The sequence below is a fragment of the Sprattus sprattus genome (assembly GCF_963457725.1).
Source record: "Sprattus sprattus genome assembly, chromosome: 9".
Classification (NCBI taxonomy): domain Eukaryota; kingdom Metazoa; phylum Chordata; class Actinopteri; order Clupeiformes; family Clupeidae; genus Sprattus; species Sprattus sprattus.
Genome location: NC_137928.1, coordinates 21,088,993 through 21,161,081, shown reverse-complemented (window position 1 = coordinate 21,161,081; position 72,089 = coordinate 21,088,993). Strand labels below are relative to the sequence as shown.

The 72,089-nt window shown below is 43.0% G+C and overlaps 4 protein-coding genes across 4 annotated transcripts in view; 3 read left to right on the top strand and 1 right to left on the bottom strand.

Annotated features, from left to right (window-relative positions):
- Positions 1-20,446: 20,446 nt before the first annotated feature.
- Positions 20,447-21,541, bottom strand: dynll2a (dynein, light chain, LC8-type 2a; the record flags this gene model as incomplete). Its single annotated transcript, XM_080844274.1, is given in 4 exon segments — positions 20,447-20,584; positions 20,756-20,892; positions 21,466-21,499; positions 21,503-21,541. Coding segments are annotated over 4 exon segments (348 nt in total).
- A 6,129-nt stretch (positions 21,542-27,670) lies between these two features.
- Positions 27,671-42,071, top strand: LOC308370173 (myelin protein zero-like protein 2). The gene is made up of 4 exons (XM_080844768.1): positions 27,671-27,810; positions 39,954-40,123; positions 41,402-41,612; positions 41,827-42,071. Exons 1-4 carry the CDS (start codon positions 27,759-27,761, stop codon positions 41,991-41,993), a joined length of 600 nt encoding a protein of 199 aa, XP_080700894.1. The 5' UTR covers positions 27,671-27,758; the 3' UTR covers positions 41,994-42,071.
- Positions 42,072-47,577: 5,506 nt separating this feature from the next.
- mpzl3 (myelin protein zero-like 3) lies at positions 47,578-59,025 on the top strand (the record flags this gene model as incomplete). The annotated part of the gene is made up of 6 exons (XM_080845119.1): positions 47,578-47,711; positions 51,535-51,701; positions 55,844-56,054; positions 56,334-56,502; positions 58,761-58,830; positions 58,948-59,025. The coding sequence occupies exons 1-6, from the start codon at positions 47,642-47,644 to the stop codon at positions 59,023-59,025; spliced, it is 765 nt and encodes a 254-aa protein (XP_080701245.1). The 5' UTR covers positions 47,578-47,641.
- A 5,745-nt stretch (positions 59,026-64,770) lies between these two features.
- gap43 (growth associated protein 43) overlaps positions 64,771-72,089 on the top strand; it is a gene marked incomplete at both ends in the record, with an annotated part of 7,996 nt that continues 677 nt past the window's right edge. Inside the window, 2 exons of the mRNA XM_080844282.1 lie at positions 64,771-64,800; positions 71,303-71,876. Of these exons, the coding sequence (XP_080700408.1) occupies positions 64,771-64,800; positions 71,303-71,876 (604 nt within the window). The remainder of the gene's footprint in view (positions 64,801-71,302; positions 71,877-72,089) is intronic.

The window sequence follows — 72,089 nt, the reverse complement described above, 5'->3', positions numbered from 1 at the left end:
TAGAAGTCTATGTCTTGTTTGCTTTCGCAAGCAAGAGGTGTGTGTGTGTGTGGCCAGAGATTTTATTTTCGTCTTTGTTTTTCCTTTTTCTTTTCTTTCCTTTTGTGGGGACTTGTCAGATCACAGGAGTGTCTAAAGCTGCATGGTCATCAATCAGGAAAACGTGCAGGGCAAACAGCAAATGACTCTCTCTCTCTCTCTATCTCTCTCTATCTCTCTCCATCTCTTATTTCCCTTCTTTCTTTCATTCCCCAAAACTCTCTTCTTTGCCTCTCTCTATATCAGTCCTCTTTATTATCCCTCTGTAAATTTTCTTCCTTCTTCCTCCTTCCTTCCATGTTCCTGAAGATCTCCTATCTTACTTGGTGACTGAGTAAGCAACTGTTGCGTGAAGCATACAGACAGCCTTTCCTAACCATTCAGAACTGTATGAGTGAATCCAGGTTTAAAAAGGTCTGCTATCAGATCACGCCCTTAAAACAAATGGGCTACATCATCATGTAGCAAACCCTGAAGGAACACATAATGGAGAGTGGGATGGTGCTCTTTTGACAGGAAGTTGGGTGGTTGGGGGGTCAGTGTGGTCTGGAAGAGAGATGGACAAACCCTCTCTCTCATGAGGGCATCGTGACCCAGTGGTGTAATGCTGGCCTCAGCTGACCTGAGAAACCTGCATCTGGTTGGGATGGGGAGGGAGTTAGGGGTGCATGGCTTTATTTCAACCCTCAGTCTCTTATTACATACTGATGTAAGACATCTACATTAATATCTATACCCTGAGGGTACTGTATATCTTTACAGGGTATACACACTCTTGTCTACAGGCTGGGTACATACAGGGTGTCTACACCCAAATATACATCCTTGAGAGTGGAACACACCTGCTGTCTCCTGAATCACGTTATTCAAACCATTCAACTTCAGACATACAATTTAAATTTGAAAGCTAAGCATTTATTTTCTTTTTCTCCTTGTTTCTCAGCACAGTATATATAATGTATATAAATGTATATATATATATATATATATATATATATATATATATATACAGCCGCGGAAAAAATTAAGAGACCACTTCAAAATTATCAGTTTCTCTGGTTTTACTATTTATTGGTATGTGTTAAAGTAAAATGTACATTTTTGTTTTATTCTATAACCTACTGGCAACATTCCTACCAAATTTCAAATAAAAATATTGTCATTTAGATCATTTATTTGCAGAAAAATGACAATTGGTCAAAATAGCAAAAAAGATGCAGTGTCTTCAGATCTCGAATAATGCAAAGAAAACAAGCTCATATTCATTTTTAAACTACACAATACTAATGCTTACACTTAGGAAGAGTTCAGAAATCAATATTTGGTGGAATAACCTTGATTTAAAATCACAACTTTCATGTGTCTTGGCATGCTCTCCACCAGTCTTTCACATTGCCGTTGGGTGACTTTATGCTAATCCTGGCGCAAGAATTCAAGCAGCTCGGCTTCTTTTCATGGCTTGTGACCATCCATCTTCCTCTTGATCACATTTCAGAGGTTTTTTATGGGATTCAGGTCTCGAAATTGGGCTGGCCATGACAGGGCCCTGATCTGGTGATACTCCATCCACACCTTTACTGGCCTGGCTGTGTGGCATGGGGCATTGCCCTGCTGGAAAAAACACTTCTCAGAGTTGGGGAACATTGTCAGAGCAAAAGGAAGCAAGTTTTTCTTCTGGGACAACGTTGTACTTTGCCTGGCTGAGGTTTGTAAAAGACCATAAGGATTGAAAAAAGCGGACTGGAGGGTCTTCTAGTTCGTCTTCTCTGATGAGTCCAATTTTCAGCTTTGCCCAACACATGGTCGTCTGATGGTTAGACGGAGACCTGGAGAGGCCTACAAGCCAGAGAGTCTTGCACCTACTGTGAAATCGGACTCATCAGAGAAGACGAACTAAGAAGAACCTCCAGTCCGCTTTTTCAATCCTTATGGTCTTTTACAAACCTCAGCCAGGCAAAGTACAACGTTGTCCCGGAAGAAAAACTTGCTTCCTTTTGCTCTGACAATGTTCCCCAACTCTGAGAAGTGTTTTTTCCAGCAGGGCAATGCTCCATGCCACACAGCCAGGCCAGTAAAGGTGTGGATGGAGTACCACCAGATCAGGACCCTGTCATGGCCAGCCCAATTTCGAGACCTGAATCCCATAAATAACCTCTGAAATGTGATAAAGAGGAAGATGGATGGTCACAAGCCATGAAAAGAAGCCGAGCTGCTTGAATTCTTGCGCCAGGAGTAGCATAAAGTCACCCAACGGCAATGTGAAAGACTGGTGGAGAGCATGCCAAGACACATGAAAGTTGTGATTTTAAATCAAGGTTATTCCACCAAATATTGATTTCTGAACTCTTCCTAAGTGTAAGCATTAGTATTGTGTAGTTTAAAAATGAATATGAGCTTGTTTTCTTTGCATTATTCGAGATCTGAAGACACTGCATCATTTTTGCTATTTTGACCAATTGTCATTTTTCTGCAAATAAATGATCTAAATGACAATATTTTTATTTGAAATTTGGTAGGAATGTTGCCAGTAGGTTATAGAATAAAACTAAAATGTACATTTTACTTTAACACATACCAATAAATAGTAAAACCAGAGAAACTGATAATTTTGAAGTGGTCTCTTAATTTTTTCCGCGGCTGTATATATATATTATGAACATCAGACTCACACTCACATACGTGTGAACCAATGAATGCTACACCATCATGCATACACATGCACGTTCAAAGCAAAAATTGCTATGACCACATTCAAAGTGAAACAAGTGGCTTGCTTTTTTAGTTTTCTTTGAACCAGAGCTATAGAAGCAATAAGGAGTTATGTTCCAAATATAGCAAGCTAACTACCTAAAAGGCATGCAAAAACCTTGCAAACACCACCAACAGTCCAGCTGACACTGAGAGAAGTCTGCCAACACACTAACTGCTGTGAAAGCTTTTTTTCCATATTTGCAGGGGGTTCCAGCCCGGAACACAGAATTACATAGGGCATATCGTTGATGGCTAGTGGGAGAGACAAAGGTGTTTATCTGTCCTTCACATGATCATATGCTATCAAAATGAATTTGAGGATGGTATCCAAAACGAGTTGCCTATAAAATCATACCTCAAAAAGTGTCAAGTTGCATAGTGTTGCTTTTAAAAGCATTTGCTTGACATTCATGGTTTCCCTTTTCTACTATTGGCACAGTAAGCTGCTGGTGCTTGTAAAAAGTGATGTAGCAGAAGAGACCAAGATAACATTAGTGGAATTAGATGATAAATAATGATTGTACATACTGTAAAATGTGCTCTGCTCTTAAAGCCAATGACTGTGGTTCAATGACATAGGTCAACATGACATAATGAATGATCAGGTGTGTGGGATGACAACATGACAGCACCAAACCTTCAGGTGTCAGTGTTGGGGGAATTTAGACAATAAACCCTTGGAGTCGGACACCATTCTTCCACCAACTGGTACTCATGAGATACAGACGCAGTCAGAGCTATTCCAAATCACTTTTGTCTTTTTCTAAATCAATCTTTCTTTTGACGTAAATGGAGCTTCTTGTCGTAATTATATTGGTATTCTTATTTTACAGTAATTATAGCTTGTCTCTTGGTATAGGTAAATGCATTGTTTAATTCTGTCTAGCTTCTGAATTTGTCTGGAACTTCCTGCATAAGGGTACCCAGTAGGATCAAACAGAGCAGTGGGCTGGTTTTGACCAGACCATCTGACAGCTGGTTGTGGAGGCTAATGGAAGACTTGCAATGGAGGAAAACTAATGACTCAGGGAAAATAAATGAGCCAAAAGATACTGGACACACACAAATACACACACACACGCATGCATACACGCTCAGGCACACAGACACACTAACAGACACACGCATGCATGCACAACCTGTACACAGACAGCGTCTCAAACCCACTCCCATAGGCACAAACACACACACACAACACACACACACACACACACACACACACACACACACACACACACACACACACACACACACACACACACACACACACTCACACACACACACACGCACACACACACGCAATGCAAGGACAACTCGTAGACCTTTGGATCATGTGAATAACCTATGAAAGGACATGACTTTCACATCTGATTCCAAAAGTCCCCTCTCAGCACGCTATCTGGTCCTTCTTCAGGTAAACCGCTTGGGAGCTCAGCACACAATCCAGCTGCTCCCCGAACTCCTTACCAAAACTGACCATTCAACAGAACGCAAACTGCCAGCAGAAAAACGACCCAGGAATGAGGAAGGTCCGGCTGGCTGTGCCATCAGACAAAGGACATCGTTGATGTTCAGGTTAGCCATTAATGCCCCCATGGCACCGAGCTCTGCTGCCATTTGCATGCTGTTGCTTCTACTTTAAATGTTGCATGCAGCCATGAATGAGTCAGCCCAGCTCGGTTTTTTGGTGATACCTAGATCACATTTGGATTCTTGGATAGGCTTTGCTATGCTATGGCCCCAGGGTTGTTGTCATAGAGAGACTACTATTTTGAACACTATCTCTTATGGTGGTTGATGGAAACACAGCTGTAATAGGTCGGACAGAATGCCATTCCTTTCACGCAGTCAGCGCCGTGTCATAACCATCATGATATGGGCACGTCAGAAATCATCAACGCAAAGTGTTCCTATGAAGTTCCACTGATACGGAGTACAAAAGGCAAACATCTATATTTAGAGTAGGTGATTTTTCTTGACAGCGGTTCATGTAAACTTCCTTGGTTAGACACATCTGATTCGTCAGACAAGAAACTTGCCTGTGACCTCTTCCCCTTACACCTACATTACATAACAACTTCCTTCATTTTATACATTCTGCCTCTCAGTGCAATCAATGACAAGAGACTAAGGGGATGGTATTGTGAATATTACTGAAGAAATATATCAGCACCCTGTGAAGTGAGTCTGTTTACAAAGAGAAAAAAAACAATGACAACTAAAACAAATAACATGTAAAATACATGCTAAATGGATGTAAATATGCATTTTCATAGGGTTACAAACATATGAGCAAGTGTTCATATTGCCCTGTGGGTATCTGCCAAGACTGTAGCCAGGCAGGTTATAAAAACACCTCACTACTGCCACCTAATGAAAGAAAAGAGAACAGAGATAAGGAGCATCATCACCAGACTGACGGGAAACTGGAATACAAATCTCAGAGAAGACAAAAATCACACATCTGCTCCGTGTTCAGATGTTCTCTCCCGGCTTGCTGTGGCCAGAGTAGGGAATGTAGTGGAGTACAAAACTGTGGTGGATCAAAATGTCACACAAACCATGACATCGCATTTATACTTTACAAGAGCTCATAAACAATCATCAGCAATCAAATGATGTATGCGTCATATGGTATTCCAACATTGCTTGAACTACCGAAGCCATAAATATAAAGAGAAAGGCCCACCTTTTATGATGGAAGTAAGTTAAAATATCGAACCAAATGCATAGAAGGTTAACTGAAGGCATTTAATGGGAAACTCTATGATCTATTTCTTCAATTAACCTATGCACTCTCTGTAAACATTCCAGGAGCCAGGCACTGAACATTTTACATACTGTGAACCTTCCAAGTCAACCTAATCTTTAAACTAAACTAAACACAAAGTTAGACTTAGTATTGTTCCATACTGCAATGCTCTCACACAGGCACCACTGGGGGAAGATACACCCGAGGCTGAGCAGAATGTTGTTGTTTTTTTAAGTCAGTGTAATTTCCTCTCGGGTAGGATTTGCATAAGGCAATTAGAAGCAGCTATTGAGGGGCAGGGTAGAGAGAGGAGTGGAGGCTCGCTCGCTCTCCCAGAACTGATTCCCATGCAGGTAGATGTGCCTAGGAGCAGGATGATACTCCCCATCCTCAAGCACTATTAGAGTCACACACACACACACACACACACACACACACACACACACACACACACACACACACACACACACATGCACACACACACACGCGCACACACGCACACACACACACACATACACACACACACACACACACACACACACACACACACACACACACACACACAAACACAGACACACAGACACACACACAAACACACACACACACACACACACACACACACACACACATACAAATACACATACACACACACAGTTACTCATGCTAATATGCACACGCATACCCACAGATGTATGTATGTGTGTCTATGTCTCTGTGTGTGTTGATGCATTTCAGTGAACACACATACACACATTTGCACATGCACAACTAGTCTTGTGCTCTGACTCAGTGAACTGTACTATAAAAGGATCTTTCTCTCTCTCTCTATTTCCCTTTCCTTCTCAAACACACACAAACACACACACACACAGACACACACACACACACACACACACACACACACACACACACACACACACACACACACACACACACACACACACACACACACACACACACACTCCACTGATTACACTTTCTGAATCGCTGAGCTGTACTGCACCATGTATCATCCCCACCATTAACAACCTGCAATGCTCTCGGCAATAATGAAGGCGGGGGGTCTTCTCTCAGAGGTCCTTGTGACTTCACCAGACCACCACCCCCACCCCCCTTACCCACCCTACACTCACCTCCTGCCCAGTCCATGCTCTCCCAATACCCCCCCCCCCCCCACCCCACCCCACCCCACAAACCCGACCCTCCCAGTGCCACCTCCCTGAACATTTCCCTTTCTCTACTCTCCTCTCAATTAAACATTCTACAGGCAATTACCTGCTTGGTTTCCTCCACGAATGAAGCTGCTCCCTCATCAATGCAGACGCACGCACACAGGCCATTAGTGGCCCAGAGCAGTGGAATGTTCTTATTGGGAAAGGCGAAGGCGCAAAGAGCAAACACAGGCCACAACACAGCAAGTGCCCATTACAACGGAAGACAAAAAAAATAGAAAAGAAAACATGCTACTGCAATAGCAACATTCCTCTGTGCCAAGGGAGCTACTTGAATAAAAGTTGAATTATTTGATTTTAAGTTAAATCTATTTAAAATAAAACAAATTTTAAAAAGGAAACAATAATAATGATAGTTATAAGTGAATAACACCAATATATATAGAAACATTAAACAATAATGAATAAAACATTAAATCTCCATGCATTTTGGAAGCACAGTCTAATTAAACAATGAATTTCAAATAAGAGTATTTGTTTCACACTTCATACCCAATTGGTACCATAATATCAAGTATAGTATCACGGCAAAAGCAAATATTTAGTGGTAAGTATGTCAGGATATTTAGGATAGCAATGATAAAGTATCAGAATCAGAATCAGATTTTATTAGATATTTATCAGATATTGACAAGCATCCTTCACACTTTCTATGTGTACCGTGCACATGTCTTTTATCTAAAACAATAGTAGATTTCCCACATATGACATCTGTGTGGTGTTGTTTTTATGGCACTGTAGTCAGGGAGCATGACTTCATCTGGTCTGGATATCTTTTATCAGATATCGGCTCTGCTCAAAGAACACTGGTAAAGTTGGCCTTCTATTGGAGCTGTGTCATTGGTGAATGATAAATGATCTATGTGATAAATATAAAAAACAAGACATACTCATAATTACATCACCACACTAACAACAGCCTTACCCCAAAACTGACCCAGCAGGTAAAAGTCAAATGTAAGAACAAACCTTACCACATTAAATCTCTACAAACATGGCTATCACTTATCTCCAACTTTTTAGGTGCCTTTTTATTAAGGTTGTAAAACTAGAACCATAAGCAAAGTATGTGACAGTAGCAGTGGTGACCTTAAACGTCAACAATCTCTCTTTTTTCAGCCCGCAATTTATATCTGAGGTCTGACATTGGCAGTAGCGGGTTATCTGTGCTAGACTCAGGAGTTTTTTTGTATTTTTATGTCTCTTTTTATATATTTATTTTTTACACGTCTTAGCAGATGTTAATGAGTAACAGGCATGGCGAGAGATCAGCGCATTTCCTTCTCTGGACCTCCCATTAGTCAGTGGTGTTGTGGGCCCTCGCACGTCAGGTGCCAGAGACGGGAGGCTGAATGGGGCCTTTGTTAGCGAACTGTACCCACACTCGTCACTCACAAACATTAAGTTGGCTAATATTTTTTTGGCACCGAATGTGGCTACGGAAAAACTAAAGTTAGTACACTATTGCTACGGGATTAGATTCCGTACCAATAATTTTAATATTATTGGTTCGGAATGATTTTTCCGTCGCAACAGTGCTGTTCCATTCTGTAGCATAATGGAGCATGGTGTTTGTCAGTGGAAAGCATCAGAAGAACTGTTGCCTGCCCTGCTGTGGTGCATCCTGGTGTAGCACTCAGTCAGCACGGGCCTCTCCAGTCGCTAGCACACAGTCTGGGCCACACCTCACAGGGCCCAGTGGCCCACTGTTGGCACACCTCCATGAAGCGACTTGGTCAGGGTAAGCCGTATTTTTAGTGGCTAAATTGCTTAAAAGTTACAGACCATGGTACATTAATTAAAGTGCTTATACAAAGACAACCTGCTTTGACAGGGAATTCAAAGCTGGTTTGGAAGGCATCATAGCTAACCACTGTGCCACCAATACACAATAGGGGGTGTGGACTATTAATTTACTATTGACACGTATCCATAGTGCTAATCTTATCGCCACGGAATTCTGTAACAAGAGTCACTTCGTTGTTTTTTTATTTTTTTTATTTTATTTTATTTTTTTACTGTAGAGGGATCTATTTATTGATTTCATACTAGTTGCATCTACCTCACACATGAGGGCATGTGCACAGTAGCACACCTGTACGCATGCAGAAACTCTACACACACTCACAAACAACCCAATACAATGTAAAACAAAAAACTAAACTAAATTATGCTCTTAACGATCAAGTTTTTAAAAACCAAGGCTTTTGAGAAACGCTCATCACAGATGGAAGACAAGATATATACCCAGGTTCGATCTGTGCCTGCTAATGATATTTTCAACTTGGACACACACCTGGCCCGTCGCCATGTAATGTTAAAGCCAAAGTTATCTATTATCACATGAGTAAAGAGAAAAGCTTCACACTCAATCAACCATGGCGTCTGTCCTGTGCTGTCCATGACAGCTTTAAGCGCCTGTGGCCTTCTTTCACTGACCGGATGTCACTGCCTGTGTGGTCACACGTCTTGCATCAAAACCTCATCATTTAGTCATTTAAACTATTTTATCACGGGTCTGCTGACCTGAACAGTGAAGGCACATAGGTACATGAGTTCCCAGGCTTTGGATAAAAGCAAGCAAACTGTGGCAAAAATCTGACAAACTGTGGTAAAGAAACAGAGTAGAAAAGATGAGTGTGTGAGGTACGTGGAACTATGTGTGGAGAAAAGAAATGGATACAGAAAGTCTGTTATTAGTATGTGACAATAAATCAACTGGATAATAAAATATTATATTATGCTCACACATACCCTGACATGGCTTGGATTGGCCTGAACCGTGCCAGATCACGACCAGATAGACTCCATCACCAACTGCTATCTGGAATGAGACCAAACACTTGGGTTAAGTGTTGTAAAGTGTGAAGTATTCTGCTGGGCCTGGTCCAACTATAGGCCATTACTGAGTTAATAATTGTATCTCTTCACGTATGACTCAGGTCACTGTCATAGGAAAGTGTTGAGGATTAATGATTTAACACAATAAAGCTAAACAAAACAAACTGCTGTTTTCATTGGAAAAACAAAAAATATGGGAGATGGACTTATGGACTTAATGTTTAAACCCATACCATGATACAAAAGTAAGACCTTTCTTGTCATCTTTGTACTGATGATTCTCAATGACCGCCAGATAACTTAATGACTTAAAGGCACCCAGTGCAACTTTCGAGGCTTAAAAATAAACATTACATTTCTAGTCTTTTTTACACGTAGTAAGTTTCAATAACTCCATACCATTACATATTGACATTCAAGGAGCAAAGATGAGACGTCGTTGTGTGGTGAGAACTGATAGAAAATCGATAACAACAACAATCGCCGCCATTTTCTTTATTTTTTGTGACCTACAATAAATAAAGCAGGATTCCAGTCAATGGAAAAATGGCCTCTCCCCACCGGCGATTGTTGTTGTTTACGATTTTCTATCAGTTCTCACCGCACAACGACGTCTCATCTTTGCTCCTTGAATGTCGATCTGTAATGGTATGGAGTTATTGAAACTTACTACTTGTAAAAAAGACTAGAAATTGAATGTTTATTTTTCATTGAATGTTTATATAAAGTTGCACTGGGTGCCTTTAATGAACACTGATGACCCCAGGATCAGTGGAAATACCATTGCTGCCAAGAGAGCAGCAATACTCATCTGAGCTGCTCACTTGGGTCCTCAGACCTACCAGAACTGGACAAGCAAAAAGCTGGTGACTCACTGGGTTGAAGGTGTGTGTGTGTGTGTGTGTGTGTGTGCATGTGTGTGTTTGGGTGTGTGTGCGCCTGTGTTTATGTGTGTGTGTGTGTGTGTGTGTGTGTGTGTGTGTTGTGTGTGTGTGTGTGTTGGTATCTATGGAGATGCCCTCATCACGCTTTTCTCTGACAGCCCCCTCAACCTCCTCCACCCCACCACGGGTAGGTGGACTCTGCCTGTTGGCCTCTCTGGGGGCAGAACTGTCTCCACGCTCCTCTGCCTTTCCTGTAAATGAATGCATCTGCACATCTCCAACTCTGCCCCACCACATTAACCTCCACCTACGGGAGGCATCCTGATGGAAAGAACAGGGAGAGAGAGAGAGAGAGAGAGAGAGAGAGAGAGAGAGAGAGAGAGAGAGAGAGAGAGAGAGAGAGAGAGAGACAGAGAGAGAGAGAAAGAGAGAGAGAGAGATAGAGAAAGAGAGATCGATAATGAGAGGGATCGATAGAGACAAAGAAAATAATAGAGTTAGGGAACCAACGATCGAGGAAAGTGAGAGAGAATGAAAGACTTGTGAAGTCAGAGATAGAATTTAGGACAAAATTAAGAAATTAAGAAAGAAAGATGGCGGCGTCTCGAGAGCCTGTTTTATGTGAATTAAGCTATCTACACGAATGTTTTAATGTCTACATTGACTCGGTTAGCTGTGTATGAGCAACACGAATGTTGCAGAGTATTGTTTGTCTTAACTAAAGCTCTCTAGACCATTATTGTTAGGTTATTGCTAATGCTTACACCAAAGATCCATTGAAACACATGGTAGCTAGCTAGCCTCGCTGCTAATAAGTATAATGTGAGCAAGCATATCTCACAGATATTGACGGCGCAGTCATTTTGAAAGAGGAACAGAGAAACGCGATTAAGGCATTTGTCGATTGAAAAGATGTTTTTGCCGTCCTTCCTACGGGATCAGGTAAAAGTTTAATTTATCAGATGGTCATACTACGTTGCTCTGATTTGTTCTAGGTATCCAATTGAGCGAGGAGGCATTTTCTTTACTGGTTCGTTGAAACACGCCCCATAATCACAGCTCAATGGAGCAGGATCAGACTCATATTCTGACTAGAATTATGAGTATGACATCGTCAGGCTAATGAAATTGACCTTTCATCTTACCCCCCCCCCCCCCTACATCTTTCCATCTGCATGTCAACACATCTCATCATTCACTCCTGTACCCACCTCTGGAACATTTAACACTGAGAGCACCACTGCCAGGGGGGGGGGGGGGGGATTTTTACTGAGAATCCCCACCCCTTCCCCTTCCACATTCACATACACATACACCCCACTCAACCAGCACCCTTCAACCCCCACACGCCACTTCCTTGCAGGCCATGACCATCACCATCATCACTGCGCTGGAAAACAGAGCAGCCTGCCCTGACATGCTCCAGTGGCTGCTATATGGAGGAAAGAGAATACTGAGCAGAGTGAGAGACAGAGAGAGAGAGAGAGCAGAAGAGAGAGAGAGGGTTGAAGGGTTGTGAGGTCCTGAGAGTGAGAGAGTGAGTGCCACCAGACTAACCACACTGTGACCTCTCCTCAGACACCTCTGCCTCCCAAATGTCCCTCCACCCTAACCCCCCCCCCCCCCCCCCCCCCCCCCCCTGGCCTACTGAAGTCTCTTCTGTTCTCCAGTCCCAACAGCTCCCCCCACCCCCTGCTTTCAAGCCCCTGCGCTGTGTGTCCCGACCCCCCGCAGAGCCTCTAAAGTCAAACAGACCTTGAGGAGAGTCAGGGTTGTCAGGGGGAGTTGAGGTAAACGAGAGGACAGGGCTGGAGACGAGAAGACAAGACAAGAGAGTCGAGGAGATGGCTGTAGTGTTTATGACACCTTTTAAGCATCTAAAGCGTGCTCACTCCTCTTCTTGTTATCTATCACTCTCAAGGTTTTCAATTCTTCATCATTGCTATACAACCTCTAAAGTGCTTTTCCCCCCGCTGGATACAAACCATTTTCTCCCCTGTGGAGAAGAAATGAATACTGCTGATGAAAACACAACACTTTTATTTGTATTTTATTTCTCTCCCATATCCATTCTACGTGAGAACCACAACCCTAAGGTATATTAGAGCAATAAAATAAAATAAAAAAATACACATTTCCTTGTCCCAGCCCATGCACCTGAGAAATGTCCCCTGTGGGCCCCTGTACTGTTGACATTTCCTGATACTTCAAAACAGGGACGTCAGTCATCCACGGTCCACTGGCCAACTTCCAGTGAATGGCACAGGTCAGCATTAGGGGGCAAGCCGGTGACTGGGACATAGAGCTGGAGGGGTAAGCAGAGGCCAGAGGCGGTGGGTGTACGTTCGGGTGGGTGGGGGTGTGGGTGCGGGTGCGGGTGCGGGAGTTTCACAATCAGCCGCTTGAGCTCATAAAGGCTTGTGCTGTGCGGTGCTTTTTTATAGCTCAGTTGCCCAACAGCACATGCCGACACCACCGGGACATTGCCCAAGATAAGACTGAAGAAAATGAGAGGGGATAGAAAGAGGAGAGTGGTTACTTGTGAACATATAGACACATTAGCACCTGCACACACACACACAATAACATATACACAAATTAACAAATACATGTAAATAATCACAAACATACAGACGTATGCACTCACCCACACTGTCTGACATATGCATGAAGATGGCTACACCCCTCACACACACTTTTATTCCACTTTTCATTCAAACACACACACACACACACACACACACTAAAGGCTTGGCCCCTGACACTAGTCAACCCCAGCATCTCCACCTCTCCTCCCAGCTCGTCCACATCAGTGTCTCTCCACACAGTCCGAATGAGACATGTGAGAGGAACAGAGGCACCGGGGGGTGTTTGGCCCGAATCAAAGGCGTGCCGGTACAAGCCGCCTCATGGGTCCTGCCGTCCACAGATTCTATAAATCACATCTTTATGATAAGCTAATTGCCTTATCCTTGACAGCGGTGCTCAGAGAAGGCCGTAAAGTGGGAAGGAGTAAGTTACACGACGACAATGGCCCATAAAGCCTTCACTACTGAGATTGCGTTTGAATGGGGTGGTGGAGGTGGCTGGCCTTTTAAAAGATGGAGATAGAGAGACAGAGAGAGAGAAAGAAACAGACATACAAACAGAAAGGGGGGGGGGGGGGGGTTACCACACCATAAGAATCAGTTACATCTTGCCCACCCAATGTGATTCCACAGCACGACCCATAGTTATGGACACGTGCCGTTCATCATTCACCTATTGTGTTGTCTGACAGGAACATGGCATAGTGTGCCTGCCCACTTGAAAGGAGTACCAGGGCCACTGCACCGCTTCTGAAGTCATTGAAAGGGTGTGGCATCTTGTGTTAAAGTGTATGTGTGTGTGTGTGTGTGTGTGTGTGTGTGTGTGTGTGTGTGTGTGTGTGTGTGTGTGTGTGTGTGTGTGTGTGTGTGTGTGTGTGTGTGTGTGTGTGTGTGTTTGTGTGTGTGTGTGTGTATGTGCTTGTGTGTGTGTGTGTGTGTGTGTGTGTGTGTGTGTGTGTGTGTGTGTGTGTGTGTGTTTGTGTGTGTGTGTGTGTGAGCAAGGGCAAAAGTCAAACATGGAGTAGTTATCAGGCAGGTTATGGCCTCATGAAAGCCAGACTCAGATACCTTTGGCCTGCTTCCCACTGACCTTCGTCTATGGGCTCCCATTGGGCCCAAACAGAGCCACAGCTCAGCGGACAGCTTTAGTATTTTAACAGCTCTTTACTCCTGCTTTTATGCCTCTATTTTATGGCTCATACTGAGGTCATGCCATGATGACAACATGATGAGATAGATGAGAATGCTGCGAAAAGGTGGGTTTCATGGTTTAATTAAAAGCGTACTCAATGATGTATATGAGATGTGCCCACGTTTATTGATTTCAAACAGGCCGAGGTCCTTTAACCTCCAGGATCAGGACTTTTGAAGGTTTGTAATTGTCATATTAACATTCGTTTAGGTAAAGGTTACATGAATGACACTGAGCTATACTCTGCCTGTGTGTGTGTGTGTTTTCATGTGTGTATTTGTAGAGTGTGCCTAGTATGTGAAACTGTGCAGCATGATCGCTTCATAGACTTCCTGCAATGCACTGCGAAACAAAAAGCCCCATGGCTAATATTAGGCCATTTAGGAGAAGCGATTAGAACAAACTGCTCTCTCTCTCTCCCTCCCTCTCTCTCTCTCTCTGGTCCTCATGCCATTTAAAAGCCAATCACTTTCTAGGGCACTCTGCAAGGGCAAAAGTATGAGTATTAACATATAAGTGGTACACACACAAAGAGGAAACTATATAATTGGTCCTATTCTTATACAGTTGAGTGGACACCATACCTTAATACATCTTCTTTACAAGATATAAGCCCCACAAATCCCACTGGGACTTTTTCACCTCATAAATATGCCATGACAGAAACATTTTCAAGATTCCTTCCTGCCTTCCTTCCTGCCCAGAGCTGTCCTCTGTCTGTAGTGACTTTCAGCTCAGAGGTATCGATGCTTATTAATAGCCGAGAGTGAGATAATGTTTAACTCTTCCTTCAACGCAGGGAATCCCTGTTGGGCTTGCAGACCACTGTGCCTTCACAGCTCCAGGTTTCCATGACTAACTTGCTGAGGTGATCTTGATAAGAGGCAGACAGACATGGCAAAGTTTTGGCTGTCAGATTGTGTTTGATAGATAAGAGTTTGTACACATGTTGAGTGGCGGCCAGCGAAGAGTCATCATCTCCCATATAGATCCTCCCAGAGCTGAACATTCAGAATCTCAGCATTAACGCAATCAGTAGCCTTAAATGGTCTCATGTCTCAAATAGTAACCAAACTCCAGGTATGGCATGTATGTGCACATATAGACCGCAGGTGGCGCTCAAGCACCCGTCCTTTTGCTCTCTGACTTGAAGAGTGCCATTTTTGTAGGGAATTCTTTTATCTCTCTCTCTCTTTTTTTTTGTTTTGTTTTACTTTCATGGCAGTTACAGGGCTGTAAAATGCAAAATTGTCTGTTTCTTTTTCATTTCTCTGCAATGGCTATGACTAGCCTTGAGAGATAGTCCAAACGCTGATGTCTCATAGTCAAACACACTTCAGCTTGAATTTGTTTATTGTTATGGAAACATAGCAAGAGCTTGAAAAATGAAACCCAAATATACATAACAATGTAACACTTTACAGTGAATTTGGATTTGAATTTCAAGATGACACCAAGAGCACGCTTATTACCACCGCAAACTTTATTAGAAGCCATGGAAGGCAAAACAAAACTCATTGCTCAGTAAAAAATAAATAGATCCATAGAAGAAACATCCATAAAAAGAACTTGTAGGCCTATATACTTCACGCTTTCAGTCAGCTAGCTAGGCCTACTCATGCTACATGCCCAAATAGACCCAATATGCCCCTTTCCCTCTGACTTGAAAAGTGCTCTTTTTGAAGGGATTTTGAAAAAACTATTTGTAATTCTATATTTGCATTTAAACACTATTAATTATGGCATCATATTTCAATTGAATGCCGTAGTGCCCGCACGAGACCCATCGACTTCCCTTGCTAGCAGAGCAAACACGGTGCCCACGGGCATCTGGTCGCCCGCAGTGACCACTTGGTCGCCCGCAGTGACCACGTGAGTCGCCCGCAAGGCATGTTCTAAAAACACTACTCGCACGTGATAATACTAGAGAAGCTGGTCCAAGAAGCACTTTAACAACAAGGCCTAACCTAACAGCTTTAAGCAAAGACTCTTTCATCTTCTTATAATCTGATGTGAGACTAATCGAATAGTGATCTGTGCAACTTTGTTATTCAGGAAGTTTGTATCAAACAAGTACCCCTTCGTACTACTCAGTATCCTTGAATAAGCTCTCAGTTTCAAAAAGGTGGGTGACCCATGGAAACCGAAGGTAACACATGAATCGAACGCCCTGCGGAGCAGCGTCCACGTCTCTCTGACTCGCCTTCATTGATGACAAGTCAAAGAGACGTGGACGACACAACAATCAAGGTAGTCTGTCGATAAATAGCCTATAAAACGAGTGAACGAGAATCTTTGTCAGGCAACTCCTAAACTTATAAAATGATAAGTAAATATGGATAACATGGTTGTCGGCAATCGTCACCCCTTTTGGTGCTTCATTCAATAAAAGCTTCCAGTGTATATAAGGTTATCAGTTATCATTTCTGTCCAGAAAGTATCCGCAACTGCACCATTACGTTTCCAATAACATAGGATGGGAGCTATGAATAATGATGGAAAGGCTTCGCCATTGGCTGTGCAACACGCTCTGCAAGGAGTAGGCTAAGAACCGCCAGAGTTAGCTAGTGATAACCATAACTGTGTAGGACGTCACTGACTGTATGGCCCTGATCAAAGGACAGCAAGGAACTGTCTTTGTTTTGCGCAGTCTTTCACCTCCATGTGTTGATGGTCAGGCTGTCAGAGAACCAGGGAATGGGGGGTGAAGCAGGTGATGCTGAGGGCATGCCATAGAGGCCCCACAAACCATGGCAACAGGTGGAACTGTCCAGTGACTTGAGTGACTCAGACCCCTTGAGTGACTGAGAAAGCAACCTGTGCAACTCCTGAGGGGGCCATAAAAAAGCAGTATAAGGAAAAAGAAAAACAAAGGGTCACGCTACGCTCACATCTTATCTCTGTAGGGCTGTAAACACCACAGCCAAAGACTCGGGTCCCTAAGGCTTGATCACTATCTGAGGCGCAGTGATTGGAGTGGTGGGGTCAGCCATGTCAGGGACAGAGGAGGAGGAGGCCTAATGTATTACCACAGACCAGCCTCTGGATGGGCCTTCAAGGTTTCCTGCAATGTTATATGACCTGTAATGAAATTATTCATCCAATATTTCCAAATATGTACGAATAAACGTCAGACTTTTGTGCATTAATTAATCCCACAATTATAATTGAAACTTGTTTATTTGCCTCTTATTTTTGTCCTCTGACTGTGGCCAATTGGACTCTTACATAGTATGTTGTTTTTCTGATCGCTTCAGATTTGAACAAAGAATCATGTTGCACCCAAACTGTAGGTCAACTGGGCAGACATAGGCCACTATTTTTAAGAAATGGGAACATGGAAAATATCAATATTGTTTTGAATTTGTCTTTCTGTGCCTTAAATGAAATGAAGAGTGTAGAATCAGTACAATTTTGTATTGTGTATTGTTACTTATTTTTTGTTAATTAAATGGTCTGTCTTACTTAAAGATGCAAATTCGTCATTGCTTTTGATTGGAGTGCATGGTTTACAAAATGTTGAATTTATTTCGAAGACTTCTCTAGGTAAACAGATGAGTTAACGGATTTATTGTTATCAGATGAGAAGACTGATTTACAGCAGATTTAGAATATTTGACATCTTTGTAAGCAATGTATTTTCATGGTAAATATTTTATAATGTAGCTTGACTCTCTGCAGCGTCAGAAACTCTTGCACGTGGAAAGGTGTCCCTCTAGTGGTCAACTAATCTAAAAACATTCCCAGAAAAGAATCTCACAGACACAGTGACTCCGAATTTTGCAACTAGTTTAAGATGTAAATTGAGTTCAAATTAGTTTATATGTTGGTTTGTGAATCAAATCACACATACTACACAATTATTGTTCAAATCTATTCACAATTCGTAGCCCTATCTACTAACTGCTGAGTTTTGCTGATTGGCAATGTGCTGATTGGTTGAATTCATGTAAAATAATTGCACATGGGTCCTGGCATATGTTATTTTAGATGCATGCACTGTAGTCCTGTAAGGGTCATGCATGTCAAAGGTGTGTGCATGTGTTTGTAATACGAATCAATATTGGACCATTTAGAAAATGATGAGGTAGTCATCCTAAACTGCAAAGCATCACTCCATACTCTAGAAAGTGTCATTTAAATCCTTTATGCTGACCATCTTAATATCCCCCTGCTTCTCCTCACAGGAAATCATTGCGGGTTCATGACTGAATGTTCTAAAACAAACATTAGAATTAAACACCAGCAAGGGAAAAACTGGAAGAGTGCGTTAAGGTGCGTTAGTGACAAATCTTGGAAAATTGGAGTAAGTGGCAAACTTCCTAATAGAAGAGCCCTATAACTTTACTCTCCTAGCAAATTAGGCTCTTTAGGTTTTCCACCTAGTTAACCTACCAAGTAGTCAACTTACCAAGGCTTGTCAATAAACCATGTACTTGGAATACCCCCTTAATACCCACTGGGCTTAGAAGCTAAGAAAAACCTTTTTTTTTTTTTCAGTTCTACAAACAGGTTGGAATTGACGGTGCTCATTCATAGTCATATTGCATCTTCCCTGTTGATTGACATTGAGGTTTCAAGCTTAATCTTGCCACAGGCATGCCTAGATTCACTCCAGAGGTCAGAGGTTGTAAAGAGGCTCTTATTAGTAAAATAGTAAACATCTTGTTAGTATTTCAAAGACCGACAACAAAAGACAGTCACAGAATGACACACACCCCCAAGGTTTCATCACACTTTTTTTATTTAATGAATGTGACAAGACTCGTCTCTGTGTGTATCCTTTTGGAATGGGTCGCACCTGAGCCACAGGGTACATCTCAAATGAAGTGCAATTGTAGCCACACACCTCTGGAGAGGGGAGCATGTGCAGTGTGCACAAATCATACAGGTACGCCGTTAAAGGGTTACAGAACTAAAAATAACCTTTTTCATAAATAAAACATGCCAGATAGCCGCAATCTGAAACGGGTCCGTCACAGATCGGCTTCAAAGGGCGTCACTATCCAACATGGCGGGCATAAACTGGCCGAAATGCAGAGGGCGTGGCAAAATAACCAGGCCCAAGAGGGGGGGGGGGGGGGGGGGCACAGGACGATCCTAAAGCATCCAAGCCCTCCTTTGGACATTTAAAGAGGTGAGACAGTGAGTTCTGGCACAGTAGAGAGATCTTGATGCAGAGACTGCAGAAAAAAAAGATCACAGGGGGAAACATTCCTCCCCCAGGTGGTAAGCTTAAACATCATGAGACAGGGGGGATTAATCCTTGGCACACACACACACAAGTATATGCTGTTCTGCTAGCCATCTCTATAATACACCTCCTCAAAACCTGCACATTCCTTCTGCCCTGAGTGCCAGCAATCAAAAACATACCAACTCCCAAAGCACTTTAGGAAACAGCAGGTTGTTTTTGTCGTCCCCTCCTTGCCAACTGCAGAATTATTACCAACTAAACAAAAAGTACAAAAGAACAGACTACAATGTAACAATTTGTTGCAACCAGCTCGTAGAGGAGACGAGTAGATCAGACTATACCTTGGATAATGTGTGATTCTCAATTCATGTGCTCGATTCCTTCTAGCCCCCTTGCTTGATACCAACAGACCAGGCAGAACACATATGGTGGTGGGATCCAGTTTACGTGGCAGCACTACATATTTAAAGCAAATACATCCTTAGAAAAAGGAAAGCTAAAATGTACAAACACATTCAATAACTCTTTAGGTCTAGCTCTCCTTTATTTTTTTATTTTTAAATGCGACTCTCCATAATCAAAAAGGCCACTTAAAGCATTTTTACAACTGCAGTGCTAACAAACTTGTTTTTTTGTTTTGTTTCAGAGCCCATTAAACAATGAAAAAGAAAAACAATGAAAGGAAAATAAAAGTTTAAACATCCCATTCTCTTACGGGCATCTAAATTGAAAAAAGCAATTTCCACTGCAACATATACACATTTAAAGATGGTTTGCAGTCCATGCAATTGTGCACAGCCAGCAGCACAATGAGATGCCATTTGTTGATATCTGAAGTGGGTGGATGGAACATCAGCCACCGAGTGAGTCAGCGAGTCCAGGTAAGGGGGTAGGGGCGGCGGGGAGGTTGCCAGGTCTTATTTTCTTGACCCTCCGATCACCCTGCCCCGCTGCCCCCCAAATCAAGTCCTCAGCCGGACTTGAAAAGGAGGATGGCCACCTGGCCCAGGTAGAAGTAGATGAAATGCTTTGTCTCGTGGGTGACATAGCTGCCGAAGTTCCTGCCCACGATACAGTGCCATGTGGGGTTGTACTTCTTGTCAAACTCCTGCAAAAAAGGTACACAAACAAATTTTTTTTTAAAAAACAACAAAACATGACTCATGTGAAAAATATGGCTTTCAGGGCCAGGTTCGTTGATGCACACAAGAGATGAAAACATCAACAGCACAGCAGTCATAACAGTTTCCGTGAGACGCAACAAGACCAGAGACTTGACCTTTTTGATGTAGGCAGCGATGTCCTTCTCGATGTTGTACTTCTCCATCGCTTGTGTGGCACAGTCCACGGCGTCCTGCTGCATGTCCTCAGACATGTCAGCATTTTTGATCACAGCCTTCCTGTCAGTCATGGTGTCTGTAGGCCATCACAGGAGAGAGACAGCATAGAGTCACAAAGTGAAAAGTAGTCCAAAAGAAAAACAAGGGAAACAGTATATGCGTTCAGGGTCAAGAGCAAAGTAGTCCCCCCACCCACTCACCACCACCACCACTCCCCTGTGCAACACTAAATGAGTTCTTTGAGGACTAGTTAGCTCGTGAAAAGATCCATTTGCCTGAACTCATTTAGGAACATCAGATAGGGCTATGCTGAGAATCACAGCAGGCCTCGGGGGGCCTGTGTAATTCAGGCCTCAACATGGCGTTCCGCCTCTACTTTTCACTCAACACAGACCTCCTTCATAGCAGAGCAGGCTACCCCTTACCGATGTGTTCAGAATTAGCTGGCTATGCAGACACATTCCAACTGCAATACAAGAGACATTACTCTTGTAAACACTGAAGTGGCCAAGCAAAATAGTTTCCATGATATGTTTTTGCACCAGGTAGTTCAGTCTGCAGTACCACTTCATGTTGGTAGAAGCGCGATTGTAGCATTTTAAATGTCAAAAATTGTACTCTAGCCTACTGCATTTTAAGAGCAGCCGACGTGACAAAGAAAAGTGATGTTTTGATCCCTCGTCCTAACTTGGAGGACGTTTGGCTCCCACTACACAGACAGTCATGGGTGAGATTGGCGAACTGAGAAAGAATCAATAAATTACTGAATACGCTCATCGGATAAGACAGGCAAACGCCGTGAACTGATACCACGCGGAGATAATCACAACCCTGTCATTTAACGGGAGAGTCGGTGAACAGGCCTGTAAACCGGACAATCAAAACAGATCACAAACTGCTGGTAACCGACGCGTATGGAAAGGTCATGTGACTAGTCAAGTTCATTGATCCAATTAGTTCTATTTTAAAACAACCATTGATAAACTAGTCATTACCACCTAGGTGGCTTCAACGCGCATTTAGCACCGGAAATTGCAACTAAATGTAACACACAGATATCCATTTGCTCCAGTGTAACCCTGTGCGAACTAACATTTGATCAACCGCCTTCTACAGAAACTGTACACATTAGGTTTCTTAGAGAACACACGGTAGTGCACACGATTAAGGCAAGCACACAATTTGCCCTACAGATTATATCCATGGCCATATATCCGCATAACATTTTCTATCGATTTGTGATAGCCCCATCACGTCCCTCTCACAAACTTGCTTAATCAGTGTCGTGAACAATCAGTTCGTCTAGGTCGCCGAGTAGTGAATATAGCTTACCTTGACACAAGGACGCTTATGATGCAGCTTTCGAGCTCCAAGTTTTTAGCACACCTGCTATCTCACGCTGAGACTATCGATTAAGGTTTACTCACATCAAATATGCGGGTATCTGCGCCCCCCCCCCCTGAAATACCTCCCCCGCCCTGACAATGCTACACGCAACGGTCCTTCTCATTGGCCGAGCCGCCACCTCTCCCCGTGTGGTGCATGCGTTTTCTTGTAGCTCCATCCTGCCAGCATCTTATTTCATCCCACAATGCATCGTGGATGGAGACGCTGGAGGAACATCCAATCCTGGGCTAGTTTGCTTTTTTTTTTGTCGATGCACCTGACTGTTTTTTTTGGGATTGGAAACGCATGTTGGCATCGCATTTGTATTATTTGTAACGAGGAAGCAAATGGTTACGTGACGATAGGAAAACCACTAAAAACGGATGTTGTCCTAAAATAGTAGGACTGTTACACTAATGTATCCAACCCTGTGAATTTAGCTTATCCAATATAGTGACTTTTTTGTGGTTATCTACGAAAGTAAAGCTTTGTGTAGTTTTGTGGTCTAACACAGATGCTTCAAGACAACAATTATTTGAATTTTTCCTTTATTACTTTTTTAATAAAAATCATTTCTGTATCACTACCCTTCTAAGGCACACATAAGTCAAAAATGCCCCGTATTGACTTTTAATGTTATTTCATGCATGGCTGAGTGTTTCTTTGCTATATCTTTTAAAATCTATTTATTTAATCATTTAATTTTAAATGTATTCATTAAATATCTTGTTTTTGATTACAATTAATCATTATTTAAATTTTCCCTGTCTTAATTTTTGAACTAAAATAGTTTTTGTATTACTTCATCAAGTTTACACACTTGGGTCAAAAATTATATGACCCATGTATGCAAGTTTGATAAAAGTGGGAAAAAAACACCTTAAAACTGATTTTGTTAAAAAGATATGCACTATAGAATTTGATTGGAGCCATTGATACTAAACTTTGATTTGTAAATGTTTGCAACATGTCTGTGGACAACTTTTCACATGCCACAACAATTCACAACTCAACGGGCTGCTTTCGCACATCTGATTCATGTAAGTATTACTTTACGATTGTTTTACCTAAGAAAGTATTTGATATATTGTGAAAGATAACTGCACATTATATTTGAACATTACTTATCCTTGACATGTATTACTAGTGAGAAAGAGAAATGTGTCCAATATTATTAGCTAGCTGTTGACATATTCTATTCTAGCTAACGCTAGCTAGGTCAACATGTTGCCATACATGTTGACATATTCTATTCTAGCTAGCTAATGTAAGCTAGGCCAACAAAATAAAACTTGAAAAGAACAGTATATTGTATACTTGATCAACTGATAGATGAAAATATTATTTTGATTTTCTTTATCCACAGTGTTAGTATGGCTGGTCGCAGTCATTCCAGATTTACGGCTGAAATGGTCAGAGAGATGCTTCATGAAGAACAGGATGAGGAAGATGAATCAATTCTTATTCCTGATTCTGAGTCTAATATCTCTGATGCTGATGACCTAGACTATGTGCCACAGGGTCAAGCTGGAGTTTTGGGCTTGTCTAGGAATCCAGCTCTCCTAGATGAAGAACACTCCTTTGATGAGATAGAAGACTCGCCTGATGAGGAAACTCAGACCCAGACCAATACACTAAGTAAAAAGGGGTCTTACTGGAATGAGCATCCCCCCTTCAGTGCAGAGCAAGAAGCCACAACATCCTGAGGAGCTGCCCAGGACCTGCATCTGGTTCAAACACCGTTTCACCGAAAGATGCCTGGGATCTGTTTATCAGTGACAACGTTATTGAAAATGCACCAACTTAGAGGGACGAAGAGCAGCAGCAGCAAAATAGAAAGAAAGGAGATGCATTTACAGAGGAATTCGTGGCCTTTATTGGTTTAATCCTCCTTGCACGGGTGGACACAATGGATCAGATTGTTCGCACCTATACATAAAGCAGAGAACACAGAGGTGGCCCATGGTGCTCTTGCACAATGTGCTGGATGTTGCCACCCTCAATGCCTACACCAACTTCACTGCACAACACCCTGATAACATGGGTGGTGTGACCAATGCATGGCGGCTATTCATCAAGGAGCTGGGCAAAGAGCTTGTCATGCCACATATAAAGAGGCGCATGGAGGGCATTCCCCACTTCCAAAAGCATACTACAGAGGCAATAGGAGGAGGTGGGATCAAAAAACTAAACGCAGCCACCACCCAGCCACAGGAGGAAATCAGACAGTAGGGCCAAGTGAAGAGGGAGAGGTGCAAGATATGCCCAGCTGCCACAGACCGAAAAGCCAGTTGCTGGCATCAGTTTTCTTTTCTTTTATTAATTTCTTTTGTTCACTACAGTTTCACTACAGATACACTAACAGTTCAATATCAGTGTTATCGGTTGTATGGTGAATGTTATGTGTAAGTATGACAAAGTGACAAATTAACATTTAAAATGTTAAATGTATTATTGTTTGGTCCAAATCACTGCTAAAATATATATTTTTTTAACAAAATCATTATTATAGTATGTCTATTTTTCATTTTTGTCACACTTGCACTCATGGTCATTTTTGACCCATGTGTGTAAACTTGATGTAATAATACAAAAAACTTTAGTTCATAAATTAAGAAAGGAAAAAAATTAAACAATAATTTGCGGTTATTGAAAACAAGATATTTAATAAAAACTTGTCATATTAAATTATGAAATAAATACATTTTAAAAGATATAGCTAAGAAACACTCAGCCATGCATGAAATAACATTAAAAGTCAATCCGGGTCATATTTGACCCATGTTGTGTCTTAAAAGGGATATCCATAGCTTGTATATCAAAGGGATAGGCAACTCCAACTTCAAAGACTTCAAAGACTGGAACATCACTGTGACCGAGTCAGGCCGTGAGATATCAGAATTTCTCTTAACAAATATGAAAACAACAAAATCACATTCACAAGTAGAGTTTGTTACATTATGTAAAGGACTAAATCAGTCCCACTTCCCAACTGCTACGTACTACTTGGATACTCAAGATGCACGTTTTCAAAGCTTTGATTGTTCAATGAGCAGGAGCTGTACATGTGTGCCTTATGCATCTTAATATACAAGAACATGCATAATGGGTTTTACCATCTTAATATAGAAGAACATGCATAATTTGTAATACCATCTTAAATTTCTACTTTGAAGTACCACTGTCAAACAGGTGTACTTGGAAAGAAATTCGGCCCATCAGAAGATAATTCTGATTATGGTTAAATGTGTGATGGACAGGCGAGACCAGGACAGGAATTCATTTAAATTAGGTGAAGGTTAATGAACAATGTCCCAGCTTCACATGCTGGCATGTTGTTAGACAGTCCCAAACAAATTGATTTAGCACCAGTATGGTCACCTGAGACCTCTGACCGAACATGCAGTTGACCCCCTGCAGTTCGGGGAACGGGGAGAGTGTAGGGGTGGATGACGCTGTCCTTTACCTGCTCCACCGGGCCTGCTCCTACCTAGACGAACCGGGAAGTCAAGTGAGGATCATGTTCTTCGACTTTTCAAGGCGCTTTTAAGACCATCCAGCCTCTCTTACTTGGGGGTGGATCCCTTCTTAACATCCTGAATTACGGATTATCTGACAGGACAGCTGCAGTTTGTCAGACTGGGGAGCTGTGCCTCTGACACAGTTGTGAGCAGCACTGGGGCTCTTCAGGGGACTGTGCTGGCTCTGTTCCTGTTCACCCTCTACACGTCAGACTTCATCTACAACGCTGAGTCCTGTCACGTCCAGAAATATTCAGACGGCATGGCTATAGTGGCGTGTGTGAGGGAGGAGCAGGAGGGGGAAAACAGGGACCTGCAGGAGCCTTCGGCGACTGGAGTGAGAGGAACGGCCTCCTTCTTAACACCAGCAAGACCAAAGAGTTGGCCATTGACTACCGTAGGACTAAGCAACATCTGATGCCGATTACATCCAGGGCAAGCTCTTGGCTATCATGGGCAATGTCAACCACCCCCTCCACCATGTCCTGGCAGGACAGTCCAGTAGCCTCCATAGCAGGCGGCTCAACACGCTACGTTCTCGAACTGAGCGTCTTAGGTGGTCCTTTGTCCCGGCTGTCATAAAACTCTAACTATATGACTAGACTGTTTTGCACTATACATCCTATCTACACTGTACATAACTGTATTGTATTGTCTGTTTGTATTGTATCGGACTGTCTGTACATATTGTCTGTAATTATTTTAAATATTGATCCCACGGGATTAATAAAGCATTTGTCTATCTATCTATCTATCTATCTATCTATCTATCTATCTATTTATTTAGTAGCAATTCATTAAACGTTCATACAAATGAAAGCTTATTTTAAATAATAAACGTGCAACCATTTCATGTTCAATCTGTAGGATTAAATGAGGTGCTAATCTCAATTGATCTCTATGATCTTGGATAACTAAGAATTAAAGTTTTTTTTATCTTCTTCCAACAGGGAAATCTTTAAAGCCTCTAGAAATGACCCTGTTAGGTTCAATCTGAAACCTTTGATAGTAGTTTTGCCTCTTCTCCTGGTCCAGATGGCCCTTGTCTGTATGTACACCATGTGTTTCCTAGTGTCCTTCCTTGGATTTACTGACTCAGACTGATTAACTCATTTAGCTTCTTAATTATTCTTAAATGGCTTTAATTCGGATGTATTACCAATCAAACAGCCTAAGGGCAGTTGCTATTGTGGATCTAAGGTAAAGTTTAATTAGTGATGGACTAAGGAGCTTTGAGGATAGATTGCTAGGATAAGAAGAGGTAGCCTGTGCCTTCAAACTGTGTTTTATTTTAAAGAAAGGCAATAGACAGCCTTATCATACATTTACATGTAGCCTGTATATGACATCTTTTTATGTAAGATGCAAGACCTACAAAGAACAGTGCAGGTACCCTGATAAGACATTGTTCCACCAATTGAGTTGAAGGGCGTGTAACATATTCCAGAATCGTTTACTGTTGTGAGCCTCGGCGGTGTTGATCTGAAGTAGTCCTAAAGTATGGTTGTAAAGCGTAGTTTTTAAACAGGGCCAGAGGGGGGAGTCCTATCACTCTGTTGGAATGAAACAGTAGTTGCGATGGTAGGCTACTGTGGCTACGAATTTCCTTGAACTTAAGGTTGAAATATTCTAAACTGATTTTAAACTTCAAATGGTAGTATAGTTTTCGATCACCTCAGCTTTAGTAGAATACAATTCCTTGGCTGTTTTTGATGAGCCATCCAAAACGTACTTCTCCTTGAAGGCCACCAGGGTGTCCTATTGCCAAGGTTTTTACTTTTCTACCATACCTCTCAGTCATCCCCTCCTTTTTCCTTCATGTGATGTCAGCGATTGCCTGAGAAACGAAGCCAAGGTGTCCTCCCACAGTTCAGGTGCCAAGAGGTGGTCCCAGTCTGGGTCGTGGTGGGCTTTCGTCTAGGGAAGACGCTCCGCATATTCGATCAAAGGACTTTGAGTGCTAAGCTCAGATATCGCTGAGTTGAGGATATATCATCCCCTGGTGCGTCTTTGATCCGGTACTCTCTGTTGCCTCATGTGCGTAAATCGGCTACAACTTCTGGTCCTGTATGGACTCGCAGTTTCAGGTGGGTGTTAAAAACAAAGTATTTGTCAGATGTGGATAAAGTCGCTATGTTTTTGTTTATTTCCATACTAAGATATCTTTATGTTATTAGGTATTTTGTTTTTAGCGGGTTTTCCGCTGTAGTTTATCATCTTCATGGATATTCATGACCGTGCTTGGGTAAATAGATTCCGTAAAGACCAAAGAGTTTACTAAGGAAATATGTCCGTGACTTCCTCTGACCTGCTAACTTTAAGGTATACTAATGCGCGACGTGCGTAAAAGGGAAGCTGGCACACCAGTGTGATCCGCAGAGGATTGCCATTTACGCAGATGTATTGTAGACTCTGTATGTTAAACGGAACTGACCAAAGCTGTATTGTCTCAGGCTGCCAAGCACCATAATGTCTTTCCTGCTTGATGTATTGTTTGCCACGATTGCGTGCCGCTCCAAAATGTCGTGTTGGACATGCTGGCCAGAAGATTCCAGCTGTTTCCCCCGTAGTCTCCAAGCCCCACCATTTGTTTCCCACATAATTAATGTTGGCAAGTCAGTAAGGATGCCCCAACAGGATGTGTGGCAAAGTGGTGTCCACATTTTAATACATGTCATCGGACACGTCTTTTTTTTGCAAATATGGATTATAATAAAGCGGAGGCTCACCCTGACAAAGATGATACATTCTATATAACCTGGGTTTAATCGTGATGACGATCATCTCTGTGCATAAGTGGCTTACACATGAAAGTGCAAGCAGCGCAATGTACGTGTGTGCGCAAACACTAAGCACGTCAACAGATTGTAATACCCCACTGATTTTCAGTGCTGCTGCTATTGTTGGCATTTCCTGGCATCTATGGCTAAAACATTAAGCACATGTACCTTCGCAGTATTTACCGCCCTCCCATAGGTCTTGCCTCGAAAGTTTTCTGAAAACAAAAGAAACTTTCCTTAACAACCATATGACAGTGGTTCAAAATGTCGGAGGCGGACATCAACTGTGTGACATGGCTTAACATCACCTTTCTACCCAATGTATCGTGAAACCAGGTGTCGTGTCAGATTAAAACACATGGACCACGCCTGACAGATTTCCTTGGGAGCAAATGGTTCCCATTGGCACACCTTGACGAAGGAAGTTTTAGTCAAAACCTGTTTGGAAATGTGTGACGTCCTCTTATAAGTGCAGATGTCAGAGGTGATTAGAACGTTTGTGTGAAAGGAATGCTACTGAAGAGACATATACGCTCTCAATACCACCGCTCTCGGGGTTATCAGATAAAAACCGAAAGAGCTGATAAAACCGTACGGCCAAGCGAGCTTCTCAACTGATTTCCCCGCCAGGAGAATCCACATAAACGAAACGCAGCTAGCGATTTTCTGCTGTTTTTCTGTAACCCGTCCAGGCCACAAGTGACCACAGGTGTGCATGTGTAAACTTGCCTGAACAGTCCAGAAGCAGCTAAACACATCATCCGTGCACACACACACACACACACACACACACACACACACACACACACACACACACACACACACACACACACACACACACACACACACACACACACACACACACACACACACACACACACACACACACACACACACACACACAAGTATGTTTCGAAAGGTGGAAGGGGGACGTTTTCTAAAGATTGGATCATAGAGCGTTATTTCTGCGGGTGTTTCAGTAACAAAAAAAAATGGTTTGGCATAGGAACCCTGATCTATGTTTGGTTAACAGCTTTTAGTCAACTCATAAGTGCAGTATTTACACACATTTAGGAGACACACCTAAGCTTAGAGCGTCTTCTAAGTCAAACTGGTTAGAATGACATTTAGTTTCTACCGGGGTACAGCAGTTCTGCATTTCTGTACATTGGAATTCTGAGAGTATTCATTTGTTATTGTCAACTAATTATATTGAGAAAATCTGTATTTGGGTTGCCAAAGAATCTATTTTTACAAATGATATAATCATAACATGTCACAAATGTAAAGCACGTATCCACCACTGTAAATTCTTTTGGGGCAATAGAGTGAAAGACAGACAGAAAGAAACAAAAAACATAGTGAAACAAGCAGAAAGTGAGAAAGAGAGAAAACATTTTGTAGAGAGTTACTGGACATCTTTTCTTAGTGGGAACTTTTTGCTTAGTTGATTAGTTCAGCTGTGAGAAAAGGCCTGAGGTGAGTGACTTTGCGTGCCTGAGCATATTTGTGATCTGGGAGGAGAATACAGGGACGGTGCAATTCCAGTAACCTCGACAGACTCATACGCAATTCCCTGTCTAGGGGTTGGGAGGAAAGTGCTGGATCACAGTTGACAAAAGGACAACTTGATGGGTTGCCAGTTAATCTCCGTGCCGGCCTGTCTTAGCCCCAAGTGGGACCATGTTGATAGATTAATAGTTTTTTTTGTTTCCTGTTACAGTGGTGATTTTGAATGATATTGTTATTTGAGAAATGACTGAGGAACATAACCCTTTCCCACGATAATAAGCCCCTTTTAGTATTTTTCCATGACATTAAGCAGCTTAATTGGCAGACGGTTTACTTGCAAATGTCCATATTTATGTCATACAGTTACAGTCCATTCTTCTGAGTTTCACTGCAGTTTTGGAAAACAGAATATCCATGGGACAACCCAAAACATGAAACACTTTTCACCTTACTGCCTACCATCATTGGACTTTATTTTGCCATGTTTTGGTGGTCTGGCAAGAGTAGACTACTTCTCTGGTCAGTTTATGCTGAAATCATCATCTTGAGTAATTTAAACCAAAAGATTCCAGTATTGCCCAATCAGCCCAATCAGCACGTCAGGCTATTAAAAAGAGGAAGTGCTCTCATTTGAAATCAAAGTGGAAACCTTTGTTAAGGAAGTCAGTATTGGTATTGCATTAGGTTCTGTTGGTTTCACATGAACATACTACAACACTTTGCTGAAAGTTGAAGATAGTTCAAGGAGATAGCTCAAAACGCCAAACCAGTTCTTCAACTACCTGTGTGTCACCACTAGGCCAAAGTTGAGCTTACAGTGAGCAAACTCAGCTCACAGTGTTTTAAACTGTTTGACCTAGAATCGACATGTTCTTTTTATAGCAACACCAAGTGGAGGTAGGAAGGGGGCCCCTTATTGTGTTTTCCTTGCAGTTTAATAATGGGACTCAAGGTCATGAATCTGTTCATGCCATCTCATACGGCCGCAGGTATGCGCTATCAAGCTTGGCCATTGCTTGAAGCTCTGTTTACACCAGCTTCGGTTCAGACATGATGTCTCAAACTAGTCCCTCACTAAATTATTTTTCAAATGCCACTCCACAGATTACAACAGATTTCCATATCTTTATGCTGTCATCTCTCCTCATCAGTTTGAGTGCTGACACTGAAATATTTCGTTTACACAGTCATTGCACCACACCATTGCCCATGACTATTCTTCAAACATATTACAACAGCTTCTCTTAGTTTTTTTGTGATTACATCTCTACCAGAGAGTGCTCATACTAGAGGAGAAACTCAAAACAGAACACCATACAGTAGCTGATCATCTCCATGTTTATATTCAGGATTCGGAATTGCTGTGGCCTCAACAGCCTCATCAGTAGACTGGAGGAGTGAGACATTGATCAACATTCCTTAGATCAATAGACAATCCAGTGGGATGATCTTTTAAGACCAGCCTGAAGTCAGTTCACTTCTTTCCACTTGTCAGAGGGGGGTAATCAGCCCAGCATGGTTATGTTATGGTGACTCCCAGGCTTTACCATCTATTATGCAAGGGAAAAGATTGCCAGTAGTTTAGCCAACTGAAAATAACTTGACCTTGTGACAAATGTTATTTATGATAGTTATCAAGTTATCATTCATATCAATGAGGCTATTGTTTGACAGGCTTTTTTCATAGCATTGTTGCTGATGTCTCTTATTAGGAAGTCAGACCATTGTGTGGCGATTGTATCAATTTTCATGGTTCCTCAGAGTCCGTTTGACATTTAGCCAACACCGTGCAGGCTGTATTCGGTCATCAAGCAGTGAAAAGTGTATTCGGAGACACACACACTCTCGCTCTCTTACTTTCTCCCTTTCTCTGTCTTTCTTTTTTTTCTATCTCTTCCCTATCTCTTGCTCTCTCGCTCTCTCTCTCTCTCTCTCTCTCTCTCTCTCTCTCTCTCTGCTGCTGTTGTTGCTCATCTTGTGCCAGACTGGGATGTCGGGAGTGCGGCAGTGTAGCGGACAACATGAATGAGTGCTCATCTTTATCAGCGAAGAATCAGTGAATATGGAGGGCTCTCTGAGCTCACAAGACCGATGAGGGGGAGTCTGCATGATGGAGTATTCTCCAGTGCCTTTGACGTTCCCCAGACAACTACCATCTCCCAGAGAAACTGCTTTGCATATTGATGTGACGGAGGTTGCTTGTTTCTCATAAATGTATATATCCAAGGGGAAAAAAATGTTCATGCATGCATGCATGCTCAAACATCAGCTTACATCCCCTAAAACAAAGCCGGTGGATTTATGAGAACTGTCAGAGGCTGTTTATGAGTTTGAGCTGAGACTGAAAATGAAGTGGACTACAGCTGCAGGTCTGGAGTTGCATGCGTGCAGGAACAAACCCCCTTGAATGAGTTGTTACGTGTGTGTGTGTGTGTGTCTGGTAGTCTCAGATTATCTCCAACCCCTAAAGCTAAATCCTGCACTGTGATCACCCTTTATCCTGCGATCCGGCAGGCCTGTACATCAAGTTCGGTCTTGAATTTGCCAATAGGTTGTTGAAGTAGTCGGATCTGTGAGAAGAAAGAGAAAAAAGTTCAAGAGGATTTGAAGCATTAGGGAGGCCTATCTCACTTTGGGTGGGCGGTTGTTGTTCATTCCATCCATTAGTGTGTGTCTGTATGTGTGATAGTGTGGTATATATATATATGTGTGTGTGTGTGTGTGTGTGTGGGTGTGTGTGTGTGTGTGTGTGTGTCTGTGTGTATGTGTCTGTTTATAGGTGTGTGTTAGTGTGTGTCTGTATGTGTGATAGTGTGGTACATATGTGTGCGTGTGTATGTGTCTGTCTGTTTATGGGTGTGTGATAGTGTGGTACATATGTGTGTGTGTATGTGTCTGTTTATGGGTGTGTGTTAGTGTGTGTCTGTATGTGTGATAGTGTGGTACATATGTGTGTGTGTATGTGTCTGTTTATGGGTGTGTGTGTGTATGTGTCTGTTTATGGGTGTGTGTTAGTGTGTGTGATAGTGTGTGGGTGGGAGTGACTGCATGCTGGGAAGTCTTCATTCCCTTTTAAGTGAAGAAAGTGGAATATTTTAAGATGCAGCGTCTCCCTTTTTTTGAACAGTAGACTGTCAGACTCACTCTCCCCGACTTTCAGTGATCCTTTTCCGAACATAGAGGAGTCTCTCTCTCTCTATCGCTTTCTCTTTTTCAGCCTCTCTCTCTCAGTCAAACAGAGTCTTTCTTTCTCTCTCTAGCCTGCTCCATGAGCACAAACTGTTATCTGAACTCCTTTTCCCTGGTCCATGAAAGCCCTCCGCTAGTCTCAAACTTTACCTGTGTCAAAGCAAGAAAAACTCACTGAACAAAAAGCGTAAAAGAGTCATTGTGTGGAAGACTTGGCAAGCATGTTTCTCTCCTGGTCCAACATCGTAAGAAGACGAGTCAGATTGCCTCTCTTGGCCGTTTCAAAAAGGACATAATTTAGCAAAATGTCCCTAATGAACATAGTGTTCTGCTTCCCAGCAGAGAGAGGTGTTGATTGGTTGTTTTTGTGCAGTTGTCAAACCCTCCATGATGGAACATCCTTGGGGCCTCCCAAAAATAAAACACCAGAATCAACAATTTACTCTATGTGGGCAGTGAACCGAGGACTCTTTGAGCTAGCGATCGTTTTAGTGAGTGTAAACTGCTGGCCAGTGCTGACTCGGACGGCATGCCTAAGAAAAACATCCTAAGCTTCTCCTGGACTGAAGGTTAGCATTTTATGCAGGAAGTACATATTTACAAGCAGACGCTCCTTTCAGGCCCTCCCCCAACTTGAACCATGTCACTGTCTGCTGTAATTTTATCAATCCTCTGTAGATTTACCATTGGTTTATTGCTCTGCTGCGGTCTTGTCTGATGTTCTACTTTCATATCTTCTCATAAAATAGCTGGCCACTAGAAATTAACCGTTGAGAACAATCCCAAAGGACCTTCCCGGGTGTGGCAGGAAAGGGTTGGTAATCAAAGGGCCACTGAGGTAGATAGACAAACAAACACAGACCACCATCATCTTAGGCTTCGTGCGCCGGTTGCTGAGATATCATCGCTGGCGGCAAAAACTCTGTGTTCGCTCACTTCCTGTCTTTCATTCTCTTTCCCTCGCTCTGTTTTCACTAGAATTGTTGCTGCTGTACTCTTTACCTTCTCTCTTTCATGTGTGTCTGTATCTCAACTGTGTTGAGATAAAAAAAACAAACATATTTTGCTAAAATTACTAGAGAGCCAATTAGCACAATTACCATAGCTAACTCTATGCTGATTATGTGTATAGATAGAGACAAATGCATCATTCATGGCATTTTCTCTGCTGGAAATGGTAATGATTATCATTATCCTAATTGGTATGCACGACTGCACCAAAGGCCGCTTTGCTACTTCAACACTTTTTGGCCTGATCAATCACATGAAATTGCATGAGTCACAGAAGCATTGCCTTGGCCATGTCGGCAAGTTGTGGAGCCACTACATTTTCACAGCTTGTATTATACGTGATAAGCTTCTTCTGTGGAATCAGTAAAAAGACTGGGACTTTGGATTTGCTGGAGGCCTGGCCATCTGTATTATATAGGGTTGATATCAGTAGCTTAAGGCAATGTGCTGGCAGAAGTAGCATTGCCACTAGTAATCCTTCATTAGCTTTTCAGTGGAATTACTGGGTTTTAGCATGTGTGTGGTTTGTTATTGAGTGTGTGTGTGTGTGTGTGTGGAGGGGGGGGGGGGCATGAAGGAGGACTGTCTGTGTGTCAGTGCTGTTCTGTGCATACACAGACTCTGGGCAGGTTAAGCTCTCACTCTTCCTCGTAAATCCCAGCGTCTCGGCTTGTATCCTCCCCTCTCTAGTCCCTCTGCACTCGCACGTGTGATGGATGCACTAGGGAGGGTGCATGGCCTTTTTCGGAATGGGGGATGTTGTGTGTGTGTGTGTGTGTATGTGTGTGTGTTAGAGGAAATGGGAGATGTTGTGTGTATGTGTGTGTGTATGTGTATGTGTTAGAGGGAGTGGGGGATGTTGGGTGTATGTTTGTGTGTGTGTTAGAGGGGCAGGCAGTAAAGGGCGTAGTTGGGTTGGGGAGGATTACTGTCCCGTAAATGGATGGTCTGATGTTTGTCCAGGCAGACATGTCCTAAGCTTGAGCCGCCTCCTACTAGAGGTGTTCATTAGTTTGTAGGCAGCTGCTATGGTTAGCCATCTCCTCTCCCCTTCCGCCTTGATGGATTTCTCCTCCACTCTGAGTCCATTTGTCCAAGCACTTCCAGCAACAAGCTGTCCGCTTCTGAAGTACTACATGATGGATGACAAGAAAGAGCAAGAGGAAGAAACAAGACAAATCAAAACAGAAAACAATTGTCTGATGTTTCAGCACACTAATTAAGGGCACATTAGAGGCTTGGGTGAGATGGAGGTGTGGTAGGGTGTGTGTGTGTGTGTGTGTGTGTGTGTTGGTTGGGGGTGGGGGGGTGCTATTCATCTCCCAGGGTGATGAGAGTAGCGCCCCCCATCGCCTCCTCCTTTATCTGAGGTTAAGACAGGGAAGGGGGGTTGGGGGTGGGGGCTAAATCTGGAGTCACAGGAAGCTCTTTATTTCGCTGATAACCCTCCCCGCTTCCCCCATGAGGTCTGACGCTGTTTTTTTCCCAGAAGGAATGAGGTCCCTGGACAAACAAATAAGCGGTGCCGACCCACCTCTCTGCGCAGCACTGTACATTGTCCTGTTATCGGCCGCCGCCAAGCCCCCAGCACCCCCACCCCCCCAACACACACTCTCATTCCGACCCCGGCTTTCTGGATGTGTGCTGTGTAGTGACAGATCAGCGATTAGCGTGACTCAGGCTTCTGTGTAGGTGCCAGAGTTTGCTGATTGTATTCTTGAGAATTATGATGGTGTTTCTTGGAAGTATAGGTTCAGACGTAGAGCGGTATGCTTCAGCCCCCCTCCCCCTCCACACACACACACACACACACACACACACACACTCATCTTCCAACCCAGACTTTCGTACAATAGTTTCAGAGGTTCAATAGGTTCATAGGGTTTATATATGACTATAGAATCATGACCACTCTTGGGCTTTAGAAGGCTCTTCGTTTTTAGTAGATGTATGACAGGTCCAGCAATGCAGTGCCGCTAATACAATTTCATTTACAGTATCTTGAAAGAGGCCCCAGTGGGACAGTATTGCTTCCTTGAAAGGGACACATTTTACCAACAAAACAATTACAAAGAATTATAATGATAACTTTTACACACTGTGTCATAGGTTTTGGTTTACAAGTACAGTATTGTTTTGTGTTTTGGATGCTTAGCCTTGGGGAAAAAACACGGAACCCATGACACCATATATAAACACTGGGAAAGATAAAGTTTACACAGCATAGCTGGAGAACAAACACTCAGCCATTCAATCATGCTGGGAAGCATTGTTTAGGTGGCATTCATATATACACCACATACACACACGCACAGACACACACAAACACACGTACACGCACAGACACACACAAACACACACACACACACACACACACACACACACACACACATTGTCTCTCTCATACACACACACACACACCCACACGCACACGCAGGGCCACACACACACACACACACACACACACACACACACACACACACACACACACACACACACACACTGTTTCTCTTTATCTCTCTCTCTCTCTCACTCACACACACACACACTCTCTCTCACACACACACACACACTCATACACCGTCTGTGCAAATACGACAGCCTTAACTGCGTTGGCCACCTGGACAGAGCAATCATGTGCCATGGCCTTTGACAGCATGGGAAAGGGGTCCTTTAATATCAGAGGAAGTGGAGCAGCATTGAGTGGAGTCCTGCTCCCATGTTGTTGAGGCGGGAGGCCGGAACTCTGACTGTTGATTACAGGAGTCTCTGTTCTCCCCAAGCCCAGAGGTTCACATTTATAGAAAGTCATTTGATCGTCAGTTTAATTTATTGTTAACGGTTTCAGTTCCCTACACTATTCCAGCTCAGCATAATGGGTCTCATTCCTTACATGCTACATGTAGTTGGTCTTTTATTTAGTTTATTCACCAAGTCGTTCTGTAAACAGCAGGCGTGACATGTCATTTCCAGAGAAGAGGGAGGATATTAGCTGTTGGCGTTGCAGGAACTGGTTCCCTATAGCCAGCCGGCCTCATTCATCACAGTGAAAGTTCTATGATTAAACTCAGAGAGTTGGTACTACATGTGATAATGTATTGTAATGAAAAAACCTTTACTTTACTGGTCCGTTGAATTCCAACACATCATACAGCATGTGTGGCTGATCACCGACTGTGGCTCGTATTGCTCGTAAATAATGAGATGCTGATTGGACTATGGAAAGTTCAGAGTGACCTTTTCTTATCCACAACAAATACTCGTTTTCCAGACAGGGATTTCTAGACGAAGCGTAATCCAGGATTAAGCCCAGACATAAACCTTGAACTAAACTTTGAAAGCAGATCCTTCATTTATGGACTAACTTATTCCTTTATTTCAATTAAATCTGTGCAAGTATTTACAAGAGCCCTAATGTGTATCTTTATTATACACACTGTATAAGGCCAGATGACCTGTAATAGTCAGTGTGTACGATGTATTATGTAGTATTATGCATATTGTAAAAGGCCAGATGACCTGTGGTAGTGTGTATTACAGTTTTATGCAAAAGTTTGGGCACCCTCTGAGGTTGCATGTTAATTTGCTCTATCTTTGTAAGAAAACATCATTGCAATATGTCATTCATTTTCTAGACAAAAGCTGGATAATGGGATTCTTAATGTAGCAGTAATGAGTTGAAATACAATTGAGTAAATAAAATCGAATGTGAAAAATAGGCTGTGCAAATATGTGGGCACCCTTTAAGTGGGTTGATTTTAATACCTTTAGTCACTTAATGCTGTTTGATTGAAACAACAAATTAATTTGATTAGCTAATTGAACCTTAAACTGAAAATAAAGTTGCAACCAATCATGAAAAGCTAATTTAACATAGCTAATTGTTAGGTATGCTTTTCCTTCATTCTCTGTTGAAAAGTAGCAACATGGGAACCTCAAAATAAATCTCTAATGACCAAAAAACTAAGATGATTTGTCAATATGAATAAGGAGAGGGATATTCAAAGTTTCAAAAAGGTTTGAGGTGTCAGTCAGACATGTAGTAAGAAAATGGAAAGCCAAACGAACAGTCCTTGAGAAGGAAAGATGTGGTAGGCCAAGAAAAATATTTGAAAGGCAAAGATGAAGAGTGGTTAGAGTAGTCACAGAGCACGTCTAAGGAGCTCCTACATTTTTGCACATATCTGTTATTGTTATGATGCACATTGCATTGTTTCTGTTGATTCAATTAATGTTATTACAGATCTCAAATGTAACTTTTCCCATAAGGTGTAAATAAATACAAATGAACTTGCTGCGTTGAAAGACCAGCTTATAATAATCTGAAATAATGATAATTATCAGGGGTGCCCAAACATTTGCATAAAACTGTATGTATAATGTAGTATGCATATTGTAAAAGGCCAGATGACCTGTAGTAGTCAGTGTGCATTATGCATTATGTAGTATTATGCATATGGTGAAAGGGCAGATGTGTTGTAGAGGTCAGTGTCAGTGTGTTAGGCTTGGCATACTACCACACGTATGCTGGAAAAGAGAGTGAATGTTGACATGTCTTAGTTGCTAGTCAACACCAGCACCATCACATGGTTTGACAGCGCTGACGTGTAATGTTGCATTCCTGCTAACACTGATGTGTGCCCTGACTGACTAAAGCCAGCTGTGGAGCTTGGCTGGTGATCACTCAGCCTGTTCGTCCATCATGCTACTCTGACCTTTCAGCTGAGCCAGATCTGCTTAGAGGTGCCAGTGGGGGACTTCGGTTTTGGCCAAAACAAATTTGGACTCACAAAATGCAAAAAATGAAAGCGTTCACCATATGTTCGCTAATATAGTAGTAGCATATATAGTAGCAGTCACACACACACACGCACGCACACACACACACACACACACACACACACACACACACACACACACACACACACACACACACACACACACACACACACACACACACACACACACACACACACACACACACACACACACACACACACACACACACACACACACACACACACACACACACACACAAACACCTTTGGGTCAAAATGTATCCAAATGTGTTGCTCTCCAGGTTTTGTCCAGGAATGAAAAGTGTAAACAAACACACTAAAATGTCTAAAAAGAGTCAAGACCCATAGACAGGAACACTGTTTTTATATTTGTTAAGAATTACCCCACTGTCACTGGCTTCAGTGCCTATTTCTCAGTGAACTGACAGCTCAGTTTTATATTGTGGCGACACCCTGAAGTCCAGTCCCTGCTGTTACAGCAGATACAGTCAGTATGTGCTCGGTGTCCTACCAGCTCAGGGCTGGACATCCCTCATAATCTGCAGACACACACACCCTCATCCCAAATCCTCTTAGCCCTGGGGTATTGCTGTAAGAGGATCCATAACCCTCTCAGGCATCATGCAAACGTTATGGTCCCCCAAAGAGGAACCTTTGAGTTCTTTTTGGGGTCCTTTCAAGAGTACTCTGCTGTAATTCATATACGAAAAGGCACCCTCAAAGATATATTTGTTAGACAGAAAGTCAAGTGTCCTCAGGTATACGTTGATACATATGAAAACCATACATTAAGTACTGTAAGCACAAATCCAAATGTAAATGCATGCATTTAAGTATAAGAGTTTAAGTATTAGGATACTAGAATGTATTGACAGTGGTTCAGTGTTGTCCTCTGTGATGGATGGTTCACCGTTGTGACTGCTCCTCTGTGTCTTTTAGGCTTGCGGCTGGTCAGGGGGATGCACGTGTACACATCCGGCGAGCAGGAGGCGGTCAATGGCACCGACGTGCGGCTCAAGTGCACGTTTGAGAGCAAGGAGACCATAAAGCCATCCGTCCTCACCGTCTCCTGGACCTTCCGGCCCCTGGGCCCCGGTCACGATGAGTCGGTAAGAGAGAGAGAGGAGCAAGAGGAGCGTTTTTTTACATTTAGAATTTAGCAGACACTAAGCTAAAGCAAGTTATGGTGCAGAGATACATTTATTCAGTTGAGTCACAGCAACACTTTGTTGCAATGTGGAGGGATGAACTTCACATTTCACAGAGGATTATCTCCAAATCATTGTTTTATTACTGTGTTGTTTATTGTCACTTTCCCAGTGATTATATGACCATGATAATGTAACTAATAATGTAAATAAAGCACAGGTGAAAAGTAACGTGCTCCCTACATGGTAAAATCAATGTCAGAGTTCAGACTTAGTTATACTGGTCAGATAAGAGAGGACGGGGATAAAGGGGACCATCTGTTATGAACGGTAAGTCACAGCAGGAAGAGATACGCTTGACTCTTAGTTGATAAGGGTTTTGTTTGGACTAAACAAACAAGAAAATAAAGATGTTTATAATATCTGTGCTTTTAAATATATGTTGCGTTATTGCATTGGCTTTCTTAAGTCTTGTCACAGACACGAAAATGTTTCAACAGACCAAGTAACTTGTTATAACTTGTTTTAGTATGTGCCCACTTCTAGTTACTGACAACTTTCTAGAGGCACTCCCGCCCTCCCGAAATCATTATTAGTCATAGGTTGATGGTGGTTGTGACTGGTCCTACTCTGTGCTTAGTGCAAGGTGTCAGAGGCACTGCCAGAGGCAGTAGCCATACCCTGGAGCTCCCCCTGGTGCAGTGATAGGTGATACTCTTTAGGGGTGGGACTAACAAAAAAGTTATTTGACACCACTACTTAACTTGTTAGTGACTACCTGATGGTGGAAGCTCAAGGCTACGTTAAAAATGAAACATTTATATGATTAAAAGATGACTTTGGCGAATGTTAGTGTCTACATCAACAGTAATTGTTGTTTCTATGTTACTTTAACTAGTCGAAGCAAACAGATCCTTATCTTTATTTAAGCAACTGAGCATTTGGGTAAGCTGACAGGCTACACTTCAACCAAAGATTACATGGTTTTCAATGGGTTGATGTTGGTTAACTTTCTGAAAGGAAGTAGGGTCAATATTTAATTTGAATTAAAAGATTTAATAAATAATTGAATGAAAAACAATGTATTAATTAATGAAAAACAAAGCGGGTGGGAAAACTGTCAGCTCATACACACAAGTGCTCTCTCTCTCTCTCTCTCTGTCTGTCTGTCTCACACATACACCCGCACGCACACACACACACTTGCACACACACTCACTCTACCTGTCCTTGCCACAGGTGTTCTACTACCAGGAGAAGGCCTACCCTCCTGCAGAGGGGCGCTTCCGGAAGAAGGCGCTGTGGGCCGGGGACATCCTGGCCGGTGATGCCTCCATCATCATCCGCGAGGTCAAGTTCACCTTCAACGGAACCTTCAGCTGCCAGGTGAAGAACCCGCCCGACGTGCACGGAAACCCAGGCACAGTGAAGCTCACGGTGGTCCACACAGGTCAGTTACTGCTCACTACGCCTCTCTCTCAGAATGGCCGCACAGCCCTAAGCCCTGAGTTGCTGTGTGAGTGAGTGAGTGGATTTTCAAATGAAAACATACTGCAAGGGACTCTCGCTGCTGCTGAAGTGGTTGTAGCCATCTTGACAGAAATTTTGTATCTGTTATTTGTTGTGTGATCTTCCCCTCATCTCTCTCCCTCTATCTTGCGCAGCCTCTTTCTCTGAGATCGTTGTGGTGGCTGGCATCATCCTGGGAGCCATCGCTTTGATCCTGCTGGTGCTGATCCTGGTGCTATCAATTAGACGCTGCCGCAAGAAGAGGCACGAGCAGGCCAGCGAGTTACCGCAGAGGGAAAGGAAAGACCCCACCATGTGGTGAGAGCGCGCTGCAAGGGCGAGTAAGAGTGAACGTGGTAAATGTGTGTGTGGGGGCAATTATTAATCTCTTACTGCCCCCACACACACCCCACTTCACTTCACTCCACCCTGTCTCCGTGGCGACCGTCTGAAGGGAGTGGTGGTGCTCACCTGTTGGACTTGAGTCACTAAAGCACCAGTCAGTTGCTCTTTGAAGAAGGTGTGTGGGGATGGGATGTATTGTTCGACTGTGGACCTGATCAGACCACTCCGAGGTTGAGGACACATGCAGAAGAGCTGATGGTGCCTTAGTGTTGTATCTGACATACATGCTTTATCTACTGGAAGCCTTGCGCAAGGCTCAGCTTCACCTTCGTGTTTGTTTGTGTTTGTTTGTTTTGTAAATGAGCAAGTGTAAATATGCTTATATGAAAAAAAAAAAAAAGAAAAAAAAACAACATTCACAAGGTGAAGTCTGAATAATATGCAAGGTTATTTTATCATGCTTTTTAACTCACTAATAAGGCTTTGGGGGAATCACGTCACAACTTTCCTGACCCGATGAAACCTAGCAACCAGCTGTCCTTGGTTGCTCAGGTTCTGTGCGGTCTCTGAGCAACTTGCGTGGGTGCCATAGAGCCCCCTCAAGGTGCTTTCTCCTCCCTCAGTCATTAGCAGCCAATGGTCCACAAGCATTTAGTTTTTTAGTCAAGGGCATCTTTCTCAGGATTGCATAAGCAAATGACTTTCAGTGTATTTCAAAAAAGTGGTCTGCTGATATTTCACTGGGCTGCGTTCGCTCACGCTAAAACCATGTTACAAAATGAACGCTGGATGAAAAGCAGCTGGGTGCTTTAAGACTTTGCTGCTGATAATGCACTTCCTTCTGTTACATTTCTGTTACTGCTGAGGTTGCTTGTGAACGAGCAATTTGTCTTTTTGAGTCTCTCTCTCCCTTTGCTATCTGTCTCTCTGTCTGGGGTTTTCAGGCCTGTCTGAGTGTTTTACCTCTGCTCTATACGAACAACAGTGCACTCAAATTTGTAACATTACAGTACACATTCAGACATAAAAAAATTACAGATTCTGCCGCTGTTCCAGAGAGCATTTTATTCACCCCATCTGACATGAAACACAAAGATTTCCCCCGGCTTCTTCATAAAAGAAGGCTATGGAGCACTTGCTGCAACAGCCTCCAACAGGAAATTCCTGCACATCCGTACACAATTTGATCCTGTGCATGTCTTGTGTGTTTGTGTGTTTGTGTGTATGTGTTTTTTGTGTCTGTGTGCAAATGCACATGTAAAACACAGCCAACCTTCAAAAGCAGCGCACCTGTATGTGGATGTGGAACTGTTTGAGATCGACAGTTCGGACGGCATGATCTCTGACCCGAGCACCGGGGACTCCAGCTCCTCTGAGGAAGACGAGCCAAGCTCAGACGATGATGATGAAGGTTCAGATGACGACTGATGACCAACCTGATCAAACCCCTGGTGATACAAGACCAAGTGAATGGAAACAGGGAGTGCAGAGAGTGTTTCAGTTAGGAGGAGTCCTGAAGTATTTGTTTTTGATTCTGTCCCACTCCTGCCAAGTGGCCGGCATGATAAAATTGGATGAAGGTTCCCCCGGATGAACAGATGGGAAATAGAGCTTCCAGGGACGGCCTCCGCCAAATGACAAAATACAGTAAAAATCAATGTGATGTAAGAGCCACACATCACATGACCATAAACTGCCCATATCATATTGCCATTTTTACAGGAGATTACATGAAACGCTGTGAAACACAAGTAGAGTTGCACATGAACTAAAAGTTTAAGTATTGTTATGACTTTAGCTGACTAGGTCTTTTACTAAATGAGGCTATATCCTAAAATCCCAAGACAAGTGAGAATATTACTGTTTACATAACATATAAGAATGCATAAGTAAAATGCACTCAATTTGCCAGCTGAATGTTAGAAGACCCGTTGGCATGCACCCAGTGAGGGCAAACAGTACGTTTTTGCTAAGAAGTTGAATTATGTTACTTTGTCAAGGTTGTGGAGTGATTTTACCAGTCTGTCAAGAGGAGCATCCACATTGCACGAATGACACAGATGGCTGAGCGTGACACTTCACCGCGGTATTAACCTTTCATCTACCTTTCTGACACTTGCACTGGAAGGCGTCTCAAGGTTTGAGTGCCCTTTAAGATGGCTCCTTTGCGTAGTCTGCAGATCCCCAGCAGGAGCCTCACTGGCCCGAGGCAGGTCTGTACCTGAGACTACGCCACACCCTTCTCTTCCCTCTGCACTCCATGGAATGTTTTTTACCCTCATGCCAATCCAAAAGCCAGCCGCTGCCAAGTTATTTTCAGGCCTGTCACAAAGGAGTTCTATGGCTGTTCAGAAATACACACACACATTGTGTGTTCATTTTTTTAATATACGCACTATTTTACACGGCAAAGTATTTTCCCTTGTCTCTGCCAATGGTCGTGTGGTATTGGATGGCTCTGCAGGCTTCAGACGTTGGTACCTGAAATTGGGGTCGTTTATAGCTTTTGCAGGGTTGTTCACACACACACACACACACACACACATTGGTCTGAAAACCCTTTGACTGAGTAAAAAAGCTTGTTGCCTTGCAACCTCCTCTCTGTGGTGCAAACTACTAACAATTTTAACATGTCTTTTTCATGAGATGTTTTATATGAGCATAATGTCGATTGTTTTACATGAAGTTTATATATTTTTATTGTTTTATTGAAATTTCACCTTTTACCACTTTATTATATTCTAAATGTCAATGTCAAATTGATTGATGGATTTTTATAATAAAATAAATGTGTTAGCTGTTAATTTGAGTTCAACTGTGATGTTCTTGTTGTCAGAGGACATGTCAATCATTTACTCCAAAAACACAAACATTATTTCACCCTCCTAGGAAATAGCCTTGAGATCAGCAATGATGCAACACTTTCAGATCATGTGTGTCAATGCAGCAACATGCTTACAGAACAACCCTGCCTGCAATGTGGTTAAAACCTACACACCCTGTGCCCCACTTTGACCAGCAGGTGTCATTGTAGAGCAGCAGAGAGGAAGGAATATCCTCCAGTTTGCTGCTGGCTCTTTTGGTTAACTATCTTTCCCCTGAGGACACACAGCGCACATTGCAATCTAACAGCCTCTAATGTCCGAGCCACAGGAAGTGGCCCAATTACTGCCAAATCGTTTTCTCTTAACTTATTTATCTGTTGCTTTGAAAGCTACATGCCAATCTATGACCATACAAACCACAACAAACAGAGAGTCATTTCAACCTGTTTAAAAGGAGGCACATGAGCTAAACAGCCTATAGGCACGTGGAGACACAGCATTGTCTGTCTATGTGAGTCTGTCTGTCTGGGTCTGTGTGTGTCCGTGACTGTGTTTCTCTCTCTCTTACTCTCTCCCACCCTCTCTCTCCCTCTCTCCCGCCCTCTCTCTTCTCCTCTCTCTCTCTCTCTGTGCGTGTGTGTGTGTGTGTGTGTGTGAATGGGCATTGGGTGAAAGTGCAGTGATTAAAGTCTGCTTTGGCTCAGTTTAGGTTACTGAATGACAGTGAGCGAGGGAAGGAGAGGGAGGGGCTGAGGACACAGGCAGCTATTTGATAACATTCCTCACCCATGAGTCCCTGCCCAGTGCTGATAGAGAAACAAGCCTGCTTTAATTTACACTATCCTCTTATGTCAACAGGGTCAACACTTGGATAGATTTGGTCCTCCTAGAGTAATATTCTCCCTTTTCTCTCACATAAACAACACACACACACACACACACACACACACACACACACACACACACACACACACACACACACACACACACACACACACACACACACACACACACACACACACACACACACTCAGGCAGGCAGACAGACACACACACACACACACACACACACACACACACACACACACAATCTCAAACACACCTTCTCTGTCTCTCTCTTACACACGCACGCACGCACCCACGCACACACCCTTACCTCACTCTCTAATACACACACATTTTGCCACACCTTCAGGTTGCTACACACCCTGGTCATGTGACTAGATAGTTGCATAATATTCATTAAAACCCCTACGAACACACACAGAAACACACCTATCCAGCACAGGGAGGCTGCTCAGGTATGGACTTAGATCACAGGATGAAACTTTTTCATGAAAAATGATGGTATGAGAGTGGGAAACACCTGAGAAAGTCCAGCAGCTCTATAGACTTTTGGTGTATAGTGCAACCACCGACTCTTGTATGCACTGAAAGGGTACTACGTTTTATTATCACCAATTCCACTTCTAATTAAGGATTAATTTGGGTGAGAATTCTCAGTCCCTAAAATACAAAGTGTGAGTGGTCTACTTGTATGCAGTGAAAGGGTACACAATTCTCTCTTCTGGAGATGTTCTAGTATTCCTTGGGGTTGTGAGAGGGCCCAAGATGTCAGGGTCAGACATTAGGCCCTCTCCAGTTTCCCTTTGTTCATTTCGCTGCACAGAAATCTGATAAAGTGATGGCGTGTCTGTGCAGCTGTAGAAACAGACAGTGAAGGACTGTGTGATCTGTCGTTCCCACATAAAAGATAGAGAGTTGTTTTGTTCTCTTTGGAAATTTCTCACTATAGTTACCACACAGAGACTTCTTTCAGTCTGGTGCATAAGCAGAAATCATGAACCCCCAAACTCACAAACACTCTCTCACACACACACACACACACACACACACACACACACACACACACACACACACACACACACACACACACACACACATTGATGCATCATCTAACATCCTCCCACAGGTATAAGATGGCTTATCGTGGGTCTGCATGGTACCCCAAAGGCCATTGCAAAATCTTCTAAACTAACACGAAATGAGATAATCTAATTGTTGGTAGATAAAAAATAGAGTATTTTCAAAGGATGGGCAATGGAGTAAACAGAGGACCAAAATAAACTTCAAAAGGCTTGCTTGTATGTGCCTGAGATAAAATGTGCAAAGTGCCTGAAAAAAAAAAATAAACATGTATCCCATTAGGCTTAATTGCATGGCTAAGGGCTTGTCATTTAGGATGAAGGTGGTGGTAATAACTCCTGGAAAAAAAAAACACTCTCTGAACTTCTTCTGAAGTTCAACCTGCAGTGTGCTAGCCAAAGACACGTGCTGAGGGGCCAGATAAGGTGAACTACATTTGAACTACTTCAAATAAAACTAAACTAAACTAAAAAGAAGCATACACATAGCCTAAATCTGCATGTTTTTTAAATCACATGTGGATAGGACTATGGGTGTCTAAAAGAGTTTTAAAAACATATTCAAACAATATCACACTATTGTTTGTCTGTTTTTTTCGTATCCCTGTGGAAATTCAATTACTAATGCCATCACAATATCATACTACAAAGTAATGTCATGACTCTGGAACAAAAACGTGCACACTTACACTCCCACACTTTAGAGTAGCCTACTTCCTGAAACACCTGTTTGTCAGGTAGGCCACACCAGCAGTTGCGTAGTATCGGAAAGTTTGACTCAGATAATATGGAGGACGACACGAAACCTTAAGTTTAATTCTACTTCAGTTCATCCAATTATCTACATTCCTCAACCGTTCGCCAAGTTTCATAATATGGATTTTCGAGAAGCCGGGAAGACGTCTCTCAACCATGTTCTCTTCGAGTGTTTTGTTTTGACGATTGGTGAGTATTGTTATGGCATTCAAGTTCGACTCCATTAGGACAAACCTAGCCTAAAACGTCACGGTTTTTACTCCAAAACTGTTGAAATTCCATTCGGCTTACTATTAGCACCATGGATTATTCTGTGATAGGCTGCACAGGTTATGGTTATTATGGTTTTGGTCGAAAGTGGTACAATGTAAGTTGTTCAGTAGTTTTTTTTCTTTCGTTGTTTTCGTTCAAAACATTTATATTCATGCTTGTGAACAGTGAACATGTATCAGTTGTTGTCGGTCTCTTGAAGGTAGATTTTAAAATGGCTATACAAATCTCTTATGAATAATGCTGACATAGCAGGCAAATGCTTTAACTACATTCTTAGCACAAACCATGGACCAGTGTACACGCAAAAATTCCCCCACTAGAGACACTTGAAGTCAGAAGGCAAAGGAACACTGGTTTTATTCAAGATGCTTATATCTGCATTGCATGTTTAATGTTAAGATCACGATACTGCTGCGTTCTGAAGAATGAACCGACTGTTTGTAAGCGAAACACTATGTGCAGATGATTTTTGACAGTAATGCTAGGAGTTAGGCCTGAGGCCAGTTCCTTAGGTCGGTACATTGACGGAACATGTTATTAGTTCTCCGTGTCTTTGTTTATTTCCTTTTGGGGGCACACAGTTTTTTCTTTTCTTCTTCTAACCTTCAGATGGACAGTAACCTTGGTAGTAATACCAGAGCATAATATGTAAGTATAAGCTATGTGAGTTGACATGCCATTACTAGCTGCCAAGGCAGCAGGGAAATGTATTTAAATCTTCCCTCACCCATGGAATAGTAATACCTTCGCTAGCAGACATGGCGTTTTTTTTTAAATGCACATTATTGTCATGCACGGCCAGTTTTTGCTAATTGCTGCTTTCCAGTGGGTGCTTATAGGGCCAGCTGGATTTCCAGATAAGCCCAATACTTTCTAGCTTGTGTAGCTACTGGCTGAATTTATCCTGAATAAATACACTGCCTCCTCATTGGAGGTGCCTCATTGAACATCACATCAGCTGTCTACCCTGCATTGATCCAGACTCTTTAAACGGCAAATATGCGAAAGTAAACTAATCAGAGATGCAACACGTGTCTATATCCGTCTCTTCCAAGCCTTTATTGAGGTGTAATGTATTTGCAACCCAGTATTGACTCATTGTAAGGATTTGGAGGCGATCTGCCTTTAATTGAGGGCACATGCGTGCACATGCGTGCACATGCATGACCCCACTGGAGTTCTGCTGGTCACAAAGGGCAAATGAATTAGCAGAATATTCAAATGCAGCCCCTGGCTCAAATGGTGAGACAAGCAGAAGTCATTCACCTCGCCACAAGAGAAGTTGAAGCACAGAGTCCATATTCATAAAGTGTTTCTGTAGCATCTCATGTAAACAGACACCACCCTTTTTTGGCTGCTGGCAGGGAAAAAGGGCCGATATTTAGCTGGTAGTAGTTTGACATTAATTAGTCATGGACTAGAATGACATTTCATAGTCGCAGGGGGAGGGAGAACAATAAGTTTGCAGAACTCGCATAGTTGTCACATGCAAAACGACATAGTTGTCTGTGCCAAGTCAGGGTCAGATCAGGCTCGGAGCCCACGGCTGTCAGGGGCAGGTGGAACTTCTGTCTAGAACAGCAAGCATTTCTTGATTGAAGTGGCCCGGCTTCACACTGGGAGTGATTTAAGGGTCTAAACTTGTATCCAAGAGGACACTCTCAGCAATTTGTCTGGCTTTAACAAAGTGCTGTGAACTGAGTTATGTTGTCGACCTGAGAATCAGTTGAAAATATCTCATAAACCGGAATAATTTCTCAATCAATACTCTCTGCTAATCAGATTAGTGCTGCATTTGGTTAATTTGAATGTGGGGAAAAAACGAGGAGGAGTTGGTTGTATATATTCAGAAAAAGAGGAGTTGGATTTGAAACTGTTAACAGCCATGGTTTGCCAAATCCTAATACGTCTACAGAGGAGCCAAACAAAATGACAGAATTCTCCTTTTCAAATTTGCATTCACTCCCAATACTGCATCACTAACCCCAACCTGCCGCCGGGCTATACCTTGATGGAGTTTGATTTTCACATTCCAAATCCCAACTGAAACAATTCAGTCTTATGTAAAGTTATCCGCAATAACTTGCTGTGCAATATGATTATGGAAATGTCATTACATTTGACGTTTTAAAAACAACAAGGTAGAGTAAGCAGATGCTTTATCCTCATGTGTGTTTACAGGAAATCAAATGCATGACCACAGACACCCCCCCCCCTCCCCCAGACACTAACACACAAACACACAAACACACAAACACACACACACACACACACACACACACACACAAACACACAAACACACAAACACACAAACACACACACACTCTTGAGAAGCTGGTCAGTAGGAACACTAAGTAGTGTCTACCACCAGCTGGGCCTGCCAACCTGCCATCCTTTTTCACAGGGGCACGTGCCCCAGGGGAGCCAGCAACTCGCTGCATGATTTCTCACAACTGGCAGTTCACGCTCAGTACTGCTGGGCTGAAAACAAGCAAAGAGTATTCAGCAACAGAGGAATCATCTGTGTAGCCGAAATGATGTTTGCAAATGTAGTAAGTCAATGGGAATTACAGACCATTGGTAACTGAGTGTATACAATATAGTGAAGTGTAATAATAATTTAAATAGTTGAATACATAATAGAACACAGCACTTTAAAAAATGATGGGGGCAGATTTGAAATGATGCCAGTTTCAGTGTAAACCATGTTTGTGGAAATGATTGAAACTGTCCTGATTAATGACCTGGGCTGACCAGCATCCTCATCATGCCATTAGTGTCTACATCAGAGCCTGCCGGTGTGAGTCGTGACTTGAGTCATGAAGTTGACTGGAATATGTAATACACATTTTGTGCTACTACGAGTTCATGTCTCATAAGTGTCTTGCACCTGAGATTAGAGTACGCAGTTCTGTGGTGGAGTGATGGCAGGAGGCTGTGCAAAGTGAGAGGGGGAAGGCAAACAAAGACAAAAAAAACCCAAACTGAAAACATGGTGTGACAGAAGAAGCCTTGCCCTCTTTCAGCGGCCGGGCAGCAAATTCCGATCTCTGTCATGGGTGCTCTAAAATGATAACTGTGTTTCAGAGACGGCGCCATGGGTATTATTCACCATACCTGCCCACCACTCTCGCCCGACAGTCAAGGTCGTCTGCTCTCACCCACAGAGCTCCTTTTGTCTCCGAGACTTACAATATCATCATGCGACTTTTGAAATCTCAGTTGTAATATGCAACTTCGTAGACCAACTCTGCGGGAGAGGTTGAAATGGACACACCAAGGCCTCCTACTGCTTTTCTTTATAGCGGTTATTTAGGAGCACAAAACGCTTGTACTGTATATCCAAAGAGAAATGATACTTGCTATTTGGAAATGGCCCAGGAGCTTAATGGCCAATATAAGACTCTGGCAAGTCACACGATGGATATCACACATATTAGAAGATCAATTACATGTAGATAATTTGGAATTTTAAAACACAATAAATTCCCATCTAATCGCATTACAACAAGCATTATGTACTTTCTGCATTGCCATAACTCTCTCTTTCTCTTTTTTTGCCTCCTCCTGTCTGTGTCTCTACTTACACTCTTCCTGTCTGCCTGTCTGCCTGTCTGTCTGTCTGTCTGTCTGTCTGTCTGTCTGTCTGTCTGTCTGTCGTTCTGCCTGTCTGTCTGTGCCTCTGCCTGTCTGCCTGTCTATCCTTTCCATCTCTCACTGTCCCTTCTCCTCTTTCCAGTGCTGTCCTCGGTGTCTTCCATAAAGGTGAACGGCCCATCTGAGATCAATGCCGTGAGGGGCGACGACATCACCCTGCCCTGCTCCTTCTCCTCCAGCAGTGCCGCCACCAGCCGCATGTCCGTGGACTGGTCCTTCACTGCTCAGGGTGGCAGCACCCGGCAGTCGGTGAGTAGTCTCTGCCTCTGTCTGCTGACACAGGACCAGCTTGTGTTTCATGAAAAGCCTTTATTTAAACATGGCTACATTATGAAGACACGTTGAAAGACACTCTGATGCAGTTCAAAAGCTCTTTATGAATTTTTTCCCCTCTCTTTTTTTGCATGCCTTTCTGATCTGTCTCCATTGAGAACCCTGATGTTACCTTTCTTCTATGACCGCCCCCACTCCATCAACAGCTCTCTCTTAGTGGGTTCCCTTCACTAGTTTGTGTTTGTCTATAGTTAATTGCACCTAAACGGCCCCCCAGGACCGACGCCCTCCCAGCGTGTCCCTCCCTCCTACTGACATATGGAAGGAAAAGAGAGAAAAAAAATATCGTATGGCTTGGTGTGTTTGTTTCCTCCCTGCTTGCTGTTGTTTGTGAGGAAGCTTGGAGTGCGCACCCTTGGGAATGTGTTGCTGACACCGTTTCAGTTTTAAATATGGAATGACTTTCCCTCCGGGGAGTTGATGGGATGGGTCATGTGTTGTGAGTTTTCTGTGCAGATAAGCCAACTTTCTGGCATGTGTAGTCTCATAGGTAACAACGTTGTCGACGACATGCAGCAGACCGCATCGCTGAAGTAGACAGTAATTGTGTTTTCTTGCCTTCTGGACTCTATGCTGTTCTTCAAGCTGTAATTGTGAGGGTATATCTTCCAACATTTTGCATTGTTTGGGATGTAATGTTGTTGGACACCAGCTGCAAGAAATTCAGGCTTGTGGTTTATTTGCCTGTAGGTGACATCTGACTGCTTATCCTCCCTCTCTCTCTCTCTCCCTCGCTCTCCTCATGTTGTGTATCTGACAGCTGTCAGTCACTCTGAAAGTCTAGTTATTTGCCACTGTGTCAAAAGTAATGCTGAACTAGATATAAGTCCTGCTATTTCCTCTCGAACAGTAGAGTAACAATTATTAGGTTTAAACGTAAGAAAACGGCATGCAGAGATGTAGAAACCTTCACACTATACAGACAGACATCCACACACTGAATCAGACTGCAATTGTAATGAAAGTAGCTTTTATTGTGTTGCTTTTCAGTGTGAAGAACCCAGCCTGGGAAAATGGCTATACCTTAAGCTCATGACAAACCCAGGAGCTGGGGAACCTTAAATCTGAGGTTGTAGGTCAGCTCAGAAGCATTACTTAGCGGAAGCAGACTGTAAGAGGTTTCAGTAAATCTCGCCGTTAAGTGACCGCTTCACTGGCTGTGGCCATGCATAAGTAACCACAGGATGTCGGTGCAGTTCATATACCATCTATCTACGTTCTAAAGGTTAATATTTCATGAGTTGCTGAAGTGTTATGCCAGGTATCAGCCCATCGTCAGTTCAGGGGAGTCATAGGGACCGTGTCTCACAGAAGGGCTACATAACACTTTGATTCCCGTAGTTTTCTTTTTTTTCTCTTTTGTTAAAGCTTCTGCTATGTGAAGTCAGCATTATGTTGATGGCATTCACTCGAAATTACCTTATCTCAGTCTGTGCCAGAGGGGGGTAATATTTTAAATTGAATACCCCAGTCAGACGTTACTCTAGACATGACTGGAAATGTCGCCAGCCAGCTTGCCTCCGACCTGGCCTCCTTAATCATCAGCTTAAAAGTCAAGTTTACTCTCTCGCAGTCGTGCGAGTCAAAACAGACTTGATAGCATTTAATCAAGGTTTTTTGGGGGGAATTCGTCATAGCATGTCCTCACAATTTAAATATTCCCGATTCAATTAGTAATAAAGTCCTTTTTTGATCCATGGCTCTGGTACTCTTCTCCTGAAGCAGAGGGTCAGGAGTTGGAACAATCACTAGTGTTTAACTCCAACTAGCAAACTGGAGTGACGCTAAAAGTGTGCGCTCGTCAGAAGGGTAATAAGTGCTTTAAAATACTGTTTGCACGCACAGCTCTTACTTCAACTGGCACTTTCCATAATTGAATCACTCAGAAATGATGATGTCATCTGGGCCTTTCAGGACTTCTGGACTGATTGGATTGGCATTGAGGCTCTGGGTTTCTATACAATCATTCATCCTCGCCTGACTCCACGTCCACAGAAACAACTATTTCATCTGAGCATTTGCTGCAGCTGTTGTGTATAAGTGGCCCCGTAATTCCATTTAATATTTCTAATGGAACGGATGGCCTACTGCTTTCAGGGACTCTTGCAAGCAAAGTTGCATTTCTTGCACAAAACTTCCAACTAAGTTTGCCATTGTATCAGATTCCTTATTACTGATCCTATGAGGCTTTTAGTATTTACTGAGTATTGCGCCACACCATTTTGCAGTTTGCATTAAGTGGCTAAGCGGTGTGTTATCAGTGGGGTTTGGGAGTGGTTGTGCTGCATTATTGTTGTGTGGCAGGGAGAGAAGCAGTGGTCACTGAGGGCAGTGTCAGTGGTGGGGTGGCCTTCCTCTTGAGATGGACTTCAGAGATGGTGGGCTCTTAAGCTGGTTCTTTGGCTGGCTCTATTGCTGGTTGGCTGGTTAGCTGGGATGGCTGGCTTGATAATAATGGCCTCTGGAGCTCTTGAGGTGAGCCTGTTAAGTATTCAGCGAATTTGCTCAAGCGAGTCATTTGAAGTGTTGTTGCTAGGCACCGTGCGTGCGCGCGTCCGTGTACGTCCGTGTGTGTGTGTGTGTGTGTGTGTGCGCGCGTCTGTGTGTCTGTGTGTGCGTACCTGCGTGCGTGCGTGCGTGCATGCATGCTTGTGTGTGTGTGTGTGTGCACGCTTGTCTGTGTATGTCAGTCAGGGAGGAGAAGAGAGCACACAGTGCTGTCTGTTACGTCAGAAGGCATATGAGTCAGGCTTCTTCTCTTTTTGTCTCTCCCTGCCAGGGCGGGTCTGCTCAACACTCCCGTGCCTACACGTTCGGTCTGGCCAGCATGTTTTTTTCAACGCTTTAACTAGAGCGTGTCTCGTCTCATTTTTGATTGTGGAATTAACAAACCCCTATTGGGAACTGGTTCAATCTGCACGTCCAGACAGCAGAATCCAGCAATCCTCCTCCACACCAGCCAGCTCAGCTGTGCAGGCCAGGCCTCCTGTGGAGCAACCCTACAACCTCATCCAGGGGAACTATCTGCCTGATAAGCTAGTGTGTGACTGTGTGATTGGCACTCTTGATTTTGATCAGTTTGAGTGCCTCGCGCTTGAGCCTGGTGCGCTGTCTGAGAGGTGACGGTTATTATCCCTCAAATGGTTGTGTTACTTATGTGCCATTCGAGTGTGCCACCCTTCAGTAGCTCTTGACTTGTAATTGGCTCGGAACAAGAGTGCGGTACTAAACAGCTACACAAGAACGTTAGCTAGTCCAGACAGCGATGCTGCTGTGTTGCTGTCACGCACCTTGTTCCTCGGTGTTGCTGTCGAAGCAAAACCTGGCGTCGTGCAGACCAAAGATACATTTTTAATCAGCCAACTGGACGAGGGTGGACATGATGTGCCCCGGATCAATACTCTGTAACTGACGTGCAACACCACCAGCTGAATTCAAAGCAACCTGAGCCGTGGCCTTGGCTGTCCGACTGACGACATACTTAGGACAGTTCCGCAAGTGATAATAAACACGCGCTCAAATGCTCAGATACACATACAGAGGCTCACACAGTCATACATGTTGTACAGAGACTTGTGCTTACACACATGCACAAGCTGCACACACACACACACACACACACACACACACACACACACACACACACACACACACACACACACACACACACACACACACACACACACACACAAAATTACTGATTGAAGCCCATATGCAAATTTTGGTGGTGCCCCCTGGTGGCCAGAGACAGAAGCACAAGAAGGCCCTTGGAGACGGTGTTGCAATTAGATTGTGTGCACTCCCTCTCTCTCACACACACTAACACACACACACGGGCCAGTAGGAAAGCTCTGCTAACAAGAAGCCATAAAGCCATAAACGACAGCTCATGTGCAGGACTCTGGCCCGCATCAGTTTTTAAGTGTTATTGGAAGTCATTGAGGAATTACAAGTGCTTCCTCCCTCTCCTTCCCTTTCTTCCCCTCTCTCTCTTGGTCTCTCTCCCTTCTCACTCATCACAACTTTGTTTTATTTTTCCCTCTCTTCCCCTCTTTCAGCTCTTCCACTTTTCGGCGCAGGCATTCCCGCCTTCCCACGGGCCATTTAAGGGCCGGATAAACTGGCTGGGGAGCCCTAGCCGGGGCGAGGCCTCCATCCAGCTCCTCAATGCCAGTCTGGCCGACAATGGCACCTACACCTGCTCCGTCAAGAACCCGCCCGATACACATGGCGGGCCTGCCCAGATCCGGCTGACAGTCACTCCCAAGAGTGAGACCCTTTTTGCTTATGTTTATTTGTGTGTGTGTGTGTGTGTGTGTGTGTGTGTGTGTGTGTGTGAGAGACATTTTGTGTCTGTTTTATCTATTATGACGTGTACATGAGACAGACTCCTGAAAGCCTTTTTCGGAAAGACTTTCACTTTGCCTAGATTTTATGAGTGTGAATCGCATACTGTGACATGACTGTTTCATATAAAATAAAACCTGTGAAATAATTGATACATCCCTCCACAACCCTTCCCCCCCCACCACTCCCACCCTCCTCCAGAGGTGACCATTCGTCTGTCTGAGGTGATGGTGCTGCTACTGTTCATCCTCCTGCCCTCTGCTGTCATCACTCTGCTGCTGCTCTGTCGCATGGTCTGCCCCTGCTGTCCCCCGAGAGGGACCTCAGCCAAAGGCCAGGGGTATCACTCATCCATCGAAGTCACTGAGAGGTCAGTGGAGACACCGCACTGCACCCCAAATACACCGGCATGAAGAGAGGTCCCATGTGTGTGGGGATTGTTTGTTATAGAGAAATGCTTGCAGTAAGAAGCAGATGTTTACGTGATGATACTAAGGTGTGAGGCCATGTGTGTCTTTCAGTAGATTTAGATTTAGCGTCAAGAAGACTGAACACACAAACATGTACCATCTGTGCAGAAAAGAACCAAGTGATAATAAGTAATATCACATATTATTAATAATAATGATAATAATTTATATTATATAATTAGAAATGCATTTCCGCAAGAAAATGCGAATGTGATTGCCCTGCAGCAGCAGTCAGCCATTGCAGAGTAACCTATGCAATTACATGGATGCTAACACTTCGAAAGAAGAGTTTGACTCTCATACCACCTGTTGGATGAGCAATACATATCATCTAACACCAATCGCCCACTGACGATCTGGCACACGTATGAAGCTATTAAAGTCATGTCAGTCCGGCAATGCTAAAATCTATACTGTGTATACTGTATGTATACTGTAGATGAATGTCGGCAATATTATTACAGGGAAGCAGTGTGCCAGTTGAATTGAGTTGACATGTGAGATGACTTAACACATTCTAAACTGATTTAGGTTTAAAACCATGTCCCTTTGCATTTTCTCGTGTAGTGGTCAAATTATGAACTTCAAGAGAACAAAGTGGGATTGCTCAGCGGTAGTGGATACTTGGATCAGACATAGGAACAGTGCACGGGAAATAGTGCCTATTGTTTTCTACATTTATCAGCCGAGGCATGCATTGCACATCTCTGTCATCCATAGCGAATTACATAGCCCCACAGAATATATATAGTTTGTCACTACTTTTGTAAGAGGACGTTTGAACATTTCTGCTTCTGCCTGTTTTATTTTTGGGCTTGTTTGCCTTTATTTGATAGTTCAGTAAAGAATGGGGCCGGAAATGAGAGGGAGAAGAGGTGGGGAGTGGACAGGAGAAATTACATCAGGCCAGGTTTTCAGTGGATTTATTGACGTGTTGGTACATGATAGATTTGCCCATTTTAACTTGCACTAGATCGCAAGCTTGCAACACATAGCCCTACCAAACAGGTTCAGTGTGTAACCAGAACTCAGAACTCAGAACTCAGAACTGTTTATTTGTTGAATGTTTTGACTGATTGTTACTTTACATTTTAGAAACTGGTAAAGTTACAGACATGAAAAGTCTGACACATGGCATGATCGGAGTTACAGTGTCAACAGGAGATAAATACTTTTATCATAAACCCTCGTTTTGTTGATGAGTTGGTTTTGGACAAGATTAGCCAAAGGTTATCAAGCTACTTTAAAGGGTCACTTGCTTATTACAAACCAATAAGACAGTGACAAATGATTGTGGTTTATTAACTAAAGTGAAGTGTAGTGTCCTGAAGGGTAAATATGAGCAGATATTGATCTACACACAAACATTATGTTAGTGACATGGCAGTTGGACAATGTCAACTGGCTAGCAACTGGCTTGCTAGCTTGCTGACTAATGAGAGCCAATTCGCTTTTCGAGTTACCTTATCAACTTCAATCACCACAATGTAACACTAACTATAACTTAACACACTGTAACATTAGACCGTAACTATAATTTGTAACATCAGATGAAATATAGGCTTAAATTAATCCACAGGCATGCTGATATCTTCATCTGACAATCAAGGCCGCAGTTAAGCCATTTTTGTCAAGTGTCAGCAAGCTTAGAGAAAAATCCAACTGTCGACTCCAGCTTGGGTTTAATGAACTGGTCTGGCACGTAGATAAACTGCTGGGGAAACGACCCTTTTTATCCTGGCATGTAGCAAAGCTGCACCGCTGGGCAAACAACACATCTTAACTGTGCCACTAGAGTTGTTTAACATCCCCCCTTTCACTTTCAATGAGAAAATAAGTGATTAAAAATGGTAATACAAATCTATTGAAAAGCAATACATAAACCAAGTACTCTGCATGAAGGCGGACCTGTAAAGTCTGGAATGGTGTCAATATCACAAGAACTGTGAGTGTAGATTAAGCAAGAACAAAGGGCAGAATTATAATAATATATCTTAAGTTTGCTTGCGTAATCACATAACTTCAGTTTTGCTGTACTGATTAAGTTGTCTCTTGAGTATGGATTTTCAGTTGGGTATTTCATAGTTTCCAGTCCATCAATGTCTTACAATGTTAAAACCATTCTTGTCTTCTGCTTGTCTTGTTTTGCTTCTCTCAGAGACGTGTATGGTTACAAGCCCCCAGTCCAGAAGCATAAGACTGCTACATGCTGTGAAATTATTTTTACGGTAAGTGGCTATTTCCCCCCCCCCCCCCTTCTTACTCCTTCAACGCTTCAGCATCCAGCTCAGTGCAGGCCCATAGTCTCCCACATATCAATGTCTATCTCTTTCTTCCTGTTTCAGGACTCTGACGACGAGGATGACTACCACCTTCCTCATGCACATCAAAAGGGGAACGACATGGAGGAATCCCCGTGCTAATGTTCTAATGTTGAGAGACAGACTGCAGTCCCAGCATCAGTCAGCTTTTAGGTAACGGATGCCCACTTCAACAAGTGCATCAATAATTAACCTGGCTCGTGTTTTTGTGTATATTTATAAGGGCCAGGCCGGCAGTTAAGAGAGAGTACTAAATATGTCACAGATACATTAGAAGCACTGCTAAGCAGCATTAATACTGCAATCAATTGGGAGACCCCTGTGGGAATGGATGCTTTCAAAGAACACACACACACACACACACACACACACACACACACACACACACAAAGTGACACATGTTTTTCTGATCTCGTTTTTTGGTTGAAAGGGGTTTAAAATGTGAGATGAGGGTTCTGGTCAAAGGAATGACTCAGAGTGGTGAGTCATATAGAGAGATAAAAGTATTAATTGGACAAGCTGGATAATCAGAGACAACATGTAAATAACTGGCTGCCCTTGGCCCTGAAAGGTGTCTGATCTCGTTTTGCTTTTGTTAATTTCACTTTGACCTGTTTCATAAATCCTTTTTGTGTCCTATTTCAGTCTTTTAGGCACTGGCACCTCTGAAATCTGTTGAGCCATATTTCAACAAACACTATTAGCGCTTTGCATTGACAATGCGGAGTCGGGTTGGTCAAGAAAAAAGAAATGTGCGTCAACGGTTGATGTAATTGTTTTTTTTTGCTTTTTACTCAAGCCTGTTGCTTTTGATGTAATGATCTATGAATGATGGGAATCAAGTAAGGCTGTGAATCACTTGATCCATTAAGATGCGCTGAAATTTGGTTTGATTGAATAAGCATCTTCTTTGATTCTTTGTTTTCTCATGCTGGATTTTTATATTTTATGTATGAAGTACTTCCACGCCCTTTTGTATTTAAAGACTTGATATATTTATGTTGTCTGTGTTTGCTGTAGCGGAGCACTTTATTGGTGTTAAAATGCAATTCAATTTCCAATATCGTCTTATTAGAACTTGCCATAGGTCATCTTTTACAGACCTAAACATCCAGAGGATGACATGCAGACTCAATCTGTTTCAATTGAATAACCATAAAAATAAGACCTGTGTTCCATTAGAACTTAACTTAGGGTATATATTGTGTAAAAAGCATATCCAATATAGATAATGAAGTATGACTGTGTTTACTGTAGGAATAATGCATTTCTAACATCGTCAATAAAAAACAGACATCAAAATTTAACAAGACTTGATTTAGTTCACATCATGTTCTGCCTCACGGTTCATCAGGTGACAGTATATAGCACAAGAAATATGGTTGCTAAATAGCGCCATTCAGATCTTGCCCTGGACTCCATGGGCAGAGTGTGATTCAGTATAATGTTCTTGTGCGAAGCATAGGCTATTACACAAACTAGAGCCTCGCTAACCACATGCACATCCACTCAGCCATCCTCCCCTACATTGTTTTCCCATCTTGAAGCCAAAGTAACTAATTTGTCATCTTGTCAGCCCAACCCCTGTAGATGAGAAAAAAAAAAAAAAACGAAAACGAAAACATGCACAGTTGTAAGCAAGGCATCAATTTTGCATGTCTTCATGTGGAAGAGAAGCCGTCTTCTGGCGCGCCAGCCGAGCTTGTCGTACACCCTGGCCTCGGGGAGAGCAGATGTGGTGGGAAGCATTGGAGCCAGCATCCAGGAAGGATCGCCTCTGTCGGATGGCCTACATAAAGCCTGGTGCTGTACCACAGGGTAGCGGCACTGCGCAGTATCACCTTGGTGATGTAGTCACACAGTACACCTGGAACAAAGAGCGAGAGGGATGAGTAGGAGAAAAAGAGCTGAATGCTCTAATAGTAGTAGCGGAAGGGTGAGAGGAGAGAGAGAGAGATGAGGAGCTGACCTGCTTCAGTCATAGGCCTGAGATGGATCTTCGCACTGCAAAAATAGAACAGAAGAAAAGAAAAAACTTCATCAAAAAATGAAACCGCAGCTTTGTTTTTTAATATCGGTGATCTTCATGTGGTCCCCATCACTGCACTCTGAGATATTAGATTGTGTAATTTGGGGGCTGTTTGACTTCTGAGTTGAAAGGGAATGCAATCAGTCAGTCTTAAGGGTTCAGAACAATCTGCAGTTTATAAGGCGAATTGTAAAAAAAAAAAATAGAAGCCTTGCTGTGAAACGCCAGAATATACCTTAGCTTATGGAACTGAAATACATTGAATAACTAATGTTCTCATGGTTTTATGGATCAGTTTTTTATATGCTAAGGGTGGGGGGGAGCTAACTCTAAAATGTAATATAGTACATTCATCAAAAGCCATATTATCATGAACAGTATCATCCATATCACCTGAACGCTGCATGCATGACCATTTGTGATTTACACTCATTTGTATTTCACACTTCTTCTATAATACCAGAGCCTGTGTCATAATATTATTTAATAAGCTGCTTAATATTTACAAAGTAACTCTTTGATATATTTTACTTTTTAGAACAAGTTTCATTCTTCCACCGGAACAAATAGCTCATCAGTTATCATGATTGTTGTAGACTTAACTTATATCATGCTTTTCCACAGGAATACACGCCTATGTTTAATCTGTCAGGGTCAGACACAGTACACACAGTCATACCTAATATGGGGGAGGGTAAACAGGAAGCTGCTTTACTTACACCTACACTGATTCGTTAAGCAGAGGCGCTCTAGCTGCAGAGACTGGGAAACAAGGTTGACAGTGCACACACACAAAGCACTGTTACAATAATGCAACTGTTCACTGAGAGTTCCATTTGCATGACTGCGATTTCAAGGCATTCCACAAGTGAAGCGCAAGCACCTCAGGCTTGGTGGCGACAACAGGAACAAGCCCACTCCCAGAGGAAATCATGTCGAATTATGGATTCATTTATTGACATTCATATTACACCACCGCAGCGGACACAGGGCGACCGGGCCGCGCCTAGGGGGTGGTCTCAGCTGCTCTCCCTGATCACGCCAAGCATTGATTCCAGAAAGGCTCTGATCTGGCCGGAGGACTGAACCAGTCCCAAGCCTCGGCGCACGCAGGGCCGGCTCCAGGCTGGTTGCCATGGTGAGGGATTACCTTGGAGGAGGCGGAGGTTTGATGCTGTCCACAGGGTCTGCGTACCAACACTCATCAGAGTCAGGGGGAGGGTGGCTACAGTCGGCTGTGCGGCGGCTCGATGCCGTTGCCATGGTGATAGCTGGAGGAAACGCGTGTGTGTGGAAGGGAGAACATAGTGGTGGTGGTGGGGGGGGGTTGTAAAGACTGGTGGATCTTTCTGGGTGTCAGGTGGGGGTTGACGGCATCTGCTGACTATTACATGCACATGCACCTACACACACACATACTCGTCCCAGGGGGCTACTATAGTCTTCAGAATCTGAATTAATGTTCAATTTTTGTCTCCAGCACACTTGCTGTGTCAAGATTTGCGTATCCCGCATCCGAACGTTTGCCGGGTATAATGAAAGTGGATATCGCCTGGCTTTATAGAGAAATGTAGGGGGTTACGCATTACACCTGCATGGTGTCAATGAAGCTGTTCAAAAAAACTCCTGAATAATGAACTGGAAGGAGATCTGAAAAAAGATACAGCAACCTCCTCTCTGTATCCATGGCTGGCCACAACCCAGTGGAGTCCACCTGCTCCATGCACACCAGGTTCGTAGTTTGTGCCATATTATCCATGTGGGGCAGCCTGTATTTACACACGTCAACCAGCCCTCTATGGTCATACAGTATTTTTGCACAAAGGAGGAAAGGCTAATGGAGAAATGCATCCGAACCAGTGTTTGTTTAAATACATTGCATTCGATTTCAGATGACGTTAGATGAAGTGCATTAGGTTTTAGTTCTTGGTTCTATCCTCTGAGAAAAGTTCAGTTAGGTCACAATTGTGCTGTGAATTCCAGGATAAGAATATTTAATCTGTTCCCAGATAAATTAAATTAGTCTTTAAACCATGATTCGGATTAGTTGTCATTAAATTCCCCCATTACAATAAAATTTGCCTAGTCTTTTTAATCTCTGTTTAATCATGTTGTGTGGGTTTAATTTTCTTCCTATAAATTGTTATCAAAGGCAATTACATGTACAGAATGCAATGTAGATAACCATGCTGAATCCACCCACTTAATATTTTACTGATCACTATGGTGGGTAACATTACAACATTACATACAACAAACACACACTTGTGTAAATAGCCCAAAAAAACAACACAATGTCCGGTGGCTTAGGCAATGTAGAGTGACTTGAATTATGAATTATTGGGTGATTGGAAGTCCTCTGCTGAGGCATCTTCACAGGCCAGACTAGGCAAGCTTGGGGTTGTCGACCCCAGAAACACCACCCTGATGGTCTGGAGTGGAGTGGAGTTGAGGTTGGCTTACAGCCCACGCCCAGGGGACAGGTCAGTGGCCGCCCAGGGACCCAGTCTTTTATGGGCATCCTGCATCTGCTCTGAGGTGACTGGAGTGGGGGTGGGGTCGCTCTCTATCTCTCTCTGTTATCAGTGTGGGTGGATGGGAAGGGGGGCTGTTGCCTGGTCATCACAGCACATGGACAGGCCCTGGCTAAACCTACAGGAAAAGAAGAGAGGAAGATAAAAGATAGAGAGAGACAGGAAGAAAGGGAGTGAGAGAGAGAATAGAAGGCCTCCTGGAGCAGTCTGCCATCTGTACCCAGGGGCTCTCCTTTGGCCACTGTTTCTCAGCGCTGTTTCCATGTGAACAGCACAGTGGAGGGAGAAAAAAAAAGAAGCAAAAAAGAGAGAGAAAAAAAGGCAGTTTTCAATTACTAGCTTGTTTTATTGCAGAGTGAGAATTGAAAGATGCACTCACACTCAACCTGACTTCCTCCGTTACCACACTGTTAATTAATTCATTATTAGGAGAGGTGTAGGGAATCGGTAAAATACAATGCCTTAACAATCAGAGAAATAAAACAAATGAATGAATGTAATGTGTTAGGGTAGGGGGAGAATCTAATATATTTATCCTTAGGAAAAATGAAGCATGGAAGCTGTTGGAGAGGGCTATAGTACACTGGTGGCCACCGCCCAGTGTAGGGGGAAGGGGCTCGTGTGGGAGAAAGGGTGGGAGGTGGGTTGAGGTGGGCTGGGTGTGTGAAGGGGTTGGGTGGGGGAGTGTGTTGGGGGGTGAAACTGCTCCAGAATGGGAATTGTCTGTGGACAGATTGGAGGTATTCAATCATTCATACGAAGAGCCATGGCAATAGAGGGTGGGGCTGAAGCTCGCGCCCGTGCACAAGCTCGAAGCCTGTTTCGCTTGGAGAATGGGGGGCTATGTGTGGGGGGGGTGGTCGGTTTGGGGTGGGGTGGGGTGTAGAAGGAGGGGCGCAACGGGTGGGATCGGCCGCGGGGGAAGGGGTGCGGGAGGGAGGGATACGAGGAAAGGAAAGAAGAGGAGGGGGAGTGGGTGAGAAGAGAGAGGAGGGGTCTAGAGGGTGGGATTCACAGTCATTGTTAGGCAGCGAGTCAGAGAGAGAGAGGGTGAGAGAGAAGCGAGAGGCGAGGGCAGGCAGACACTGAGCGTGTGTGCAAATTGTGATGAGTAAAAGCATTAGTCGACTCAGCTGTTGATACAGCCCAGTGTGAGAGAGTGCAAGAGCGTGAGCAAGCGAGCGAGAGAGAGAGAGAGCGCGAGCGAGAGTGTGAGAGAGGGAGTGAGAGAAGTGAAAGGGAAAAAAAGGAAGGAAAGAAGGGAAAAGAAAGGATACCACAACTATGCTGTGCTGTATAAGAAGAACAAAACCGGTAATTGCAATCTTTTTTTCTTCATTATTATTCAAAGTGTAAGGTAAAATGATTTTATTTAATGTCTTGAAGAATGACTGAAAAGGCATTTCACTGCAAGAGGGGTATTTTTTGACAGACTTTGTCTTGTAGTCCATGCTTGCTTCTTTCTGTCTAGCCATGAGGCGTGACACACCTTGCTAATGAGATTATGCAAGAATGTAAATGTTGATATCTTTCTAGCAGCATTATGACAGTCAGATAACATTTTGTATTTTGTGATACTTGTACTATTATTTTAAAAGAAATCTTATGTCATTAATAATGAATAACTTGCACCTGTTTGTCAGGTGCTGCCCTCTTTTGAGCTGTTGTCAGTATTAGGATGACAGTCTGAGATGCTGAAATAGTGACAGTGATTATATAGAAAGAAGCTGTTACAGTTGCTTGACACGATGTTGAGGCTTAATTCACCTGAAGATGGCTCTTAATTGAGGCACTAATTGCCCCAAAAGTGTGTTTTTTCCCTGCCATTGGCGGGCAATTGGGGATAGAGATGTAAGTTGGCTCTGAAAAAGGGTGGGGTAGGGTCTTGCTGAACTCCAGTGGCATTCGCATGGCCAGTCTCGGGGGACGCCAGCGGAAATGAATTAGTTCCTTAAAGGGATTATGATTGCTCTGGGACAAAAAGTGTACATTGTCACTTGAGACGCTGTCTGTTCTTGAGCCTCACACACTTGTTTGTTTTCCATCGCCAACAGAGAAGACTTTTTTCTCCAGGAATCAGAGGTACCGTGAGGCTGAGGGTGAATCTTGGGGGGATTTGAACAGAGCGGGCGTCTTGATTTCATTTGATATAAATTGTGTGCAATTGGCCGACTGTGTTGTGCCAGGGTCTGCCGGTTCGATTGTAAATCCGTTCGCTTCATAAAGCAACAAATTCGAGCAACACTGCTTGATTGCTGCTTAAATGTCAGCATGTATGAGTCATTTTGTGTCTCCCAGGCGAAGAACATTGCACTGGAGTGGGTGAGGCTTCTCCTCACAGTGTTAAACACCGCATAAAAACCCCCGTCTCTCCCCACACAGTGCTGTCGACAATCACAAGCTTCACAGCTTAGTACACTTGTTTAAACCGCGTTTCAAATCGCTATTATGCTTTTGAGGAATGGCTTATAATAAATGCAAAAGTCGCTAGGCTTCAGGGGAGTTGAAAATAATGTATCACCGCCTGAGTTACAACTGTAGTGTATGTAACTATACCACCACACCGCCACCAGCTGAAAAGTAGGCTCGGTCTGCAGCAAAGAGTGGGCACCGGTCAATGACCGCGGCATAGTTGGATGCGCTCCTTGATGGTGCTGATGCCTTTGTTCTAGACCTGGCTAATTTTATCACCAGTCATAAAAAGAGACGAGTAAGTCCGTTTTTACATAACAGCGTGCTGGATAGGCTACAGTGCACGGTGATAACGTAAATAGGGATTACTGAATTAAACGCGTTTAACAGAACAATTTCTGATAGACTGGGAGCCTTTCATCTACCTGAACACTCCACTCCTGTGGGAGACGGTAGGATGAAAGGGTGTGGTGCTGCGTGAGAGTAGTCGCACGAGTGAGGATGGGAAGATTTCGCTGCAGACCGCAGCCTTGCCTTGTTTGTAGTCTGATTCACTCCCGGCTGCCCGACAGCTGCATACAATGCTATTTTATCAACATTTTGTTTTTTACAGCACCCAACTAACAAAAATAGTTTGAAAACCTCCCGTATTGCGGCATATTGGATAATGTTTAGAGAAGATGGTACCTGAGTAGCTGTCAGAATTTCACATGAAGCCATTACTAAGGTAACACAAAAAGGGTTCCTGTTTAGCCTACATTTCCCCCGTCATTAGCATTCTGCCATTAAGGAAGCGGTGGAAGGCTAGTGCGCGATATATTTTCGTGCTGAAGGACCCATTGTCTGCAACTCTGCCTTATTTGTGGTAATACTGTAATGAATTTGCTTTCGCCTCTTCCTCGCCTCTCCCGTTGAAGTCCCTAATGGTTGCCAAAGTGAGGCGGCCGTGTGACGTGGGGGAGGGTGAATTTAAAGATCCATCTAACACCACACTAGGGTGTGGTTCGCGCCGCCTTCTCAGAGCTTCTCTCTGACTCCGATTAAGACAGTAGACGAACATCAATAGTGATTTTGTACTGAAAACACAAATCTAACCTCGACATCACATTATTCTACTGACAATGAAATGGCTGATGATATTGACTGAGCTACGTTTATTGTATTCTCTGGCTATCTGCCTCTACATCAAATATGCTACAATATGCATGGAAGCTATTATGTCCGTGATATCAGATATTCTTTTAAGATAGTCTTTCTAAGTGAATCATCAAGGTCCAAACTTTAAATTGAACTCAAATCATATCAGATTTAATCACATTTTTAAGCTGTCAAGAGGAAGGAGTTGTCAAGAGCAATTATTTTAGACAGTTTCCTCAGAGCATTGTATTATGAAAGCCACTATCTGAAAACAGTTAATGGACTTTAAATATATATCTAGAAGTTCTTCCTGATTGTTTTGATGGGGCAGAATTGACACAAGAGTACATTAAATCAAACATGTATAAGATTATAGACACTTTGGCCCCATCATTAATCTAGAGATGTAACAGGATGTCATGCCATGTCTGGATTCAGAGAAGATTTTACCCTACCTCTGACAATATTTAGGTATACTTTACCTAAATTAATGAATGTATTAACGTAAAGGTTGTATGGCACATCACTGACCAGCAACCACATTACTAAACTCAATTGCATCAAATGATCACTCAATTCTTAAAGATTACCGATGTCCTCAACTAACACCCATGCAATCCCAGGTGAGCGAATACCTCTCGTCTTTAACGCAGATGTGAGATGAAACACACCCAGTGGACTTGAGATACCCTCCCCCCACCACAGGGTCACTCAGACACACCCAGTAGCACTTATTGCTTGAGTTGATTTATGGACGTCTGTTAACAGCAACCCAAGGAGGTTAGATGTCATGTCAATCATTTTGATTGGACAATCTTCTCCTCGAGCCTCCGCGAGGCTATTTGCTATGTGTATCAGCAGACGCGGGGTGTCAATTTATCCTCTCTGCCACCCCATTACACAGCTTTGTTCTCCTAAATAACACCGTCTTTCATCATCCTCAATCAGAGATGGTTCAGAGTCCAAGGTGCACCATGGACAATTGAAGTAATGTCTTGTTATTAATTCGACTTAGAAGAGAGACTGGACGTGGCATGGGGTTCACTTCATTTTTAAAGAAAGTACCCAGGTGCCAAAACAGCAAGATGACAAGTGTGGTTTTAATAGCTTACATGATGGGAGCACTATCCATAAAAGCCTGACAATTTATAGCCCATATATAGAGTTGCAGCAGTGGTCATATATTGAAAGGGTAAATCAATGCTAAAACAATAACGTGCACCCTGAAACCCCAGACATCTTGGATGACTTCATTTCACGAGGGTTTGACCCACATCTGCAGTCACTCACAAAGGGGGGTGCTGATGACCTCATCCAAAAAAATGGCCCCTCCCTGTCTCTTCCACGTGGTCGCCACAGCAAGGTGATGGGGAAGCAAAATGATCTCAGCGTCAGCGCTAAGCATATGCAATGGAGCTATGTGTCATTGCTTAGAATGAAAGCCATTTGAAAAGAGAATATTTTGCTCAACATTACTGCCAGCCGCCAGTAAAGTGCCTAATTGCATTTACCTCAGTGGAGAAGGAGTGATCACTGGATGATATCATCGTCTCAAGTGATTCTGCTGTGATGGTGGTCCTCTGCTTTGCATGTGACTCATGAGCAATGAGTCATTCCTTCTAGTAAAAGTGATATCATACATGATATCATTTTCCTTCAAACCTCATTAGTGTCACTTCTGAAATTCTAAACTCTTTTAAAGAAACTAGCAGAGGGAACTGCCCAATTGACAGTACAACACTGAAATCCACCTGGCAAGTGCACTTTGAAAATGCACAGTAGACATTTCTCTCTAAACGTTATAAATCAAATGACAAACAAAAGGAGGATTAATCATTGCTGGTGAAGTTTCAGACTTTATATCCAACAGCCATAGGTCCTGCATCTAATGACTTTAGCCAATTAATTACTAACTAAATTATAAATAGGGGCTATCCATAGATCACGCCGGTGTTACGCGACCTCAGCTGACTTCCTTGTTCCCCAGCCAGAAGACATCCCATAATTTCAGCCGGCAACTGGGGAATCTGGCTTTGTTTCAAAGCCTCCGCTTGGGAGTGAATGTTAAAATAGCTGAGAATATTTACTCACGATGGGGGAAGTGTAGTGTATTTAAGATGTGCCTACGGAGATTATATCCTCCTGCCAATAGTCTCAGTCTTTCTCGGATGGAAAACACAATGGCATTTTATAATCAAAAGGGATAGTTTTTTTCTATGACATCTAAACTCCTTTTTGTAGGATTTGTAATGTGACTGAAAGTTAGATGTCTTAAAGGATTAAAACCCAACATAATTTCAATAATAAACAACATCACTGACATGATAAATCAGAAATAAAACAAAGGGTCCACCAAACTTGTTAATGATCATAAGAGGAAAGATACATTTTAAGAATGTTATTTTCAAACCATCATCAGCTTTCTTGATTATTTGTTTTATCCAGGGCTTAAGATATCATTTGTTTTGATTTTGTCATTTTCTTTGAGGTTTTGTACAGCTCTTACTTATTTTGCATGTGTAAATTTGATACAAGTTAACTATTAAAAGGTAACTTTTTTCCATTCCAATTGTCTGGAACGTACATTTATTTACCATCATTTATGTTTGTTTTCAGTTTTATGTTTGTTTGTTTTTCATCAGACTCTCATGAGTTGTAATACAGCCCCTAGTTGGCGGACAACTCCGTCTTTGGATCCTGAGAACAAAGGTAACTATCTGGCCCTTGACACTCCCTTGGAAAGCCCGTCTTTGTCCTAAACTTCTTTACAGCCCTAACTCTTACTGCTTTTTAAACCTTGGTCTCCCTCCCCTTAAACTGCAATGCAATCTCTTAAACTCCTAAACCAGCCCTTTCCTTTAGCTCTTTTAGACCTCCATCTTCTTCCTCATTACCTTCATATCTGTACTTCTTTCAATGTGTCCTTTACCACAATTTCTGTGGTAAGGAATATTGCATTTACTAGCCCCCAGACGCAAAAAACTCATCCACACAATATTGAGATTGTCATATTCACTGAAAGGACTCAGAAGCTCCACTAATAAAATGTCACAATATAATATACACCTAGCATGTGGCATGACTTATTTTAACACAATAACCCATGACCTGGCGCTCCTACTGCTAAAAAGTGAAAGTAGCAGTAACCAAGTGCTATCAGATAAATAGCAGACATACATCCTACAGCATTCCCTACTGTGATATGTTTTGGGAGCACAGGAGCCAGACGCTACTAACAGCTATGAAGATGTGAGACTAGATGAGTGAATGTGTTTGGATTAAACATGCCTATAGACCCATACCATGGGAACAAGTCATGCTTTCCAAATTTAGTATGGTGCCATGTGGCTTCTCAGCTGTTTCTTGGCACCTCAGGCAGTACACGGTAAGGTAGGGGGTGGGGTGTAGCTTGTTTTATAATTACAGCGACAGCAGTAAGTGAATCAATGCTCAAGACATTAGCAGATCCACAAACCTTCGGAGACTTCATTTTAAGAGTGACACAATTCACAGTGTTGAAATGTAATATTGGAGTAGTATTCTGTGAGTAATCCGCCATGACATGATGACCATGACATGATGACCATGACTGTTGAAATTGGTGCATGCCTAGACCTCCAGTCCTCCAGTGCTAATCCTAACCATACCAATTAACTGGATGTTTTAAAGTCCCTTTAGGTGGTGATACAAATATTGAGGCATTTCCTGGGCAGCAGGTTCACTACTTAAGACATTTATATAAATTTGGATGCCTTAATCTTAAAATAATGAGCTGGGTTTACCGGTAGCTTCTTTTCAGATCTTAAGCTCACAATCTGTCATTTGAGCACAATCTGTAAAATGGCCATGGACTGTAGCAACTTTGGCAAATTAGACAAGTTCAGTCTGTTACCAACTAAGGTGAGCAGCGAGGTCGCCCAGAATGTCAGTCATATTTAATGGTACATCTGTGACCTCTCAAGAGTCCAATGTAGCACTCTGAGTAGACGACTTTAGTAGTCCCTTATGGGAGAGAATCGACTGAGGACTCTTCGAAATGACTTTTTCATTACTGTGACTGTAACGTATTAAATCATGGATCTGCCACAGGGTGAAAATGAGTCTAGAGTGTTTTTTCAGTGGAGATCCAAAGTATACTAATTTATAGTGTGATCTGTGAGCTTTGACAGTTGTTTTATATCTAATTCTATGTGTGAGCGGAGAAGATACATAGTTTGAGACACTACTTGCGCCCACATAGCTAAACACATATCTCTCACCACTCCAGGCTGAGAAGAATGAAGATGCCGACCAGAAGATTGAGCAGGATGCCAACAAACCAGAGGACAAAGCCCACAAGGCTGCCACCAAGATCCAGGCCAGCTTTCGTGGACACATAACCCGCAAAAAAATGAAAGACGGTGAGAAAGACGAAGAGGGAGAGGAGAACACCCCGGCAGCCACCGAAGAGGAGGCAGCGGCCGTGGCGGAGGGCGAGGAGAAGAAGGAGGCCATGTCTCCAGTGGCAGAGAAGGCAGAGGAGGCGGCACCTGCCGAGCCGGCAGCCAATGACACTGCCGCCACCGAAAAAGCCAAAACCCCCGTTGCAGACAAGCCGGCTGACCCTCCAGCTGCGTCCCCAGCGGCGGCGGCTGCCTCACCCACCGCGGCTGCCCCATCCGAGCCGGCGAAGGAGGCCAAGCAGGAGGCAGAAGAGAAGCAGGCGGAGAGCAAAGAGGCTCCTGCAGCCGCCGAAAAGAAGGAGGAGGAGAAAGGGGAGCCCAAACAAGCCGACGTGCCTGCTGCTGATGCCAGCGAGACAGCCGATTGTGAGGAAACAAACCAAACACAAGAGAAAAAAGGTGAGCCAGAGTCCGGTCCCATGAGGCAAAAATAAGCCAATGGCACAACTCACAACTAAACAAGACAATAGTGTTTTCTCGTCGCAGATTTAATCTAATGTATTCTTCACTGCATTATTATTATAGCCATTTTGTTGCTGTTAGTCTACTCTAGAATGCAGGATATATACATTGAAGAAGCATTGGATATTTCAATAGTACATTCTGAATAAT

Bases quoted from the DNA above. Each gene is read 5' to 3' on its own strand.
- LOC308370173 (XM_080844768.1), top strand. From the start codon at position 27,759: ATGTGCGTAAATCGGCTACAACTTCTGGTCCTGTATGGACTCGCAGTT. The intron at 27,811-39,953 runs GTGGGTGTTAAA...TGTGTCTTTTAG, and splicing joins GTATGGACTCGCAGTTTCAG to GCTTGCGGCTGGTCAGGGGG. The intron at 40,124-41,401 runs GTAAGAGAGAGA...TCCTTGCCACAG, and splicing joins GCCCCGGTCACGATGAGTCG to GTGTTCTACTACCAGGAGAA.